This window comes from Protopterus annectens, chromosome 4.part1, assembly GCF_019279795.1.
Source record: "Protopterus annectens isolate FY-2018-M chromosome 4.part1, PAN1.0, whole genome shotgun sequence".
Taxonomy (NCBI): domain Eukaryota; kingdom Metazoa; phylum Chordata; order Ceratodontiformes; family Protopteridae; genus Protopterus; species Protopterus annectens.
In genome coordinates, this window is record NC_056734.1 from 55,238,530 (window position 1) to 55,310,618 (window position 72,089).

Genomic DNA, 72,089 nt, shown 5'->3' on the forward strand with positions numbered 1-72,089 from the left:
GTCTGCCTGCCAGTTTCAGTACTGCTTTATTTTGAAAATAACATATAAAACTTTAAAGTTACATTCCCTCCCTCCATTCCAAGATAAGCCGTCATACCTTTACTAGTTACATGCTATCCCTTTATCGGTCAGTGTTTGTTTATTTATTTATTTATTTATTTATTTATTTATTTATTTATTTTATTTTCCATTTGTTAACCGGGATGGTCCGACTGGACACAGGTCCCTTTTCAGTGGAGGCCTGGGGAGAAAAGTTCCACAGTAAGTAAAATTTTACACAATATGTTAAAATACAGTATGCAGCAAAATTTCAAACAATATGTTAAAATACAGTATACAGCAGAAGACATGACAAGACCTATATATACAGGAAAAAATGATTACACGGTTAATAACAAAGTATACAAATTCAATCAGCATGAGGAGAAGCCTTAGACTGTAATATATATTACAGTAGGTATATTAGGAAGTAAGGTATATAAGTGGAATAATTTGAGGACTTATGTAATACATGGGCATAGCCACTTATTCTTTAAGTGTGTTCTAAGTGAGTTTTAAAGTGAGAAGAGGTAGGGGCAGAAATCAGAGCAGGAGAGAAATTATTCCAGGTTCTATCGATGGAGTGGGAGAACAGTGCTTTTCCTGCAGTATTGTTAGCCCTAGAGATACAGAGGAGGGGTTTGTCAGAAGATCAGAGAGGACAATTTGTATTATAGTGGGTGAGAAGTTGGCCTAGTGCAGGTTTTTTTCTGGATGTGTTACCACATTGTAGGCAATGACTAATTGGTGATAGGTTAGTAGCTGGGGAAGTTCCAGCCATTGCAGTTCCCTTAGAGCCTGACAATGGTGTGTTCTAAAGGTGGAGTTGTTTGCAAACTTGGCAATTTTATTAGAACATGATTCAAGTCTGGCAAGGTCAAGTTTTCTAAGCTGGGTAAGAATTGGAGCAGCATACATTAGGGTAGACAAGAGGTGAGTTTGGGCTAGGGTAATCCGTGCTTGTATTGAGAGGGATTTCCTGTGCCTATATAGTGTTCTCATTTTTATGGACTTTTTTGATAGTTTCTAAAATGTAGACATTGAAGTGTAGATTTTTATCAATTTCAATGCCTTGGAGTTTGGCATGGTCAGAGGGAGAGATAATAGTGCCATTTTTGGAGGAGACAGTGAAGGATAGAGGGGTGGAAATGGTTTTGTTGGGGGTGAAAAGTAGTAATTTGGTTTTATTAGGGTTTAGGATAAGCTGGATCTGAGTGATCCAACTTTCCACAGAGCTAAAGGATTCCTGGGTGAGTTGTTGTAGGGTGGGAAATGATGGAGCTGAACATATAAGAGTTGAATCATTAGTGCGTTGTATAAGTGAAGCATGCTGTGTGGTGGTATGGAGATTATTGATAAATATGGAGAAAATATGTGGACTTAATATGGAGCCTTGTTGTACACCTATGGTAGTTGGGAGTAAGGGAGATAGGGACATTGGACAGATTGTTGCCTATTTGACAGATAGCTTTTAAACCAGGCTATAGCGGAAGGGGCAAAGGATAGGGATGTCAGGGTGTCTAGTAGTAAGGAATATGAAACCATGTCAAATGCTTTGGAGAGGTCTAGAAATATTGCAGATACAAAGTTATTATTATTTCTATGTTGGTTGGTCAGATTGGTGAAAGATACCAGAGTGGTGGTTGTGCTATAGTGTTGTCGAAAGCCATGCTGTGTGGGGGAGAGGAGATGGTGTGAGTTTAGGAATTGTGTTACCTGAGAAAGTATACATTTCTGTAGTATTTTAGATAAGGGGGATAGAATGGCAATGGGGTGATAATTTGAGTATTTCTTAGAGTTTCCACCTTTATGTAGTGGAATAATGTATGATACCTTCCATAGCTGTGGGACATATGCTTCTTGTATTGAACGACTGATAAGAATAGAAATAGGGTAGGATAAGGATTCAGCAGCTATTTTTAGGAAGTTGGTTGGTAGATTTTAGGAGGTGTTTTTTAATTGTTGAGGTGGGAACGGGTGAGTGCGTAAAGGATGGGATGTTGTCAGGGCATTTGGTTGGGTTATATGTAGGGCTGTTTTTGGATAATTGGGAGGATAGTGTTAAGATGGATTCTGTGAAGTGGTGATTGAATTGGGAGGCAATGCCCTTGTTGTCATTCATGGAGTTAGGAGTGAGAGTGGTAGTTTTGCCTGGTTTTAGGAGAGAGTTAATGGCATGCTAGAACTTTTGTGGATCTTTCGAATGTTTGTTTTGGATATTGTGGAAGTAATTTTGTCTATTGAGTTTAGTTTGTTTCTTGGCCTAATTTCTAAGTTATAGGTAACTTTGTTTGGCTAGGCTAGTATTGTATTTCTTCCAAATTTTCCAAGCCTTATCCCTTGACTTTAGAAGGGCTCTAGTTTCCCTAGTTAGCCATGGTGCATAGTTTGCCTTGGCTCTTATTTTTGTAATTGGTTCGAGTCTATCAAGGATATTGATGAGAATATTGTTAAAGTAGTCAACGGCTTGGTCTAGATTTAGGGTTAGTAGTGGTTTCTGATTACTATGTTTTAGAATACTGTTTAGTTCTTGTATATTTAGTTTATGGTCATCTCTGACTTGTCTAAAAGGGTTTTAGGGTTAGTAGTGGTTTCCGATTACTATGTTTCAGAATACTGCTTAGTTCTTGTATATTTAGTTTATGGTCATCTCTGACTTGTCTAAAAACAATGAGTTTGGCTATGTTGGTATGTTTCCTTAGGAGGAAGGTGGGGAGATGGTCATTAAGACCATCAAGAAGGTATCCTGTCTGATAGTTTTGTTTAGGCCAGTTAACAAGTGCCCAATCTAGAATAGACTGTTTGTGGGGGGGGGGGGGTTGTCAATTCTAGTGGGTTCTTGGATAAGCTGGATAAAACTGTAAAGATTAATATGGTTAGTAGGGTTGTTAGAGGTACAGGCTGATCAATCAGTGTTCAGGTCACCTAGTAAGATGGTTTCTTGGGGGAGAATATATGTGACCCATTGTTACATTTCTTTAATGATGGGAGTGTTATTACCTTGGGGAATATAACAGCAGAGAATGATAATAGTTTTTGTGTCATTTCTGCTTAGGTTTGAACCTAAGGTTTTGACATTTTGAAATTTAGGTATGGGGGTTGTGGAGGTTTGATGTTGATTGTATTTTTGTAAAGAATGGCAAGTGGTCCAGGGTTTGGGTGTATGTCTCCAGATATAAGTAGATTTTTAGTGATAAACAGTATGTTTTTAATTGTGTACACTATGTCTATGTTTGGATCTAAGTGATGTTTTTCTAGTGTAATATTGTGTTATGTGAGACTTATGAATGTGTAGGATTAAGCTATCTTTAAATAATCTAAGAGATAGGAAAGAAATTTTATGAGTTTATATTTTTTGAGAAAGTGTTATGTGGAATGATGTGTTTTCTAGGGTTCCACTTCATATCATTGAATTATCATTTCATCAAATTGCAAACCATCAAGACCAAATCGTCGAAAGCCCATTTCATCGAAAACTCATTTCATCAAATCTCAAATCATTGAAAACTATGAAGCAACTACAAATAACATCCCAGACACTTTGTACTATGTGTATGCAGGGGGGAAAGCCACCCTGCACCCCCCATGTGGGGGGCTCCGCCCCCCACACCCCCCGGAATTAAATATACCAACTCCAAGGTTGCACTACAGTGGGGTAAAAAGGTAATTTCCTAACCCCACTGTAGTGCGACCTTGGAGTTGGTATATTTAATTACGGGGGGTGTGGGAGGTGCAGGGGGGCTTGCCCCCCCTGCATAAACGTAGTAAAACATTGTGGAATGTTATTTGTAGTTGCTTCATAGTTTTCAATGATTTGAGATTCGATGAAATGAGTTTTCGATGAAATGGGTTTTCGACGATTTGGTCTCGATTGTTTGCAATTCGATGAAATGATAATTCGATGATATGAAGTGGAACCGTTTTCTACTGATGTGTTTATATATAATGATGTGGTGTTTGTTAGGTATGTGAGGTTTAGGAACAGAAATTCTAGGATTAATGGTATTTTATGAGGGAGTAGTAGTTGGGTCTTAGTGGCTTTGGGGTTCAAGTATGGGTGTGAGTGTGAATGCATGGCAAGTATATACTATGTACCTTTTTAAGGTAGAAATTTGATAGGGGGTGTATATGATAGATTTTTGATTGGCGGAGGGTGTGATCAGGTGATCTGGGGTTAGAATAAATGTAGAGATAGTAGGGTGGGTGGGAAATGGGGGCAGGGTAGGGGAGTGGAGTGAGCCGAGCATAGCGAGGCAAATGGAGCAGGGCTACACCAGTCCTCGAGACTGCAGAACCTAGCTATAGGGCTGGTCAGGACAGAACAGTAAAAGGAAATACATCTGTATTTAAGCAGGAGTGGGAGAAAGTTGTGCAGGTTCAATGTGGGCGAGGGGGGTAGACACAAAGTAATACAAGGTTGTGAGTCAGAAAAACTGGAATAGGCCAGCTGCTAAAAAGAAAAGAGGAAAACCAAACTAAGTCAATTCCAGGTCAGTGTAATGCAGTATCTTCCTAATAACTACAAATCTTACGCTACTAATCTAGTACAGTGTGGTGAAAAGAACCACCACTACTACAGGCAAAAATAATTGAACTATGGGCTGCAGGTACATAGGTAAACTTTATGCAGTTGTGTCCCATCATAATATTGTCCTTAGAAATTAGATGCTAGAAATGATTATATATTTTGACTGTTTTAGTTATACCATAACAAAGTGTGCATCCATAAATTCTTAAGTGACATATACTTAAAGTCTGGGAGTTGGCTCAGTGGATTAACACACAGTTTCTTGTGGGCTGGATGTGCAAGGTATGATTCCCAACTTCCATTGCCTAACTGTGTGACTTGGAGTAAGTCATTTAGCAGAATTATATATATGGTGAACTGGTGAAACAGCTACATAGTTGCTATATTGTCTGGTAATAGGATATTCCAACTAGTTATACTGACTGCTGCTGAATAAGACTGGTTGCAGAGTCTGAATGTATTTCTTTCGATGACTTCTAATAGGCTATGTTCACTTGCTCTGCTTTCTGTACAATATTTATGATGGTAGTGCTTATTTTGATGTCCTTATTTTATTGCTTTTAGTCTTAACATTCTTTCCTTTTATCTTCTTTGCAACTTTTAGAGCCACTGAGGACCTGATCACCTTGCCCCCTCCCATACACTTGTGTGAGGAAGGAATCCTCTCACTCCAGCTAATAGCAAAGAAAATTCTAACCAACAATAATCCTCAAATAGACTGCAGCCCCTGGTTTAACTTCAGGAGCCTTGTTGTTGTCGATTGTGTAGTGTAGGTGCCAGCTTTTGTAACTACTGTTATGGCTTGTTAAAATCTGTTACAGTCAGCTAGAGTGCATACACCTGGAGTAACAGCTGCAAACCTTCTTCCTTTTAGCTCACCCCCACCCCTTTCATCCATTTAACTGTTGATAATTTGTTGCATGTTAAGGTATGTAGCCCCTCTCAATAGTCATAGCCTTCAGTCCCTCCTCCTCAATACTTGTTCTTCACTAAACACCAAACAGAGGTGCAAAGTCTCCAGCTGCTTTTATCTTTAGCAACATTGTATGCAGCAAACAATGAGCAAAGGGGAATTCAAATACAAAAGAGAATAAAATCTGCCATTGCAGACTAGTAAGCAACATACAACTTCCACCTGTGGTGTATTCCTACACATAGTTTTTCTTGAAGAAACCTTCCAGTCCTTGAACAAGGGTGCCTGTATGTTTACCTTATTTCCTTGGCTGTCCTTGATAATTAGCTAGGCTTAGCAGAGTCCCTTGGATTCTCCCCTGCTACTTCGAAATCCAATTGAAGGTTTCCTTCCCTTCCCCCACCCTCCCAAGTGATTGCTCAGGTACAACACACCAAATGTTTAAAAAACCCTGGATGCCATATGTGCTCTAGTTGCAGCTGAAAACCCTCCAGGTGTAGCATCTCTAATAAGTGATAGTATTATTTTTCTTTTTTTCAGTGTTGTATTCCACGCTGTAAACTCACTGTCCCTGCATAGAGTATTACAGTAATTTCTCTCTAAGGTAGCTTTCCAATTATTTTTTTTATTTTTCCTGGTATAGTTTATATTTGGATATTAGAAGCTTATGTTTTTGATTTTGCTTGCTCCCAATTTCAGTAAACCTGATTCAGAGTTCCTCTAAATGATAGTGCTAAGGTAGAAATACTCTTTCTTTTTTAAGTGCTGAATGATATTTTTGGTAAACCTGTGAAACTGCTACATTGTTGCCTTATTGTCTGGCAATAGTATATTCCAACTAGTTACACTGCTGCTAGTGTATATTTTGTTTCTGCAAGTTAAACATACATTGTAAAGTGCATAATGATATTTATGGTAAACTGGAGGAACTGCTACATAGCTGCAATATTGTCTGGTAACAGGATATTCTAACTAGTTATACTGACTGCTGCTGAATATGACTGGTTGCAGAGTCTGAATGTATTTATTTTGATGACTTATAATAGGCTATGTTCACTTGCTCTGCTTTCTGTACAATATTTATGATGGTTGTGCTTATTTTGATGTCCTTATTTTATTGCTTTTAGTCTTACATTCTTTCCTTTTCTCTTCTTTGCAACTTTTAGAGCCACTGAGAACCTGATTGCTTTGCCCCCCCCCCACTTGTGTGAGCAAGGAATCCTCTCACTCCAGCTAAAAGCAAAGAAAACTCTAACCAGCAATCATTGAAAAATAGACTGCAGCTCCTGGTTTAACTCCAGGAACCTTTTTGTTGCTGCTTGTGTAGTGTAGGTGCCAGCTTTTGTAACTACTGTTATGCCTTGTTAAAATCTGTTACAGTCAGCTAGAGTGCATACCCCAGGGGCAACAGCTGCAAATCTTCTCCCTCTTATCGCACCCCCACCCCTTTCATTCATTTCTCTGTTGATAATTTGTTGCATGTTAAGATATTTAGCCACTCTCAATAGTCATAGCCTTTAGTCCCTCCTCCTCAATACTTGTTCTTCACTAAACACCAAACAGAGGTTCAAAGTCTCCAGCTGCTTTTATCTTTAGCTACATTGTGTGCAGCAAACAATGAGCAAAGGGGAATTCAAATATAAAAGAGAATAAAATCTGACATTGCAGACTAGTAAGCATCATACAACTTCCACCTGTGGTGTATTCCTATACATAGTTTTTCTTGGAGAAACCTTCCAGTCCTCAAACAGGATGCCTGTATGTTTACCTTATTTCCTAGGCTGTCCTTGATAATTAGCTAGGTTTAGCAGAGTCCCTTGGAGTCTCCCCTGCTACTTTAAACTCCAATTGAAGGTTTCCCTCCCTTCCCCCACCCCCCTAGCAATTGCTCAGGTACAACACACGAAAGGTTCTAAAAACCCTTGATGCCATATTTGCTCTAATTGCAGCTGAAAGCCCTCCAGGTGTAGCATCTCTAGTAAGTGTCCCTGGACTAGCTGATAGTCTTTTTAGCTAAGATCTCTCTCTGGAAGGTGTAGCCCTGCTCCATTCACTCAATTCACTTCGCTCACCTCCCACACCTATTCCCATCCACCCCCCATATCATTACCTTTATACCTATCCATACAACCACACCCCCTCACTTCCTCCTAAATCCCCCACCCCTCTACTTCATGTTCTCATACTACCTCCCTTCCTTGCTCCTCCCCACACTTACCTACTATCCACTATCAAAGACTACTATACCTTACTCCCACCCCTTCCTCTCATCATCTGTTCTACAGCCCATAAAGTGACATGTCTCTTACAACTCAAACTATACTCTTACCTTCCCTACTCCTTATACTCTATCACCTCACCTCCTATCACTCACAGTTACCTACTCCCTATTTCCATCCCTCAAACACCACTCTTAACTGAAGTACTACACCACAACCCTATCTACTAATTTGTTCCTCCATCCTTCCCCCCACCACTCCCATTCCTAAAATAAAAATATCTCCCCCCTCCCCTTTAAAACAAAAAAACTAAGTCTACTTACTCAAATTAAAACCCCATTACAAACCTCTACTTCTATCTGGTGGCATTCATCCTAACCCAAGCCCTACAGACACTACCCTGAACAATAACCCCCTGTATCTAAACCTGCCAACCCCTCCAACCCACAAAAACAAGTACAATTCTGCTCTATCAATGTCAGGAGCCTTGTAAATAAAGTTCAAGAACTCCGTGCTTGGATAGTTAACTATACTCCTGACATAGTTACCCTGACTGAAACATGGTTAAAACCACACCATCTGGACAGTGAAATCATCCCTCCTGGCTATAATATCCTTAGATTAGATTGAACTAAAAGAAAAGGAGGAGGAGTCTCCATAATCTACTCCAATTGTCCCTCCAATATCAGTGCCACACTAGACATACCCTCCTTCTCACCAGCTGAACTCCTACTGACCAACTTCAAACTTAACAGTTTCAACACCATAACTGTCACAGCAATCTATATTCCCCCTGGTGATAATATTAACATACTAGAGAACATCCTATCTCACCTCTCACATACCATCCACAATGAAATAATTATACTGGGAGATGTAAATATTGATTGGCTTACAATACAAACTCCCAACACTAATTCCTGTATAAACCTACATGGGTTTGAGCAGTAAATCACAACCCCAACCTGCATTAATAAATCTCACCTACCTAGCTCTCTTCTTGACTGGCTAATGGTCTCCCACCGTCAAAACTATAATAACTCCTAAACCCTTCCAAATGCCCTCAGCGACCACTGCCCTATAACAGTTACCAGACATACTCCCCACCTTGCCAAACCTAACAAATTTATTACCACCCACTCACTTTCTCATTTCTTTCTTAACTCCTTTATTCACCAACTCTCCAAAATGAACTGGTCTTACCTCACCACTCTTCCTTTAGATGAAGCTATCCAGTCCTTCAACACTACATTCCTAAATATTCTTAACTCCCTTGCTCCTCTTCGCACAATTAGAATCAAATCTAAAACTGCTCCCTGGCTCACTAAATCTACCAGAACCCTCATGAAAGACTGGGATAGGATTTGGAAAATGTGGACTAAAACTAGGACCCCTTCTCTTCTTCAGAAATATAAAGAACTCAGAAATAAAATAACAAAAAATCATACATTATGACAAAATAAACTTCTATGCCAATCCTTCCTCTAATCTTAAATCAGACCCAAAGAAATTCTGGAGCTCTATTAAACAGACTCTTCATCTAGGAAACCCTTCCTCTCCTAACGCATGTCCCAATGCAACACCTGAAGACATAGCCAACAAATTTAACAATAATTTTATAAACTCAATAACCTCCATAATAAATTCCCCCCCCAGAAACAACACTAGCACCCCCACAAACTCTACACCTCTTCCAAACCATCATAACTCCTTCTCTCTAAAAGCAGTATCAACTTACTATGTAAAGTCATCGCTCTCTAAACTTAAACCTTGTTCCCCATCTGTTGACAAGCTACCTTCTTACTTCCTGCAGATTGCCTCTGAACCTCTTGCCTATCCTGTAGCCATCTTAATCAACCGATCCATTTCTGAATCCTATGTCCCCACTGTATGGAAGAATTTCTTTACTCTACCCATTCACAAAGGGGGCAACTCCTCAGACATATCCAACTTTAGACCCATTTCCGTACTCTCTCCACTCTCAAAAATCATTGAGAAATGCATTCACAAGCAGGTGATGCATTACCTTCACCAGGTAAACCTTCTCACACCCACACAGCATGGCTTCTGTCCCAAGCATAGTACAACTACTGCACTCATGTCATTCATCAACATTATTTGCATTGGACAACCTCCAGTTCATCATTTTTACCCATTTTCTTCCTAATGTCTCACATCTAACAATGTCCATATCTAACTGTGGATGGTGCTCAATAAGAGCTAGTGTTGCACTGTGGACGTCTACTACCATGATGCATTATTGAACACATAAAAACACTGACATGTGTGACATCTCCATGCTGTGTCAGTAATCAAGGAGCCTGAATCTTCACCACTAACACTGGAGAGGGACATGCACTTGGAATACAAATGGATACACTCAGTATTTCCAGATGCAGACCTCTCTGCATCAAACACAATTTCTCTTTAGAGCACACAGGGAACACACTCAGTCCAGGGTCTGGATCTCTCTATCTGTCACCCTCCAGGTCCCCAATATGAATCCCTACTTTTACAACTGTAGGGTTAGGTCCTCAGCCTAGTGTCCAAGCCAAGACCTCCAGGACCCTCTCTGTAAGCACAGAGCTTGGTGTCCCTGTTCCAAGTAGCTCACACACACACACACACACACACACACACACACACACACACACACACACACACACACACACACACACACACACAGGAAAGGTTGTCACAGATTTACCTGCTGTGTCACCTTCTGCCCAGAGTATAAGGCAGTTATCACTGCCACCAGACACTCCATAATCAGCTGCTCTAAGACCCCTAACAAAGGGAGTCCAATACTACTGTGTAATACTAATACAAATGGTAGTAGCTGACCAAGAAAACTAGGCCTTCTGAAGTAGTCCACACAGTGTCACCAAATAAATATAAGCACTCTCAAAGGTTAAATACTTTCTACTATGACCATATTTTTTCTTTCTTTCATAATTTACCTTACATATGTAAGGTGCAGGGTTTGATTTTCTCCTTTGAGGGAAAATTGCTAGTCTTAAAATGGCCCACAAGAGCATCTTGCATAATACTTACCTATGAGCCAATGAACCTATAAAATTCAGTCCCATGCCCTTAACTCTAAAGCAACGTATTGATGCAGAAGAGAGCAATTGGTATGGTGATTGTGCTACTAGCAATCTATATATGAAGAATTCACAACTGCATTATTGCAGGCACAATGTACAGTTACTTGTCATGCATTAAAGTCTAGCACTGTCTTAATGCAAACAGTCATTACGCAATCAGTGACTGAACTAATGTAGAACAGAATTCTGTAGCTGACACACCCAGAGAATACACAACAGAGATTCTCATATTCTCAATTAATATGACTGACATAAAGCAGCATAGAAATAGATGTAGCAGAGGAGGATGTGAGGAAGAATTTGGGGAAAAAATTGGAAGACAGTGAACGGAAAGGTGGTAACTCAGGTTCAGTGCAAATAAATGCAATGTACTGCTTTTAGGCAGCTGTAATCCAAGTCTGAGGTATTAAGTGCCACTTGGTGGAGTGGAAGTGATTATAGTAGAACACAAAAAAAGACTTGAGGGTGTTGATCACATATGCAATAGAGCCATGGAACAAAATAAAGGGATTGTGGCAGAAAACTGAATGCTTTGGTGCATTCTCAGAAGTATAGACTCCAGAAGCAAAGAGGCTGTGTTTCTACTCTACAGAGGAATAAGCAGACCACATCTTCAGTGTACTATGCAGTTCTGGAGAACATGCAAAGAAATAGAAATCAGGTTTCTGGGCAAATTAAAAAAAATATATATATATAAAAGGTCTGTAGGATGGTGGGAAGGGATATGACTTGTAGCACTGAGGACACTATCAACCTTTATACTTGCCTGGATGAGTGACCCCCACACCCTAACCAGCTCCTGACCTTGCACTGGGGACTCCCAAAACCATGTCAGTAAGAAGTGAAGGGGTCATCCTCAACAGGGAGGGCAGAAGGGGGAAGAAGAGAGCACAGGCAGCATATTGAAGAGGCCAGTGGTTCACTCTTATCACTGAAAGTACTCTACTGCTCATGTAATCTCTGAAAATGAATGGAAGACTAGCTATTGCATCACTTCCTGCTGTGAAGCAAATTTAGTATAATATAACTCAGATTCATGAGAAATTAAGATGAATCATTGGCCAAGTTACCACTTATATGATCCATTGATGGTGCTGCAGGGAGAGAGAGAACTAGTTTTCAGACCTGATAGAATTGCTACACTTGTCTGTCTCTATGTGTATGAGGTCTACAAGTAGAAAGCAACAACAGGATGCATCAAAGACATTTCCAGATAAAAGTAGAGATGCTTGCGCAGGGCCTTTTTTTAGATGTTGTTATTACTTTAGATTATGTACTGACACTAATATTCAGTTTGTTTCAACAGTGGCACTGTGCTGGTAATGTGTGATTCTATGTGGATAGTGCATTCTTTTGGCTTTTCCTGGTTAGGGGTCGCCACAGTGAAACTCTGGTCCGCTATTGATTAGCAGTTGATTTTTATGGTGCCGAGGTGCCAGCCTGACACCCTACCTTCAACGAAGGCACGCCCATTCACACATGTGTTTTGAATGGCACTCGACCGCAGGGAGGACATGCAGACTCCACACAGAAGGTGCTCCAGCTGAGAATTGAATGGGAGAACCTCTTGCTGTGAGGGGACAATGCTACCGCTGCACCACCATGGCTTATCACATGACAAACCTGAATGTAAGTATCTAAAAATGATATTTAATGACTACAACTTTATTGTTTGATACATTTAGTGGACTATTAAGCATTCATTTCAGACAGTGTCAGAGTGTGTGTGTGTTCTTTCACATTTTTAAAGTGTGATGAGCCATTATACACATTATCGTATTCCTATCACAGTTACACTGCAGAAAAATAATATAGTTATCTAAAGAGTGTGTTACACTCAAGAGAAATCAGTGCAAAATGTACTGTTGCCTTACACTGTCATGCTTGTTTTGTGATGGGGGATATATATATACAGCAGACCTTGGCTAAGCAGTCTGCAGTTAGCAGCATTCTTTGTTCCAGTGAAGCTTGCAGATTGACTGATATCAATGTGTACTACCAGCATTATTAGGGGACTGGCACATCTAGGCAGAAGATATACACATGGGGAGCACATTGGCTCAGTTGTAATATCTCTGTCTCATTGCTCAGGAATCTGTGATTCATGCCTTAATTCCTGAAACTCTGTCTGGAGTTTTTGAGTTTGTGTATGTGTGGGTTTTCTTAAGGTACTCTGGTTTCTTTCCTAATTGCAAAACATACTGACTGGTTACGCTAAATCGTTAGTATGTATATTGTACTAACCTTTCCCTGTGATCAAAGTCATGGCTGTAAAAGGTCTAAGTAGGATCTGTTTAACAAATGAATAAATAGAACATGGGTATGCCATACTACTGGAGTGAAGCTGCACCAATATTCATCAACATTAGCTACATACTTGCTTTTGTGATGTAGTATGGCTCAATTCTTTTATTTGTTTTTTGAGGAATGGGATGCTTATGAAGTGGCTTATGGTTACTGTGAGAGGCAGCCCAATAAACTGTACAACTTCCACAATTAAAGTGTTAGGGACAATAAATTTAATTTTTCAATCTACTCCACTGTCTCAAAAAAATAATGATAATATGCAGAAGGTAATTGGCTTAAAAGTGTTGTATAAGCAAGCATTGCTGTCTTGAGTTATTACAAACAAGGAAGAAAAGCCACGGCAACCATCCTTTAAAGCCAACTCCTAAACTGTACTTCAACCGTATTCATCAACCTTCAGCAATCACAGCTTGTCACACTGCAATGATCATAAAACACAATAGCTAAAAATATGCCATTGATCTGCCCTTCAGAACTCATAAATGTGTATGCAACAAAAAGCTGCTATAGCTTAAATTTCCTCTGCTACTTGCCTTATCCCAGTTAAAATTGGCATTCAAACATTCTACTGTGTTACAATAGTGCCATCTATATCCCTCATGCTAACCTGATATATACCACCCAGAAATTTCTGATCAAAAGACCAGAGCCTAACAGAACCACAAAACTCAAATTCTATTCATGGGAATGTCTTACCTCTTCAGAACCTCTTGAGGTTTTAAATCTAAGCTTGAAAATCATCTCCAGTAAAAAAAAAAAAACATATCCAGTCTACAGTACATTGCAAATGTACTCTTTCACAAAGATGATAATCATAAAATACATATTTGGATAATATGCATGCTCAACCATCAAATAAAATGGAGTAACCATTCTGTGTAAAGAAAAGCTCTCTTTCTCACTGTGTGTGTATGTGTATGTGTGCGTGCATGCGTGTGTGTGTGTGTGTGTAGGGCTCCCCTGTGTTTTGTCAAATGCTGTTTCTTTTCCAAGGCAGGGGGTGTTGTTTAATGTCAATGGGATGGATAGCTGAGTGGGAGACATTTGTAATGTCAAGACAGGTAAGTGGGGTTAAAGAAGTGAGAGGGTTTGTGCATGTGTATGTGAGTTAGAGTTAGGATTGGGGATGAGTGAAGGATATGTGTTGTATGTTTGAGTGTGAGTTTGTGTATTTTAAGGATAGGGCCAAGATTAGGTTAGGGTATGGATATAGTGCTGTTTGTGTGCTTGTGAATGTTTCTGTATCTGAGTGTGTTTTGTGTAGTGTCAGTGTTATGGGAAGGTTTCTATGAAGGTAAGGCATAGGGTTAGGGTTGAAGGAGGGGCCATCATTAGAGTTAGGGTTAACACCCATTACTAAAGTGGTACAGTGTGTGTGTGTGTGTGTGTGTGTGTGTGTGTGTGTGTGTGTGTGTGTGTGTGTGTGTGTGTGAGTTTGGGGGGGGGTACGTGTCTCTCTCTGTATGAGTGTGAGTGTATGCAAGCAAATGTGTATATTATAAAATAGTTTTATTTTTATTGCTTTGCAGTCTTTTCTTAGGGAAAACAATTATGAGTTATGAACAGGTTTTATACATTATATCTGCGATACATTTTTACCTTAAGGCAGTTACATTTGTATATTTTATATTACACCTGTGCTAGATCTTTACTGAAAAAAAGTCGTTTGCACTTGCACATAAATAAGGTAAACATCATACAGCACAATTAGCATCACTGCCTATTAAATGCCTTTTAAGATATCAGACATTAATACCTGCATATTCTTCTAGCCCTCTCCCCCAGTCCAAGTAAACTTTAGGTAGCGGTACCTGAAATTTACTATAACTGAAATGGACTATGCAGATAAGTATTGTTCTAGTAAGCAACTGCAGGCTTAGTAATAATTATGTCTGAATCAGTATCCCTCATAGCAATGGTTTATTTTCCCTCTACCAGAAAAGGATAGTGGCCATAGTGATACTTTAGAATACGTATTGTCTCAAGAATGTTCAGAATGACAATAGTGCTACCTCTTACTAGCTGTCTTGTGTGTTTTTTATTCACCATCATGTTCCTGTGGAGATTTTGGCCATATATATCCCCATTTGCTACAGTGAACATTTAATATCAAGACCTTAGAATTTACTGTATGCAGTGTCTCCCTGTATGCCAATGCAACATGCCATAGTGGTTTAGAATGTCCTATGTCTGCTGTTATACAGAAGCATAGTGTTAGGTAAATCCTCATTAAATTTTTTTCCCTTTCTACCCTTTTCTTCTATCATTCTTCATTCCTTGTCAATTAACCATATTCTGACATTATCAGGCAAAACACTGAGGATTCATTCCATTATTAAAAGGTCTCCTACCATTTCTAAAGCTGCAATTTGACATCTGCTCACCCACCTATTAAAATAAGTACTCAGTTTTGCAATTAAATAACAGATACTTGTTTCTAATTTGCTTTTCTATTCCGTAAACATTTTCCTGTATGCATCAGGATTTAGCGTCAGACATTCAACCCATTCTTTACTTTTAAAAAGTCATGACAACTAGTGTCACTCACCTTACTAACTGTATGAGTTGTCCTACTTATGAGTTAACAAATGTAAAATAAAATAAATAAAAATAAAACATTGCTTAGCTTTTACAGCATGTTAAGTTCTGCCTATGAGTACAGAAGTTAAAAGCTCATACATTACCCTTAACTATTTGGTGCTGATTGAACACAAGTTCAAATGCATGAATAAAAATGCCAAAACCATTATCCATTTTAAACCGAGGAAACAATTCTGTACTGAACTTAATATTCAGGGCTGTGTTTTTACCCCTTACTATCACAGGCATTTGATGAAGATTAATCTTTTTCTTGTGCTGAAATTAATGCTATCCTAATGCAAATTTAACCCGTCAATGTTTGTGTTTTCATATGTATTTTAATCTCTTTCATTCTGTCAGCTGCTTCAAGGTGCTAGCTTTACTCCCCACAGATCAATCTGCATTTTTCTGCATTTTGTAGTCATCTGGGGATGTACTGTATTGCTTTTTTGCATGGTGGACACTTACTGGTTCAGAAGATTGAACTTTGCTTGAACACAGCATAGCTATTGGGTTCATAGGTACCTACTAAGATATTGATCTGTGTGGATCTTATTTACATGGTAGTTTTTAACCCTTATATTTTGAATATGAATAACCCAGATACAGGCTGAACAAGTATGTTTTGGGGGGTTTATGATCCTCCTATCCATGAGAAACAGGAGCACAGAAGTGGGAGCGAATTTGTGGCTACCTATCCAATCATCCAAATTATGTTTGAATAGAGTAAGGAAATAATTTTATTTTATGTGGAGAGGAAGATAGCCCCACAGAAGTGACATTCCCTGTGATGCATAACTATTCATCCAACTGTTATTTTGAAAAAGAACTTTAGATCCCTTGACGAAGTATTTATTGTAGCATTGGACCTGCAAATGTGTAATAGGTCAGAATGAATAGAGTCTGTTGAAGCTCAATATGCCATTAACTCATGCTTTTTCAGAACAGCATGAGGGAATCCCTTTGGTTTGCATTCTTTAGTCAGCTGTACAGCAGCTCATTTTTTCACCAGTTCAAATCTCTAGCTAGGGAATTTCAAGCCTTGAGCAGTGAATGCATTTGGGATGTCACCTTCTGCTTATAAGCAATCCCAGTGGCAAAAGCTTCAAGGGCGTCTGCATATCATAAAACTTCTTAAAGAATATTTTGACAGTTTGCACACTTTCATTAAGTGATTGCTGCTGTCTGTTAGCAATGAAGATTTTAGTCACTTAGCTTGTAAGCAGTCTGTCAGACATTTTTTTTAAATGTTCAAATCATCATAAAAGTTTGCACCTGACACAGGTGTTTTATTCTCCCACCATTGTTGCGATACTTCTGTTTCCTAACAGTTTTTCTACCAGTAGAAATATCTATCTTTCTACAAAGTTCCATTTGCATGAGGCAATACATTAATTGGAAGGAAATTACTGATATAGCCCTACTTACATGTGTGCATGTGTATGTGTGTATTTCTGTCTGTCTGTCTGTCGGTTATGTAACAGCTTCCTTTTTAGAACATAAATGCCTTTTACATAAAAAACTTCAACATCTCTTTACATTTTTTGTTTTACATTTTAACTTAATCTTTCAGTGAATACAGTTTCTTTACAGCTGCCCTAATTTCACATCTTTGTTCCATCTTTACTGAAAGAAGAGAAAAAACAGTTAGGGCCGAATTTACGAAGACTTGCACAGAGTCTAAGATTAGTGTAAGACGGCAGACAGCCAATATGTCTGCCGAGCGATCCGGCAACAGCCGGCAGGGGCGTGCATGAGAGCTTCTAAGCTACTCTTGCACGGACAGTGTTATGGCATGCAACTTACCTCATTTGCTGCTGAAAGCTATGCAAATGAGGTAAATTTATGATCCAGGAAACACTAACCTGTCCGTGTAAGAGTAGTGTTATTTGCAGAAATGTACTTCATTGGTAACAGAGTACCGTTCTGCAAATAGCTAAACGGAGCTATGACAGCTCCAAATAAAGGATGCATCTAGTTGAGGAAGCATGCCAATGGCCAAATATAAGGCCATTGGCATTTGCAAATGTTGTTGTTGTGTCTTTTGGCTTTTCCCGGTTAGGAGTCACCACAGTGGAACTCTGGTCCGCTAATGATTGGCAGTAGATTTTTACGTGCTGGCTTGCCGGGCCTAACGCACAACCTTCAACAAATGAACACCCATTCACGCATGTCGCCACACAGAAGACACTCTAACTGAGAATTAAACGGGCAACGTCTAACTGTGAGGTGACAAAGCTACCACAGCACCACCACCACAGTCATTGCATTTGCAAATGTTGTAAATCCTTAAAATCCATTTTTCCCCCGATCTCCGATGTTTAAGCGGCGCTTTAAATAAAATGAAAAAAATTGAAAAATAGCCAAAACTGGGCATTTTCACTAAAAAGCTTGTTCTGCCATGCAGGTGAATGGCAGGCTGAAAACAACATGGCCACTGAGTAGTGGTTGCTAAGGGGGGGAAGCTCAGTGTGTGAGATGTAACCAAGCATTAGCAGGCAATCCTATGCAAATGAGGATAAGGATAGTGAATCACAGTTTTCCCCAGCATGTGAGCCATGTCCGTAGTGTGTAAGTGTAGGAGTAGGGGAGTAGTAGAGCAGAAGATAGGTGACATCATGAGGGGGTATGTCTGAAAGACTGTAAGCTTATTGGAGCACAGTGGCTTGTGTTTGCCCTGAGTTGCTCAGGATTGCAAGAGGCGTGTCTACAGTTGTCCTAGCTGAAAACCAGAAACCAAAGGTGTACGCCATGGATATATCTAAAATTTCTTGCAAACGTGCTTACACCATGTGCGTGCGTGTGCACGCATGTGCTCTTGTTTGCGTGGCACTGCCCCTTGTGGAAACAGAAAGGGAAAAGGAAGGAAAAGAAGTAGTAGGAAGTTAACCAAGGAGAACTAGCAGAGTTTCCAGGTGAAATATATCAGAATCAGCCAATTACACAGGCAGTAGACTAGCCCAGCCCAGCACTTTAAACTCTGCAAACAGCAGTCTACCCTGTTTTTTCCCCAAGAACTCTGCAACACTGCAGTATACAAAGAGTTGTTGTGTCTTTCGGCTTTTCCCTGTTAGGGGTCGCCACAGCGGAACTCCGGTCTGCTAATGATTGGCAGTAGATTTTTATGTGCTGGCTTGCCGGGCCTAATGCACAACCTTCAACAAAGGAATGCCCATTCATGCATGTCGTCACACAGAAGACGCTCTAACTAAGAATCGAACGGGCAACGTTTAACTGTGAGGAGTGAAAACTTAAAAAGCTTAAGTCAGACAAAATGTTAGGGGCTGCTATTGCTGTCATAAACCAACATCTGCAAGATGCTGAGGGTGGTGATGTTGTGAATGCTGCTGAGCAACCCACAGTTAGGAGACGGAGAAGAGTGTACAGACCCAGGGTAACTTACTAGGGGCTACATGAGCTGGAGATAGTGGAGCGCTATAGAGTGGACAGAGACCTCCTGCAGCAAATTGTTGAGCTGTGCCGGCCACACCTCACACACAGAACCAATAGAGGGGGAACCCATCCAGTGGATACCAAGGTATGTGTTGGCCTATGAATACTAGCTACAGGTACCTTCCAGAGACCAACTGGTGATATGACGAGGGTTTCACAGGCATCAGCATCCAGGGTACTGCACCAGTTCCTGGATGCCATGTCAGCACATGTCGGTGACCACGTATATTTCCCCAATTCCCATAAGGCATTGGCCAGCAATATGCGTCTTTTCCACCAAATAGCAGAATACCCTGAGGTAGTGGGTGCAATAGACTGCACACACATACACATCAAAGCACCACCCGGTGAGTGGGGTAGGGTCTACATCAACCACAAGGGCTTCCCCTCCATCAACTGCCAGGTCGTGTGCGATGCCCAGGGCATAATAATGAATGTGTGTGCTGGCTGCCCTGGAAGCTATCACGATTCCCACATCTAGCAACTGACGCAGCTGTACCAGAGATTTGCCAATGGAGACATCCCTGATGGTCACCTAGTGGGGGATGCTGGATACGCACTGGAGCCATGGCTGATGACACCCATCAGAAATGCACACACGCCTGAACAAGAACTCCGTAATGAGACACATGCCCAAACATGAAACATTATTGAGTATGTGTTTGGGATGCTCAAGTCATGGTTCCGGTGCCTGGACACATCTGGTGAAGGCTTGCAGTACTTACCAACTACATGTACCCAACTTGTCATGGTATGTGCCATGCTACACAATATGATCCTGTGAAAACAACTGCAGCAGGAACAGCATGGGACAGGGCCAAATAGCCTCCCACCATTGCCAAGGCCTGCACTGGCACAGTGTGACTCGGAGGAGGAATAACCTGAGCCTGCCCCAGTAGGCAGAAGGAGGCATGCCCAGTATGCCTTGGCCTCGGCAAAGAGGCAACATATAGCACATACAATGACTCAGTAGGAACCCTGGAAATGACACCTCTCTCTGACTTGCACATACAATAAAAGGGATGCCTAACTTGACACTACCTGTTTTCAAACATGTATAGGGAGTGTACTATGTGCATCCGACATAGGCAACCCTGCAGCACCACCTGAGGCATGATTGCCCTATTTTAAGCAATATAAAGCAGTGCTAAGCACATTTTATCACTATTTAGCATATTTAAACACAAATGCATGGAGCTGTGCACTGCGCTAACTAGCACAATGTCGGGCAACTTTGAGCAATGTTGGGCAATGTTGGGCAAAGTCAGGCAAAGTCAGGCAAGGTCGGGTAAAGTTGAGCAAATTCAGGTAAACATGCTTACATGTGCTTTACTGTTCCTTAAGCAGTCTGGTCTGGCCAGCAGGAAAATAAAAAGCAGAGACAGGGCTCAAACTCAGGATACTGTGCATTATAGTGACAGTACAGAACCACTAAGCCATGACAGCATTTCACTGGCACAGACACAGCCGAACAATTGTAGACTAACGCAAACACAAACAAATGCTGTATCATGGCCACTGAAGAGGCATATGAGTAACTTCCCCCCAGGCCTATGCAGACAGATAACAGCAGGCCAGGCAGTGTGATGTGGGTTGGGTAGGCTATGAAGTCACAAACTAATATCCATGAAATTAGAAGCTAAGATCTGTAGTACAGTAGTATGCCTAAAGCCAGTACGATAGGCAACCGTGTAGACTGAAATGGAGTACCTGACATAGCAGTGCAGACCTAGCAAATGTGTATAAGTGTCAGGTGAACCCCTCATCCTATGTACACCCATAGTAACAATCAGGTGTGCCCCCCGGGTAGAAATGTACAAATAATAGCTGTCCCCCTGTATGTAGAAATGTTGATAAGTCTATGTAAAGTGACTCATGGAAGCCCAGCAGGCACAGCATGCTTCCTGTCGATGTACAACACAAAGGTGAGCCCTGAAGTAAAAACCAACTTGATTTTTCACACACATATAGTATATATGTCCATACTGGGCATGCTCAAACACTTAAATAAATGAAGCAAATGTCAGTCAACAACATACTGAAAGGTCATACTGGGCATGCTCACACACTTAGGCCATGTCTGAGTACAGCAGTGGGCCACACATATCTGGCAGTTGCAGTTCTTACCCCAGAAACTTGTCACTATTCACCAATCCTGCCTTGCACACACAGTTATATGAGAACAGACCCATATAATATACTGGACTCCTGTCATAATCAAACTATGTACTACAAGTACTTAAGTTGTTTAAAGAAAGTAAAACTTCAAAGAAGATCAATAAATCTCTGATCAGTATCATCAATAAACAATGAGCATTCCTAACATTATCCAATCCATGTTCTGGCAAAAATATTGTCAAAGAGTCCATAGAGAACCATGAAGCTTTCTTTCCCTATGTCATAAATATTAATGTAAACTCAATTATGTTCTGAGTCAGTGCAAACTGTAAATGAATACATGTACATGACTGACATTGCCAGCATCTTGTCAGACAGGTTCATACATATTTACCCCCTTCTCACTGACAAAAGGGCCAATTATCATACCTGGAGATTGTGAAAACCCAGAAATCACATATACAATGGTTAAACAGCTCTTTCCAAACCTAAACACACGGTGTCTATGGGATGACATGGTTTCCCTAGCTGTGTCATATGTGAACTCCAAAACAAACAGACCCTGCACCTGAACAGTCCGTTGAGACTCACGCTCTGTACAGGATATGAAACTGTTGAATGGGTTACAGCAACATTTGGCACACTCCACAAGTGTTGGTGCACAACAGACCATGGGAACTATTGTCTAAGCCTATTAAGCCTGATCTGCAAGGCTGTGAAGTCCATCATGATGGAACTCATAAACAGAGCTATTGGGAGCCTACAAACCCCAACCCTACCAATTTTGGTTTGGTCAGGGGCAGATCATGGTTCCCAAACCTGCTAGACTTTTTTCAAGGCAGTCACCCAGGACATACATCAATGAAATGAGCTACACACGTCCCACATAGACCTTGAAAAGCCCTTTTCCAACATCCCAGACACATGTCGTATCCACAAAATCAACAACCTGTGCATAAATATGTATGTCATCTGATGGATTACCAACTGGGGCACAGATAGATCCCACAAGGTAAGAATTGTGGTCTCCTGTTCAAGCTGGTAACAACTGCTGTCCCCCATGGCTCAGTCCTGGGACCCCTCCTGTCTGGTGTATACTTTTCAGAAATACAGTCAAACACACAAGGGCTATGTTTAGCAAAGTTTGTGGATGACTGCAAATAAGTTGTCATAATCAATGTTTGGGACAACAGAGACATCCTTAAAAAGGGTCTCAGTCAGACAGATGTGGTGTCAAAATTATGGCCTCGAGCTACAGTCGTAGAAATACCACATAGGTGCTAACACCCTAAATATGGAAGTGACAATAAGGGATCTATGGACACATGTGGATAGTCATCTCTACTTCCAGAAACACATTCACAAAGTGGTTAGAAAATCATGCTATTTGTTCCCACAAACTGCCAAGGTCTTTGCCTGTAGTTCAAAGGAGGTTCCCTCTACTCATCAGTCATCAGACCCATCAGAGTGTACCACAACACACTTGCGATGAATCTGACTAGGCACCTTCAGCAGCTGGAAAGACCACTGAAGTACCTCAACAAGAGGATTACTGGCCTCAAACAGTTGCCCCATGCAACAAGACTGAATTTAACTCAATCTGTACTCTATTGCATACTATCTACTCAGGAGATCTCTGCCCAACAGACAGGTCCATGTCCAATGCAGAGCTGATGTACATGCGCTATCTGAAGTAAACCCAAGTTCACTGTACCACATGCTCTAGGGATATCATCATCACAACATTAAATAGAACATGTTGGAGGGATGCATTACTAACTCAAAGACTTCCCTTGCTTTGGAACAGGCTCCCAACTGACATTAAGCCGAGTCCCTCACTGATACTCTTAAAGAATAGCCTTGATGAGTGTATGTGAAACTGAACTGTCACACCATGGATCACTTCATCAGCTCTACTACACAGAGGCCTAAGGAACTAACTCCATGGGTGGTGATAGCTGCACACTCTGGCCATTCTAATATATGTCTTCAGGAAGATAGCCTATTACCTACCGATATATATATATATATATATATATATATATATATATATATATATATATATATATATATATATATTTATATATAGGGGGAACACAGTATAATAAGCCAAAGATGGATGGGCAGAGATGTGTGTAAGAGGGTGACCATGACAGGGAGCCATCCAGGACTGTCCCATCCAGCACACATCCCAATGGCACAAAAGACATGAGGTGCACATCTCTCCCACTGTACATAACAGCCACCAGTATCTGTAAGCATTACAGTGTATGTGGACCATGTGCCTGCTGTACAACATGACTGTACAATGAAGTACACATCTAGTATCTGTAGACATGTACCTGTCAGATAGGTTCATAGGTATGGAGTAGACTATCTCCACAAAGGCATATGTCAGCCTACGCAAGTTGTGCAGCTTTCACCACACCATTGGGTAGTCTCCCAAAGCCTAGTTCTAATAGTTAGTACCCTAAGCCCCTTTCTAGTGGGGCTGCTGATGTGATGCCTGGCATGAATTGTCTGTTTCCCATCCACTCATGAAGGTTCCAATTGAAGAGTGTCAGCGAGGGGTTCTGTCTGATGTATGAAGAACAGATTTAGTTTTACCAGTTGTGTTGCATAACACAACTGTTTGAGGCCAGTAATACGCTTGGTGAGGTACCTATGTGGTCTGCTGGATATGCTAAGTCGAGTACATCCAAAGTGGTGCACTGTACTCAATGATGGGTCTGATGACATAAGAGTAGAGTGCCAACACTACCTCTTTGGATCCTGATGCAAACCCTTTGTTGATTAGGTGGGCCACATAGGATCTCCCAATCAGTTTGGCAACATGATTGTCAAAGGAAAGATGACTGTCTACTTGTGTCCCCAGATCCCTTATCACCTTGTCATTTTTAAGGGGGTAACACCTATGTGGTAGTTTGTGGGTATTTTGTTTTCAGCAAAGAGGATCACTATGCATTCCTCCACAGTGAGCTTGAGGCCATGATTCTGACACCACACATCTGTCTCATAGAGTACCTTCTGGAGAATATGTCTGTCTTCCGAGGAATCTATTATGGCAAACACTTTACAGTTCCCAGCAAACTTAGTCAACCACAACCCTCCTGTGTCGGCATGTACATTTGAGAAGCCTATACCAAACAGGAGGGACCCCAGGACTGAACCAGTAGTTACCGGTGTATAGTCTGACATGTAGCCAGCAACTCTTAATGTGTGGGATCTATCCGTGAGCCAGTTTTAAATCCATCTTGTGATGTATGGATTCATGGCCAGGTTGGTGAGTTCATCTATGATACCTGACTGGGGAATGGTTTCAAAGGCCTTAGTTAGGTATAGGTAGGCTGTGTTGAGCTCATTTCAATCATCTGTAGCCTGGGTGGTCTGCATTTGATGAAGCCAAACTGGGTGTGCTCAACTGTGTGAAGGTTCCCAATCTCTGTATTGTTGACTTCCTTTATGATTGGCTCCATTTCCTTGCAGAACACACTCGTCAGGCTCATAGAGCATGAATGCCAAGGGTTTTTTGTGGCCCCACCCCTGTGGAGTGTGAAGAACATTGCTGTGCAACATTCTATGGGTACATATCCTGTAGAGAGCATGTAGAGAGAGGTGTAGGTATCCTTGATGAAAATGGATACATCCTCACCCTATGTGCTATGATTCAGGTTCTGATGCAGGAACGTATGGAATGAGTAGTATCCTGGTAGTGCTGGTGTGCTGTCTGTAGCCTAGAACTAGGTTTCTGTTACTGCACAGATATCAATATTCTCCATAATGAGAAGTGCCTCGAGTGTGTGCTTCTGGATGCTGAGACTTCTGGCAATGAGTAGCATTTAGCTCACTTTGTGGTTATTTGTGTTGGTTACGGGGTTTGGTTTGTCCTGCGTGACCCGTGTTCCACACCTGAAGTCAGCGCCTCATTGGTCCCATCTGACCATAAGCTAATTACCCTACATATCCACATTGTGGACCCACACCCCCATTAAGGAAACCATGTTAAAAAATGTAAACAAATGTCTCCAAAGCCAACTTCATGCTTGTTAAGACAGAAGTGCTGAACTGCAGGACACCCATGCAGATGGACAATACAGTTACGACTACTGAATCCTTCACAATTGTACTTTATAAGCACTTACATGGCTGCATGCATTGTGCTATCCCAAACAGAACCAAGACGCTATCCTCCAAGAAAAGGAAGCCGATCTGGTGTTCCCCTGCCATAGACAAACTGCACAACAGAAGGAAGAAACTGTTGCAAAAGAGGGTAAAATCCCATGAGTGGAGGAGCTCCATGGTCAACATCAGTAAGAAGCTGTGATCCCTAATAAAATCCTCCAAAGCTAGTTATGAAAACAAAATCGACACTGATTCTAAAGACAACCACAAAGCATTCTATAGCTATGTCAAGAATCTCAATGGCAACACTCAGATCTGCTCTGAGTTACAGCACAATGGCACTAAATATACAGATCCAACTGATATTGCCAACACCCTGGCAGATAGGATCAGTGCTAACTTTACCCCCCTTTCACCCATAAAAGATCTCTATAATGGAAGACTGCAAAGTTGCTGTCATCTTGGCTGCACAGGTAAAAAACACTCTCCAAAGCCAAGAACACAGCATCCATGGGACCAGATAACATCCCAGGCTGTGTTCTACACAAGCTACAGAACGAACAGGAACCACACATATGTACCATGTTCAGTCATAGCCTCACCTCAGGCTTTGTGCCTGTTGAATAGCGCACAGCGATGGTTTCCCCACTACACAAGGGGGGGGGGCCACCATGGACCCCAGGAACTAGCGCCCCATTAGCCTGATGAGCCTGCTCTGCAAGGCCATGGAATGTATCATCATATAACTTGACATTGGTAATCTCCAAACTCTGGACCACAACCATGTTGGGTTTGTAAAAGGCAGATTATGTCTCCTAAACCTGATAGACGTCATTGAAGCTGTCACCAGAACCATAGGCAAAGGTAAGGTTGTTCACACAGCCTATGTAGATCTTGCCACAGCTTTCAACACCATCCCCCACTCTGGAATTATAGATAAACCCACTAAACTAAGTATAAATCGCTATGTCACAAGATGGGTTGCCAACTGGCTCACTGACAGAACACACACTGTGAAAGTAGCAGACTCCAAGTACGACTTTGGACCAGTGACAAGTGCAGTACCACAGGGTTCAGTCCTGCATCCTGTCCTGTTTGGTATCTACTTCCCTGAAGTAAACATTAACATGGAAGGTCTCTGGCTAATGAAGTTTCCAGATGACTGCAAACTAGGAGCCATAACTGAAACTACTAAAGATGTGGACATCCTACAAAAGGGCCTCACTGAGACAAATGCCTGGTGTCAAAGCCATGGCCTCAAGCTCAATGCCAAAAAGTGCATTGTCATCCCCTTTGGTAAAAACTCTGTAGCCATGAACTGCAACATAGGTGGTAGTATACTTAACACTGAAAGTGTGATAAGAGACCTTGGGTCACAGGTGGACAGTGGACACACCTGTGATAATCACTTCCCCACAGTAGTCAGGAAATCCTTCTACATGGCACACCTCATCACAAAAGGTGTCTCATGCAGAAGAGAAGAGGACATTGTTCCCCTCTACTCACACTCACTAGATCCATAATAGAGTACAACGCCCCTTTTGCTATGTACCTCACAAGCCATCTACAACAACTGGAATGCCTGCAGAAATATCTCACAAAGAGGATTAGTGGCCTGAAATACATGCCATACACAGACCATCTCAAAATGCTCCAGCTGTACTCTCTCACATATTGCCTACTCAGAGGTGATCTCTGCCTAACATACAAAGCTATGCCAAACACAGAGCTATTGGACATGCTCCACATAAAACACTCACAATCTCTCTGATCTTCTGCCCCAAAACCCAGAATGAAATACAAAAGGAAGGGGTGTATCCATTTACCTTATGGATACCCACACCTTCAGGTTAGTGGCACAGCATGAGGCCTTGGAGACCATGCAAGTGCCACTAACATTGGGCAAAGCTGATTATCAGATTGTAGTCTGCTACAGATCACCTACCTTGTCTCAGGAACCTCAGTCAGTATTCCTGAGAACACTGGAAAATATAAAGGTCCTACCAAACACCATTATATGAGGAGATTACAACTACCCAAACATTGACTGGGAGAATTACTCATGTACAATGTCCTTTGCCCAATGATTCCTAGAGTTTAAAAACTCAAATGCCCTGGAACAGATGGTCACCATGCCCACTAGAGGTGACAACATACTGGACCTGATCATCACCAACATGGGGTACCAGTGTTCCACACCAGAGATAACCCCCTTGCTGGTAATATCAGACAATAAAGTAATCACACTGGACATCCACATCCCACCCCCCCAGTCAAGGAAACCACTGTGAAGAAAGTTTCAAAAGCAGACTGCACACTTTCCAAGACCAAAGTGGAAAGTTCCAAAGCCCCCTTGCTATAGGATAATGCTATACAATCTGCAGAATCATTTACAAGTGCATTCTATGAGCATCTGCAGGGATGCATGGATCGAGACATCCCAAATAAAACCAAGACGCACTCCTCCAAAAAGAAGAAACCAATCTGGTGGTCATTGCCCACAAATAAGCTATACAACAGAAGGAGAAAACTAACACATGATAGAACAAACTTCACAAAAGGAAAGGCATCACTGATCATTATTAGGAAGAAACAATGAGCACTCATAAAATAATCCAAGGCCAGTTTCTAAAGACAAATTGCCAAGGAATCTAAGAACAACAACCATAAAGCCTTCTTTAGCTATACCAAACATTTAGGTGGCAACTCTCAAATATGCTGTCAGCTACTGCAAAATGGCAAAAAATACACTAAACCAACTGACATTGCCCACATCCTGGCAGACAAGTTCAGTGCAAACTTTATCCCCCCACCCCCAAAAGGGCCTGTGTCCATCCCAGAAGAATGCAGAGCCCCAGACTTCATGGACATGCAGGTAAAAACAGCCCTCTCCAAAGCTAAGAGCACAGCATCAATGGGACTGGATGGTGAACAGGCTACGTCTTACACCAGCCCCAAAAGGAACTACACCCTTACCTACATTTCCTGTCCAGACTCAACCTTACCACAGGCTATGTACCCATTGAATGGCATAGAGCAACAGTCATCCAGCTCTACAACAGTGGTGCCACAACAGAACCTGGAAACTATTGTCCTATAGGCCTACTCAGTCTGGTCTGCAAAGCTGTGGAGCAAATTATCATGGAACCCATAAACAGAGACATTGGGAACCTCCAGACACTGGACTCCACCCAATTTGGCTTTGTTAAAGGCAGATCCTGCCTCCTAAACCTAGTTGACTTCTTTGAAACAGTTACCAAGGACATAAATGGAGGTGAAAGTAGTCCAAACAGCCCACCTGGACCTCACTAAGGCCTTTGACACCATTCCCCACTCTGGAATCATGGACAAGCTTACCAGCTTGAACATTAACCCCTATGTCACAGTATAGGTGGCCAACTGGCTCACAGATCAAACACACATGGTCAGAGTTGCGGGTGTCATGTCCGACTCTAAACCAGTCACAAGTGGCATCCCACAGGTCTTGGTCCTGGCCCCACCTGTTCAGTAGATACTGTTCAGAGGTACAGGCAAGCTCAGGAGGAGTATGGCTGACCAAGTTTGCAGATGACTGCTAACTGTGGTCCATAATCGACTCTACAGCTGACACAGACATCCTCCAGAAGGGTCTTACAGAGACAGATACCTGGTGTCAAAACAATGCGTTCAAGCAGAATGCCAAAAAATGCATAGTCATCCCCTTTGGATAAAACAAAGTGCCCACAAATTACCACATATGTGGTAATCCAGTATGTACAGAGAATATAATCAGGGACCTGGGGACCCAGGTAGATAGTAAACTCTCCTCTGATGATCACATTGCCAAAGTGTTTAGAAATTCCTTCTATGTAGCCAACCTAATGTCACCTAATGTAACCCACTTTGTCAAGTATGATGATGTCACCATCCTACAAATATACCTGTGGAAAAGAGAGCTTCCAGTAATGTGTATAGTGCATCATGTAAATGCGTACTGCTCTAATATGATAAAGTAGTTAGGTAGGGGTTTGAATTCTGCACTTGCCAAACGTATGAAAGTGTGTGTCTCCTTGGAGAATAGCACCCTTTTTGAAGACTACTGAAACACCTTAAAAGTGGTATACTCATCTTTGTCAAGTCTGATGATGTCACCATCCTACAAATATACCTGTGGAAAGGAGAGCTTCAAATAATGTGTATAGCACATCGTGTAAGTGTGTACTGCTCTAATATCATAAAGTAATTAGGTAGGAGTTTGAATCCTGTACTTGCTAACTGTATGAGAGAAAGAGTGTGTGTGTGTGTGTGTCTCCTTGGAAAAGAGCACCCTTTTTGAAGACTACTGAAACACCTTAAAAGTGGTATACTCATCTTTGTCAAGTCTGATGATGTCACCATCCTGCAAATATACCTGTGGAAAGGAGAACTCCCAGTAATGGTGCATAGCGCGTCATGTAAATATGTACTGCTATAATATCATAAAGTATTTTGGTAGGGGTTTGAATCCTGCACTTGGTGACTGTGGGTGCACTCCACGTTTGTGACATTGTTTATCAATGTGTCGTGGGTTTTGCTTTTACTACTGTATGACATATCACAGTGACAACAGTATGTGCATTACACGTCAGGTAGCTGTGTGGAAAATACATATACATATATGTGACCTCAATTATTTCATAGGTGGGAACCCTGCTTTCTCCATGAACACATCTGTTATCTTTGCAAGAGTGTGCTGCCACTTTCCAGACCTTAGGTTACATCTGTATGCTTGTGACAAGCCTTGCCACTGCAGTGATCCCTGGCCTACGTCATCCGTTTCACATACACTCATTACAGTTTCTATTGAATAGTGTGAGTGAGAGTTTATGCCTGAGGTATATTTGAAACCTGTTCAAAAGCAGCAAAGTCTGTCAAAGATGGCTATTTATTATAGGTGTGCAACAACCTTTGTGGATATGCATGCAGACCTCTTATTGCTTATGTGATCCACAGAGGGATTTCCAAAACCCTTTGGAAATGTGATTATCAAAGGAGAGATGACAACACATGGCTCTATGTATACATCGGTACCTGTTCCACATTTTGGGGGCTACTACCTATGTGGTACTCTGGGGATACTATGTTTTGTAAAAGTGGATGACTATGCTTTATTTGGCTTATAGCTTTACAACATGGGTTTGACACCAGGTATCTGTCTGTATGATACCCTTTTGGAAGATGTGTGTGTCATCTGGAGAATGCATTATAGCCCACAGTATGCATTGCCAAACATGGCCAGACATATCCCTACTGTGTTTGCTTGTACCTAAGAAAGCTATATGCCAAACAGGAGTGGTCCCAGGACTGAGTGCAGGTGAATACCACTTGTTACTGGCATAGAATAGTACTTGAAGGCTGCAAATGTTACTGTGTGTCCTACATCTGTGTGTCAGTTGTCAAGCCATCATTTAACAATTGTTTATGGACAGGCTGCTGAGGTTATGTATACTACCAGAATGCAAACCAATGACAGGTACTAACAACAGTATCACCCACAGCACAGTGTCAAACCATGTCATACACACACGTGTACTCAAGTTCCAAAATGTGTGTAGAACAATGCATACTGGCCACCAATAGAAACTATGGTGTGTTAACACTGTCTAATACAGGGCATGTCAACCTGCCCATGTGTCCAATGTGCCCGTACATGCAGACAGTGCAGCTCAACCATGTTCACAAATGTACACCTGCAAATCTGTTCCACACACATCCCGCATTTACTGTCCACTCTATAACTCATGCTGACAAAACTACACACATCAGCCAAGTGGCACATGGGCAGACAATACACAATTGGATTAAGCACTGGTGTAAACAATATTACATTGATAATTATAGCTTTAATGCATCATGCCTGCTCAGCTACACCTTCAAGGATATCATTACACTTTACTGCTGACAACATGCTACACATTAAAACATTGCTATACTGTAATAAAGTCACCGTGTGCATCAGCACCATGATAGCCTGTTCCTGCATCAATGTTACGGATGAGAGGAGGTGGCACAGGTTTCATCATATGCACAGGGTGTGTTGTTGGTTTGCCAGAGACCTACATTGAGCCATACAATTGACATGTGTGTGTGAGTGTGTGTGTGTGTGTGTGTGTGAGGGTCAAGAGTACTATTATCGGCCAATGTGGATGTAATGTGTGCGGGTATGTGTTTTCCCTAGGTGTCTGGTTTATGTGTGTGTGTGTCTGCATGCACACAGTTCCACCAGGTGGCTGCCATATAAAGGGATTTGTGGGCAGCTACAGACTGTACCTGACAGGCTTTACAGATCACCATCTCTGGCCATGGATACGGGACCTGTGCCTGACAGGGGTGTTACAGACAGTATCAGGTACTAATCCAGACTGGGTACTATCCTCAGAGGTTGACATATGTCCACTGTATCCTGGTCCCTGCTGGGACTGGCCAGAGCCACTTGCATGTGGTCTTCTAGGACGGTCTATGGACAGCCCCCCCAACATTGTTGGGGCTGGTACTGGCACTACAGGAGCGGCTATGACTTGATGGACATCCATGGCGACTGCCAGCTGATGATGTTGCTAGCATACTTCCACATCGACGTCTCAACTGTCCCGCACTGTCCTGACACATGGACATGACACTGTGGAGGACATCTAATGTCTCACCCCAACGTCTATCAATGACCTCAGTGTAATTACATATAGCACCTGCTAGGTCACGGATACTGTCATTTACAGAGGTGTTATGAGCCCTCTGTGCCCTTAGTCCCTGTCTGGTGTACCACTCCATACGTGCCTGTGCCTCCATGACAGCCTGGAACATGCGTATGGTTGTAAGAGTTGTAGCATGTCTGCCAGGGGCATGATGACCAGCAGTGCTCTGATGAGAAGCCCTGGGCATCTGCCTATGTGGTACCATTCCAGACATCTGGCTATGGCTGCTGTGTCCTGATGCATGTGCCATAGCTACCTCACTGTCCTGGCCAGTGTCGACTGTACACTGTCCCTTTGCTAAGGGTATTGGTGATGATGGCTGTACAGGCAGTATGACTGTGTGCATGGATGGGGTGGAACCTGTGTACTGTCAATTGGTGGCCCAACAACAGACCCTGACAAACCTGACTATGCATCAACACATCTATCCTCATTATCACTATCTGTGTCAGTGACATCAGGTCCCCTGCTGCATTGAACCAACCCCACCTCAGCACCTGTGAGAGGAAAACAGGAAACACACTTTAAGACCTGTACATGATGTCAGACCACATGCACACATGCACATGCGCACATGCACACATGCACACATTGACACATGCACACTTGCACACACACAAATACACTCCTCAGTAAAGCAGACAGACAGACACACACACACACACACACACACACACACACACACACACACACACACACGCGCGCACACACACACACACACACACACACACACACACACACACACACACACACACACACACACCACCAGCAATCTCAGAACATACTCAATAGCAGTTGATGGTGGGGTACAGTATCACAAGCAAAACAGTCATATTACACATGTCAGCATGTAGGACATGTGTTGCTCAACAGCATGCAGTGCAAGTGTAGACAGTCCTTGTTACTAACAGTATGCATGGCTTTGATGCATGTGTTTTCTTGTTTGGTGATTGACCACCCCTTGGAACGCAATGCATACATGGACACAACATTGTTGTGCAAGTATTCAAAACTCTGTAATGTACTGTGCACCATCACTCACAGGTCTACATACCATGGCTGGATGTGTATCTGTGTCACATAGATATCCAATTCTGATTAGAGCATCTGTGTCTTTAGCAAATAATTGTGGACACAGTTTTAGCTCATGCGTGATGTGTATACACACAAGATCAGTGGTGCATTTATAACTGATGGAATACCATTGGTCCACATACCCAATGTACAGTAGTTATGGTGAGTGTAGATCATATTGTGGACATGCCAGTGTCATCCATGACATGGCATGCTAAAACACAACTGCAAATTTAAACATCACACATACCCAATGTGCGTCATATGACCTAGCCACTCAATAGCATCACAAGACATATATGTGTCAGTTGTGCAAATGGCGATTGGTATGCATATTGTTTAGAGGTGCATATGTTTGCACACACACAACATTGAGGTGTATAGCAATGAAAGCTATGTGTAGTACTGTGGTTACAATAACTGGATGGGGTGTAGTACCATAAGCCATCATCATGAAGCATCATGTGGTCACTCAGGGCTACAAATGTGTCCCAAACCAGCAGCTATCATGCTGTACCAGAACTGCACTACCATGGCCACATTCACCATTTCACAACCAGTTGTTACATGGGTTTGTAAGGAGGCCAATAAGGAGCATTCCCTAACATGAATGTGTTGTGAGTTGCAGAGTGTTTCATTGCCCCATGATAGGCCTCTACCCCTCAGTTATATTATGTGTGCTGTGTGGATGACATTTGGGATACTGGAGTGTGACTTTACAGAGAGTTTGTGAATCCTTCATGTGTAGCATGTTAACATGTTCTGTGTATGACATAGGTGTGTATGTTATGTGCATGTTGTGTATCGACTCTGCCTATCCAATGGTCACTACAATGTAGCCACATTTGTTTGAGATGGTCTGTGTATTGCATGTGTTTGAGGCAGCTAATCACATTAGTGAGATGTACGTGGTCTCACAGAAAACATGCACAGCATGCATTATGGGTAGGTGTGTTACTTGTGTACATGGCCTACACCTTAACTATGACATGCACTTTTTATTTGCAATAATAAATGTAGAACACACTCGCCAGCATCTGTCCGCTCCCTTGCTGTCACACCAGAGGGACCTACATAGATATGAGGCAGTTAGTCAGTGGCGACAACTGTGGCATTGCTACTGTGGGTTTGCAATCTTACAGTAGAACAACAGTTTACATTCACAGGCTTACAGATTATGTTCCATATGATCAGTATTGCACATCAACAGGCTCCACATCTTCTAACTACACAGTACACATCTCACATATGCATGATCTACCAATAGAGGTAACAGTAGTCTACAGATATGTCATGTTACCTGCATGCTCCATGTGTTCTTGATGGGTGGCTCCAACCTCCATCATGGTAAATGTCTGCTGCTGTTGTTGTTGGGCAGGTGCCACCAGGCTCAGGAGCAGCTTCTCCACTCTGGTGAGGGGGGATGGATGTTAACCCCACCACCTGTTGCAAGCTGTTGTCTCCATACATCAGAACCATGCTGATGGACATGTCTAAGTAGATCACTGCAGTGGTGGCATACCTGATCATATGTCTGGTTATGCAGGCCTACCTCATTTACCCTCCGAACAACATCTTGCCACATTGCAGCATGCTCCTGCTGATCTTGGCTGGTTCTGGAGAATAGTAGCCTGTAGTGCTGAATCATACAGCTGGTAAGAATCTCATCTTCAGCACTACTGTAGCTAGGATTTCTATGGTGTGCCATGATCCCTGGAAGACATAAAGAAAAAATATGTCTGAGCAAGTCATATGGCACATTTAACATTATACAGTACAGATATCACTGAACTGCCATATATAGCAACCTATTAGCTGACTGAGATTACACACTTTCACTACCACTTATCAATGCTCACACCACAACTGCTTGAAAGTTCCTGGCACGCTCTATATAATAAACCATGTTCTGCACAGCAACAAAATAAAATCACTATATAAGACTATACAAGAGTATCTGGCACACTGTATGCAACACAATGCACCACCTAGCCACAGCAGATATAGATCAAGCAAATGCATAAAGAAATATGTCATCCATTGCAATGTTTATAAGGTCCAGTTACAGTATTACCATTATACCACCAACAAACCCATGGCCAAAATATGTGCACAATTGTGGATATAGGTGGCATACTGCTGTAGTAAACTATAAATGTTGCTAGATATGCAGTTATATGTTGTAACACACATATGACAGAGGACATGTTACAGGTATACCCACACACACATCAGACATAATTATAAGACATAAAGGTATGGCAACCCAAATAAGCTTTATGTGTGTACCATACAGTACTGTGTGTCAGTACTTACAAACCTTTAAGCTTGAGGAATGTAATCTGTGATGACTACAGGGACCACACAAAACAGTGGTTCCAAGCAATGTGGACATACACCATACTTTTCTGTTTAGCCACAGAGCTTCAAGTAGTACTACAGTACATGCAGGATTTGGATTCAACATCAGTACCAATCAATAAGCATACATGTAGTGCTTTAGCCTCCAATGACACACCTCAGTTAACACCAAGGGACTACATCAGACTGTATGCCATAGTGCTTTATCTGCCTAGCAACAGCATACACAGCTTTTGCTGGGATCAAAGCAAGGACCCATAATATCATGACAGAAACAGTTTCCCACTAAGCTATCCCACAAATACACATCTTTGACATATTCACCAACACATTGACCATCACACTCATTTAACTTTACATAGAATCTATTGCAACAAGTAGATGTGGGTGTGTATTAGTATATATGACTGTGTGTGTGTGTGTGTGTGTGTGTGTGTGTGTGTGTATATATATATATATATATATATATATATATATATATATATATATATATATATATATATATATATATATATATATATATATATATATACATATATATATATATATATATATATATATATATATACACACATCCATTGGTGTACATATACATATAGGCACATATACAGTCCACCTTTCATGGTGGGAATATCAATTATACAAAGGATGTGAGGTGTACAGTAATGTAATAATATTGCACAGTCTTGTGAGAAATGCATTGAAAGTGTTTACAGCCCAGGTAGCTTTAGCAGGCCTCACTGGCTGCAACATTGCAAATTGAACAAAACACCCACAGTGTTTAACCACCACATGTCATATACCAGCACTGTATGCTGTCTTGTTTGTCACACACTAAAACCTACATACAAATATGAACATAGCAACCTTCACCAACATATATATGTCCACCCTTCACAAACAGTTGCAATATGTCCTTTGCTTTATGCACATATACAGATGTTAATATATATGACACATATATATTTCTCCGTATGTGTGTGCCATATACACACAAGGTCCACACTGTTGTAAGTCCCTGGATGTCATAGCTGAACTGTTGGGCCTTGCTGCAACATGAACAGGTAGCACATGTGAGCACATAGTAACATTAGAGGGGGTATATATAGCTCCAAATGCTAGATTAGCATACTAGCCTGGTACAGCAGTCGCCAATGCTAAGCTACACTTTAATATGTCTATCATGCATGTGTTACTCTGTCACATCCATGTTTATATAAATGTTTGCGCTAATCCCCCAAACAGCCATTGGCCACACTACTGTAGAGAACACAGATAACATGGATCAGATGTTTGACATTTAATGCTGAGCTACACATTTCACAGTTATGTCTCACTGCCCACAGGTACACATTGAATTGTCCATGGCAGTAGTTAAGCAGGACATCTGTGCATAGATATGTACTGCTGCCACATATGAATGGTTCACATTATGTAGAGTACTCTTCAAAAACATCTACTACATGCCAGTAAATACATATCTGTTACATACCTTTCCTTTGTATGAGTTGCTATTATTTCTTTGTCTTTTTTCTTTTGCTTTTCACTGTCTCTCTCTCTCTCTCTCTGTCAGTCTCTGTGATAGAATGATTGAGTTTGTTGGCAGCAATTACAACCTGCTTTTATAGGTATTTGCACATGTGCATGTGATGGCCTCTGCACCAATTGGTGGCCACCATTTGCTAATTGCATGCAGCCTGCTGTGTGGTAATTGCAGCAATCACTGTCATAGCAACCCAATGCTATAAATTGCTAACTCAGGTAGGCATGGCCCTTTCAGCTTTCCAAGATGGGCACCATGCTTGTTTGCTGTGGACATCGTTGTTTAAGGCAGAAGGTTGCTATAGTTCTTATATCTGAAGCCAGGGGTGTAGCCAGTGATTTAAATGTTGTACTCAGACCTGAATGTTGCTGCTTCCAGTACACACTTGTCAGTGTAGAATTGTACTCACCCCTCAAAATTCTAACCCAAAATACATGGGGGTATGTACTTTCTTTTCTAATTGCACAATTAACTGCCATACAAAACTAGTTATTGAGATGTGTTCCTTTGGCACATGAATTGTTTGTGAACTGCTATACTGTGAATATTAATTTACTCACTTCTGAACAGTTTGTGCTTTTTTAGTGTTGACATTAGCACAGGCTGCCCAAGAAAACTGGATAAATGTCAGTACTGAGTATGCCTACCTACATCCTTGGTAGACCCTGAACACACAGGTATATTCTACATTTGGGTATGGGTGCAGAAGTACAGAGAGCATTATGTATTATTGTGTGAATTTTATCTTGCTGGACTTAAAGGGTTGCTGTGTACCTGTTAGTTTATCAAGGCAAGTAGTCTGTCTGCGTAGCTCCCAACTGTGGACCTATCCACATGGTAGCCAGAGGTTATCTTGTTATTCTTTGTCTGTGCACCACACCGGTCTTTTCAGCACTGGAACAATGGCATTGTTACAGTTGGTTGCTACCAGTACATGGCTACATCCTTTTGTATTTCAGTGTTGTACTCCTACATAAGGGTATGCTTCTGGACCTCCTTCCAAAGCTATTTGCACAGTGTGTAACAGCAGAAAAGCTGATATGCCTGTGTGTTTCTGCCTCTGCCAGGCCTCTCAAACACTCAGGTACATATTTGAACAGACTAAGGGAAAAGTAGGTAAAAGTGAGGTACACCTTTAAAATATTAGTGCCATTAAGTTGAGACTTTGAGAGAACCAGAGCATATGGATTAATACACCTTTTCTGAAGTACAAGCAGTGTCTAACTCTTACTTATTGTCATTATTCATTAAGTGTAATTCACCACCTTTCTGGCCAATGTCAGTACCTTTTAGAGGGATTCAGAGGAACACAGCTAAAATTTGTTTCAAAATCAGGAACATCCCTGAAAATTAGGCACAGTGGGGAGGTATGGCCTCTGCCCTAATCAGATATGCCAGTGTTTGTCCTGCTATGATACTGTGTGGGGGTTGTAAAGTGCTGCTGTAACATTATTTCCTGCTAGAATGGCTGCTTCTCTTATCACAGTCAAGTAATGTAATTCCACAACAACTGCTGGTAAAGATCCACAGAACAAGTTGTGTGTTATGGCATTCCTATTTTTCCTTTACATTCACTCACTGTGATGCATGATATATTTATTTCAGCACTAACTTGTATATATACCATGGCTTAGTGGGACTTCATGCAGTGTATTGTGTACAAGGTCCTGGGTTTGAGACTGACAGTGGTGTTTTATTTTGCTGCTGAGCAGAACAAGGGTTCTCACATACAGAGTGACTAAGGCACTTTTAAGCAGTTGTAAGCGGGTTTGTGTGGGTTTGCACGATGCTTAGCAATGCTTAGCTAAGTGCACACAAGTGCACAGTCGCGCAATCCCGCTAACTACTGCTTAAAAGTGCTTACTCCCGCTAACCCCCACGCTCATTTCTTTGAAAGAAAAGAAAATAGGGAGATAGGAAGGTGGTGAAAAGAGGGCACAAAGAGGGAAAGACAGTAGGGAAAACAGCTCGGGATGTGCAGGACGGGTGTAGGGAATGTCCATAGTTGCCCATTTCTTTAACAGCAACAGCTGTGCATATGCAATAAATTTGGAGGGAAATATGAAACATTACACCCCTGAGATAGGGGTGAGGACAACAAAGTATATTGTACTGCCAATTAAATTACATTTTATGTGTCCAGTGGACATGTGTGCAAAATGGGCAGCTATGTATGGGGTGTAATTTGTTTTTTGGAGCAGATTGCCCTTTTTTTTCATGTGAGAGTGGAATGTGGGGTAGGGAAAGTATGTATATTAGGGGAGGTAGGTTGGGGAGGTAAACAGACAAGACAAACAAGATGCATACAGGGGTGGAATATGACACGTGGTGAGTGAACACCACTGATGGGGAAGGATGTTTGGAAATCGCAAGCCCATGAGCCCACATATGGCAACAGTGGAACTGAGATCCCCACCCATGGGCAGTCACCACTGCACCTTCACAGCCCAGAGGGTGGCTGTGCTGGGGGCTATGTAGAAGGGGCAGGCTCACCTGTGAGTCGTGCCACTTGTGCCTCAAGCTGGTGTAGATGATCAGCGACAGAACGTTCAATCTCTCTAAGCACCACAGCCCGGACCGTTCAGAGGGTGTTAGGTGGCCCTCTTCTGCCCACGCTTGCAGGGGGGGACAAGCCCCATCCCCTGCAGTGCTACCACCCAAAGGTGGCACAGGGCCAATGGAGGAGGAGGGCACAGGCTGGGCACCGGACCTGCTGGTGCTAGGTGCCATCGCCAGCTGAGGTGGGACAGGTGGGTCCGCTGGGACCGGCCTTTCCATACATTCTATGTTTTGGAGGATTTAATGAAAATATGAGTTAGTAACAGTCAACAGCATTCCCAATTAGTTATAACAGCAAACAGAAGTATTCCCATTAACCCAACACACCAGAGTTCCAACAGTTGAACAGCAAGCATAACTCATGCATATATAGAACAACAGTGGACATTACAACAGCATGCAGGTTTAATTGATGGTAACAGGCCACCAATATTGTGGTATTTGAACAGGGCACATGCATTGAAATAAATGCAGATATTTATAAACCAATAGGACATATGTCCCAATAAATGTTTTGAGATCAGACATACCCATTGAGGTGTGGAATTGCATTTTTTAAGCACATACAGTAGGGTGGAAAAAGATAGATCCTTTAACAACTTATATATCCTTCTAGTTTACACTACATTCCTATTAACTGCAGTTATATGTCCCCTACGTGTATTATTACACTACCCAATTGTCCTTAAATTGTGAAATGGGTTTTGCTAGATCTTTATATACATGAGCTGTATCTGACATACAAACTGTCCGGGATGCAGATGTTACTGCTACATATATTGTGAGTTGCTCAGACACACTACTGCTGAGATGGTACACTGACAGCTCTACTTTCCTGTAATTATCTAGATATGTTCAGGTGAAATTATCAGTTATATGTTAACAGCTCCCTGCATTTCTGGCAGCACACTGACATTTCTGGGGAACACAGTACCAAGCTACTCATGTGCCAGATTAACCTGTACATATTGGGCATGAACCAACAGTTGAGGAATGTAAATATGCTTAAAAGCTACTGGCACTTCCTTCATCCACTTTATATGGGCTACCCAAGTGTGGGTTAACAGCGCATAATACAACAGTACTATTTCTATAATGCAAGAGTACAACAACATATCAAAGAAAATGACACAGACACACTCCAGGAATTATACCTTTATTAAAGACTTAAAACACTTTTCTAGAGGCTCTCTCATTTATTTTGTATAACGGCACATGCAGAATAATTATAAAGAATTATTATACCTTTATTTATTGGGTTAAAACACTTTTTTTCAGGCTCTCTCATTTATTTTATATAACAGTACATGCAGAATAATTACTAACCTGCCTGGTGGCGCAGCCTTAGCAGCCTATCTGCATAGGCTTGTTGGTTCGCAGTGCGGACACCTGCAGCTGTGAAGTAAATGAAGTGATATTGAGACATACCTATCCATAGTATAGGCTAGAATAGCAATTCTTACATACTTAATTCCATGGCTACTTACTCTGTAGTGGGGCATTTTCATCTCACGGGCCTCCTGGATCCACTGGTCCAGTTGATCCTCCTTGCATCTCTTCAGGTCTGAGTAGTGGTGTCTGACCTGCTCACCAGTCCGAGGGACGCCTGTGGCACTGGTGAGTTCATGAGCTAGACGGTTCCAGGCTTCCGCTTTGTATTGGGTGCTGTGGTACTGGCCCCACAGGAGTCTATCCTCATGATTATGGACAAGAAGCCAAACCATTACTTTTGACTTCTCAATGCCCCAATGTTGTGCTCAAAATCAAGAGCCCTCTCCAGCAAAGGCCATGCTGCCTGCAGATGGGAGCTACAACCAGTTATGGCAAGTATTCCTGCCTATGGAGCTTAAATATGCCTCATTTACCGCACTTATTTGTGATTGGCCAGTTTTGAAAAAATTCAGCTGAAGGCACACCTGCTTAGCAATGGGTAAACCTCCATTGATATGTATATGTGTGTTGAAAGTGCATGGTTATGAAATGCTGTCATGGTGTAGTGGTTCAGTACTGTGGTTATGGTGCACAGTATCCCGGGTTCGAGCCCTGTCATTGCTTTTTATTTTACTACTGGCCAGACCGGCTAGGAGGTGTGGCTGTGTTTAGCCGACTTTGCTCAATTTTGCCTGATGCTCTATGTTGCTCGACGTTGCCCGACATTGCGCTGGTTAGCGTGGAGCACAACTCCATGCAGACATGTTCTGTTTGTGCTAGTTGGCACTATGCGCAGCTACGCACAAAGCCATTGCGCTAGTTAACGCAGTGCTCAGCTACAAGCAATTACATTTAAATATGCTTAATACTGGTAAACTTTGCTTAGCAGTGCTTCACATTGCTTAAGATATGTTACTTATGCATCCATCAGTATGCATGACCATTTCAACTTCTTTTATATATATATATATATATATATATATATATATATATATATATATATAAAACATTTGTTCACTACTACATAGGCCATTTCAATGCTTTTTACAAAAATTTAAATGATACATGTCAGGAATTATTTTTATGTACAGATTTCCAACAGAAAATAGAAGGGGGAGTGGTGGGACTCGAACCAGGAATGCCTCTTCTTTGTGCGAAGGCTCTACCACTATGCTATCGCTATTTCGCTTAATTTGCACATATGTTTCTTATTATCCTCTTTGGTGTCTAAACTGCTAACTGTAGCTAAGCAATGGGCAAACCCGCGCAAACACGCACAAATATGGGCAGCTATATCAGAAATAATAAAAAAAAATGTTTACATTTTATAATTGTACAGGGGTTTAGATTGTGGGGGAGTGTAGTGTTGGGTATGTGCACATTGGAGCAGACTCGCTCATGTAAGTAGACATTTTCCGAGTGTCGGACTTGCAGAGGCATGGATTTTTGGACTGCTCGGCAGTCCGACACACCCCCTACACTCGTGCATGCTCTGTGTTAGCCTTAGAGTTGAGGCAGCATGCCCTCATTAATATGCATGGCGAGCTGCCATCTTACTCTTAGACTGGCTCTTCCATGTAAGACTAATCTAGTCTTACACGGAGGATTAGTGAATCCTGGGGTTATAGTTTTCTATGGTTCTTTTACAATTATTTTTGAACATAATATATAGTCAACCACTGATGTAGTTGTGTGCTACTGCATTTTATTATTCTGACTGCCCCTAATTTCTGTCATTCATTAACCCCTTCCCTGTCATTGACCCATTTTTCCCCATCCCGAAGCTATGTTTCACTGGGTAAGGCCATCATTTAATAGCCATCATAGGGGGATTTGAGATTATTGCTGCTAAACTATACTCCCCTCACATACATGGCAACTCTCTAGGCAGGGATATGCAGTAGGTTGACCATGAAGGGCATACCCTCACTTTCACAAGGAGTATTCCCTCTCCACCAGGGAAATCACACTAGCTAGTGTGACACAGAGTACATGCGACCTTCCACACCCCTTGTGGAGGTGCGCTGGCCACACCCATTTTCTCCTGCCCCCTCCCTGCCTGGCTCCAATGGGTCAACGGCTGCTAATTAAACTCCAGTTATTTGGGTCCCAGTCCAGGCTCCATCCCTGTGGATCATGGATCCATGCTTGTGTAATGCTGATTTTGTTTTCCTCATACACATGCATGTGCATGCTTGTTTTACACTATTAAATTACATCTCTTTAGCAGCTGCTACAAGTGAATAAGGTGTGTACGTATAGTGGATTATGATTGTAGTTTTCATTATAACTAGACTGTTGTATGTTTGAGAAACGAACGTGAAAAAATTCATTGAGAGTAAAATGTGATGGGTATATTTCTTAAAATTTATTTTGAGAACATAACAAATGGTTGTGATCAAAGTGCAGAACATAAAATGCCAGTTTAAAATGTGTAGCAACATAAATTGTCTAACACATTTAAAAGATAGTAAAAGTAGTAAATCTAACCTGCTACACAAACTCTGCCTGTAGTTCAGTGTGCAGATTGCACAATCCCCATAAGTAGAAATCTTCATTTGGTTGTAGTATATGCAATGCTAATTTATGTGTTCTCGCTTTTGTCACTGTTCTTTGCTTTGGCACGAGCTTATAACTAAACTGGAGTTCAGCGGGTTTAACTCACCCATCTAGTTAAACAATAAATAAAAGTGCCAGAATTTGCAGCAATACAAATGTTTGGCACAGAACTTCAAAGAAGTTCTGAATAATCTTTTCAGTTTGTCTTTGGGCAAACAAGGCAGAAATGTGGCTGCATTTTGATTATAAGCTGTTTTATTGTCTTTTAAGCCTCAGCTGTTAAGGACTTAGCCCCTCATTTCATGAGTTTCTACCCCTATTCCTTTCTTCAGATGACCTTTAACAGTTATGGAGTTGTGTTAAAGTATATCACTTCCTTACTAGCCTTTCCTTAATGCACTCCTGTGCAATACCCCTACTGTACCATAAACCAAACAAACAGTCACTGACTTTCCCTTTTCTTTCAGAATGTTTCTATCTCCTCTCAGGAAATGTATTTGGCTTACTGGTCATTTCTTTTTTTAGGTCTTACTGTCCAGATCTTAGAATTTCTTTGTCATTGTTTCCTGTATACTCAAGGCAGCTTGTTTTTCTTGGATATGGTGAAGTATTCTAAGCAGAGAATGAAACATGCAAATTACTTTTGTTGTATTTTTAAAAAATAGAAGTATTACTATTCTTACAAAACAGGACTGTAAACTTTAAAGGATAGGCCAGATTCCTAATGGTTACCACAAAGTGTACACTATCTGTACACTTAGTGTAACCTTTCTGAGTGAATACACAGCACAGGCATTGTGGTAGGCAGCCTTTATGAATCTAAAGTGTACTCTCAGTCACTGAATCAGCTTATACTAAACACATTCTCATGCTTAATAGTATATATATTTTCCCTGAATGGTCTCAACTCCTACCTGGTGAGTGAAGTACATACTTGCAAGGTCCTGCTATGTTTCATCTGTCAGTGTGTGCATTCTTAGATGCAAGCTACCACATGAATATTGAAGTGTGAAGCAACTGTCTTGAGCCCATATTATGCATGCAGTGTTCCTCTTCTCCAGTATCTGGCAGTGTTACAGAAGAGTAGATGGCCTCCATCCCTCCACAGAATAGGAAAGCTGACATTTGCTCCTGACTTCCACCATCATCTGTTTTGAGCACTGAGGCAGTAATCAATCTAAGGTAATCTGGGCTGTAGTCATGGTTTCATTCATCTATGTCATAGAGCCGGTCCTGGAGCACTATTGTTAAATTCATTATGTAGCACTGGTGTTAATGGTCCTTCAACTTGAAAGAAGTTAAATAAATAAAATAAATCAAATAAATAAATAAAATTCAAATTACACTATCTCCTTTTTGTTATGAATATACTTTTCACCAGCTAAGATCCATAAGCTACTTTTGATGTGTCTAGCTCCTCAGAAAATTTTAAGAAAGTTGGTTGCCTATTTCATAATATTTCTAAATTTAATAAAATATAACTGTCACTCCTGTTTTATTAACCTTGACAACTAATTTTGTATTCTTTTTAATCTTGACAACAAATTTAATATTCTGAAGAAGATATGTCTTACTACTTCTAGAAAAGGCTCTTCATAACACATTCAAAAATTTCACTTAAAAGCTAAGCATATTTTTTTATTTTTATTGTCACATAAAATTATACATATACTCATAAAATCACATATATACACACAAAGTGTTGTCCTCTGCCATATTACAGTGAATACAATAATGTCTAATTTTTACATCAGCTATTCTACAAGTACAAAGTACAATACTCGCATTTATGAAATGATTGTTTTATGTACAGGACTCTTCCTTCTTTGATAATACATTATCTTGGACTTCATTTTACTGGCCTGGCCAAATGTACCCAGTGTCCACGATGGGTTTACCAGCTACTTTTGAACCCCCACCCCCAGACTTCAGCTAAGTTGTGCTTTCATCTGGGCAAGGATTTTTTTTTATGACTTGCACAATCCCTTTCCCTGCCCTCCACACTTGTTGATTACATCCGGGGCAACTCCCCTCTTTGAACCACTGTTCCCCTTAGGAAGCATATCAATGAGAGCTTGCCACTCTAGATGGGCATGCCCATCCCTTCCCTGCTACTTTGTCACCTGAACCACTCGTCAACCTGGGTCGGCTAGGCCGTAGTCAAGGCTTTATTTGTTTATACTTCCAGAATGGCCCGTATTATAATTCTTGGCAATCTTTACTGCCCTTTCCTATTCCATCCACCTCTATTGCCTTTAACCTTGCTCCATTTTTCTGAGCCATGTCTTCTTTCAGTCTCCAGTGACTATTCATTCACTTCTTTCTATTTTCTCTCTCTTAAATCAAAGTTTTCATATTCTTGTTATTTCCCTCTTAAACCAAAATGACATGAGAAGCAATTCCTTCTTCTTATCCTTACTCCATAGTCTCCTCCAAAGAATGTTAATGACCAGCTTTTTCTTAGTTCTTTCCTATTTATTTTGCTCTACAGTTGTATCCCATTTAGCCATGTTTGTTGTATATAAGGGTAGTACCTCTACGTCTGCTTCTGGCTCATTGTACCTCCAAACCCCTAGTTTCTGACCATTTTCCTTCTTGACACAATTTGCTTGATATTCTATACCACCTGTGTAATATTCACCAGTACATATTGTAGATGGGACCTACCCCTTCTAATGTATCACACATTTTCTAGATTTCTTCCCATATTTTCTATTTATCTCATTTATCATTTTCTTTCATCTATTTCTTCATAAGTTTGTCCATTTCCTTTGATCCCTGAGATTATTCAACTTTTTATATATAATTTATATATGTTTCTTTTTCTCATGTAGATCACTGGATTTTCATTTCTACCCTATATATCACTCACCCTTTTTCTATCTTTTACAGATTCCCAGCAATCACTCCATGAAATAGTCACTCCCCATTTGTTAGTGCATATTGGTGTTTCAACTTTTCGGGCTGTTATGTTTCTCTAGTTCCAGCTTCAATGTAAACATCTTTCATTCATTAAATGTCTTCCCGTTTCTCTTTTTGCAACTGCACCTATATTACCTTTTTTATTCATATGTAAAACATCTGCTGTCATGATGTCCTCTACTGAGCACATTCTAGTTTCATATTCCATAAACTTTTCCAAGTTATTGGTTGTTCTATTTTCCTACATGTGCACCTTCTTCTATTTGCTTTTTATATTGCCATTGTTTCTATAATTGCATCTCACTTTCTCTAACCCTTTGATCAAAGCTATGGCCTTATCTTCTGTAAGCTAGCATTTCCTATCCTCCCTCCTCTCATGTAGTCTCAGCCTACTGCTAGCAAATCCATTCCTTTTTCTTTGTCAAACAAATGTTTCAAATATTGTCTGCCTCTCTACAATCAATTTCTCAGTCTGATGCTTTGTAATATACCTCAGTAGATACAGCATCCTGCGGTGGTGGTGCTGCGGTAGCATTGTCGCCTCACAGTAAGATGTTGTCCTGTTCAATTCTCAGCTAGAGCGTCTTCTGTGTGGAGACATATGTGAATGGGCGTACCTTCGTTGAAGGTTGTGCGTCAGGGCCGGCAACTCGGCATGTAAAAATCTACTGCCAATCATTAGCAGACAGGAGTTCCGCTGTGGCGACCCCTAACTGGGAAAAGCCAAAAGACACAACAAGATACAGCATCTCTATTCTTCCCCATAGTGCCCCCATTTTCTTTGGGTTTCTATTAAATGATCAAAGATGCATTCTTTTGAATCTGTCTTGATCAAAATTGGAAGCACGAAAAGACAAAATAGTGAAACAGCATATAACTAATTCTTTCCCTGGGAAAGAAATCACTTGGCCGCATCTGTGCACTTTCATCACTGTAGTGCGATCTCAGAGTTGGTATATTTAAGTAGGGGGTGTGGGGGGCAAAGCCCCCACTTTATGTAATGTTTTAAACATTTTTTGTTTGTATTGTTTTGTGGGAAAAATCACTCTTCTAAGCATTCAAGATTGTAAGCTTTCGCTTACATGGGTTCGATAAATCATTGTTTACTTTTTTAAGCGTTCAGTGATTTAACATAGATCCTTTTCTTTGACCACATGTCAAGTGTAATCCTTATTTTTGTTACCAGCTCCTTCCAGTTATGTTCTCTTACTTACTTTATAGTTGGGTACATTTAAACTTCCAAATGGGTATTATCCCCTGCTTTTGAATAAGTAAGCCAAACAGGGCCACTGTTTACTAGCAGCATTTTATCGTCTCCAAGGATAATGCCGCAATATGACCAAAAAATGACTGACTTCAATAACTGACTTAGTTTCTGGTGTCATTCTAAGGGGATGTAATATTTGTCAGGATGGAAGAAGATGGTCAACAGACCATACTGCTTTGCCAGGAATGGTCTGCACCTCTCTCCTCTAGGCTTTCAAATATTAGCTAAAACATTATCTTCCCTCATAGAGCCTTTTTTAGGCAATGCCAGACTGAAAGAACTTCTGACATAGCAAATCAAAATCAAGAACATCTAAAGGCATTATTGCTCAATTCTAGGAATCTAAACAAAATGCTCCATTTCCTAGAAGATCTCTTCAGCCTCGATAATGCTGATGTCTGTACAGTCACTGAGACATGGTTCAAAGTCGTGTTGAGCACACTGACAGTGAATGGTTATAATGCATCCACTCATTTAGACCAGCTACTACACAACAGGGACTAAAGATGGAGGTGTCTTGATTTACATCAAAAATAATGAACAGGAAAAAACTTCACACTGTGTATACTGAGCAAAAGATGGCAGTAAAAATACTTTTGTAGTCCAACAAGGGTTCTCTTCACAAAATATATACCAAAGTCCAAAGTAAAACAATAATAATAAAACACACAGAACGTGAAGAGACAGCAAAATCCAAAAAGAAATCCAACTACAAATAGTTAACTGCTTTCATCCCTGAAATATTTGTGGGACTTCTTCAGAACCATAAAACCTTATAACACTAATAAACTTTAAATATACCTACAACCCTTCAAATTAAGAGGTCACATGACTCCCATCAATTGAAACAGCTGCTAGTGTATTATGCAGTACTGTTGCTTGAAACCCTTTCATGTAACCTTTAAAGGGCTAAGTTCTGTTAAAAAGGAAACTAACATTATTAACATTTCCTGTGCTATGTTATTATCTTAACTCTGATTAGAAAAAAATGGTCATACACTTTCAGAAATTGCAGTAACATTCAACATCTTCTAACAACAGCATTTTTATATTACTTTTCTACCCAATATCCTCCAAGCTTGCTTTTGGTTCACTTAATCTCTGCACTAACTTATTTGTTACCAGTAAAGGTAAACTCACATCCTGCTCCCAAAATTCCAAAAATTAAACTGCTTTAGTCTTATTAATATTAATTGCAATTGTTACTCACAGGTACTTTGTACAAATAAATCATTCCCCAACAGCTAAGGTTTTAAATAAAAAATCCAAAGCCAGCTGAATCAAAAACATTCTATGCATCCATCATAATTATCCCAATTAACTCACTACACAAAATTCACAAGTACTCTGCAGTGGTCCATGAATAGCCTTTTCTTAAAAAGTCTGTTTTCTCAGCCTCCACAACTACTGGTTGCAAGTTTTTTAGTCTGGCTCCTACTAAACAACTTAGCCTCTGCATTCTACAGGGAAATCAGTCTAGAATTACCTGGGTCATCTATTCTTTCCTTGCACTCTGTTGTGCAACAGTTTCTACAATTCACATTGATTCTAGGGTATTACTCCCAACTTACTATTTTCTCTAAGTTACCTGCTAATGCTTTCACAAAACTGAAGTCCACCAATGTTATAAAACTCAACAGGGAAAATCATTCACTCCCCCCTTTCTTCCTTCCTTTCTTGTACTTGATGGCCTTTATCACCTGCCCTGCACTGTTTTTTATTCAGTGTAGGCCTACCCTGATCTCCAGTTATTAGCTCCTTCATTTCTTTGAATTACTTTCCTTCATTCCTTAACTCAGAATACAATTCTCAGAAAATTCCACTGATTTCATCATTAATACCCATCAATTTTACTTTGTTAGTCTTCATTCAGTGACTCCATGGTTCATTTATCTTCCGTTTTAGCAATATTGATTCTAATTCTATTCTATTCCATCAAATTGCTCTATGATTTCTACTTTTGCTTTCATTTGTTCATTTTCTGTACCAGTTAGCTCATCCTTTAGTCTTTGAACTGATCTATTTTCTTCATGTCCTTGCTATTCCTTTCAATGCTGCTTTGAATCTTTCCTAAATATATTCCATATTCTTTAACCACCCTTTCCTATCTCTGTATATCTTGCCTCTATACCTCATTTGCCCTGCTCTCAAAGCTGTTTTTATTCATCCCCATTCCCTACTTCCAGTGATAGCATTTTCATTCTTATTTCTGTTTACCACCTCTTTTACCATCACTTGTGTTCACCTTACCTGTTCAGTCTTCCTCCACTTACCTGGATTCCACATCCATCGTTTAGCCTTTTGAAATGTCCACTCCTATTCCATGGCTACCATGACATGCACTGATACACTGCATTTAAATGCATAACCCCCCTTCTGTCTTTCAACTTTGTTATCCATTAACCACCTATGAAACTTACTTACATGCTTGATTTCTACTCTGCTGAAGGCAAATTACATTTCTTGCCCCACTTTTGTGTCCAGATATTAATCAATTCCAACCTGACCATAAGCTTTTCAAGCAATATTTTATTTAGCCTTAGAAGGTGCATAGCAAAGACACTAGCAAATTTTAAAAAGAATGTTTCTCAGAAGTGTGTGTGATTTTTTTTAACTCATCTTGGAGAACTAATCTCTTATTATTTTATTTTGCATTGAATTCAGTTTTCCCACATTTTCTATCAAGCTCCTGGTGTAGCACAACACTGAAGTCCACTCCTGTTAATTAATCATTTCCTTCATGCTTAGGTCTCACAGCTGCATCAACAGATGCTTTCAATTTCTCAGCACTAGTTGAATTAGATAGATAATAGAATATAACTACAAACAACTTCTTTTTGTTCACAGATCTCTCTTCTTACTATCCACCTTCAACTCACTGTTCTTCTATTATCAGCTGAGCTCATCCTTTACTAACATTCTCAGTCCTTTCTTGCTTCCTTCTTTTGCCATATCCAGTCTATGTAGCTGTAATTCTCCTTTTGCAATATGTTGATTTCATTTTTAATGAGCTGCAACTGCTGTACACAAATTAAATCAACATTTTCACTAACTATTTAGGTAATAATCATTGTCTTTTTAATGTGAATATTTAATCTTCCCATATCTCATGCTTCACTAGTCTAATTCTGTTTAGACCTGCACACCACCCATTCGAGCTTGGCCTTAGTGTCATAGAGGCATGATAAACTCACCCCCATGACTGAGAATGAGATGACTTAATATTTCCATAGATGCAAATCTGTCATTGCATATCCTTCAGCATGCATACTGCTACAGATGCATTTCTTCATTCCTTGCTGCTTACCTCCACTTATTCTTTCATATACCCTCTTGGGAGTACCTTCAATTATCAAAAGCATTGTAAACAATCTATGTATGTATCTAAACAACAACAATGTATCTAAAACAACAAATCAACATATCTAAATCAATGTATCTAAAACAACAAATCAAAGCAGAACAGAATATAGTTCTAATTCAAATACTTGCACCGCACACCACAAATAGCATAAACCTACTGTTGCATTTCTCAGCATTCGAACATAGAATAATACTTTTTGCAAGCTTGCAATATCATAATCTTGAATTATCTCTTTATCCCCTCTTCAGGATAGTCAACCTCTCAAAATTGAAGTGTCCACAGCTGGCAGTCTTATTACTTGGTATAACTTGCAACAGGCAGTCTTTCCTACAGGCCAGTCTTTTGAAACATAATGCATTTCTCAAAGCCCAGTCATAGAAACATGACAGAGTATTAATCTATACAATTCCAGCAGAAATAACTCATGTGCCTAAACCTATTTCCCCTTACTATGTACTTTATCCTAAAAACCTGACATAAATCTTTCCAAACGATGTGGTCACTTATAAAGTATTGAACACTAGACTATTCTTATGCCCATGTTACTATCTGACAAACCAGACAACTACTACCCTCTAATGTTATCATCTATTGCTGTTTATCCCACTAAAAATATATGAAAATGCATTTTGGGATACTTTTTCCTATATTAATTGTTGCAGAGTATAGCTGCAATGCATCAAAATCCCACATTTATAGATATGACATTATATATCAATAAAAACATTTATCTGAAAACAATGTATTCCACTGGTGCACAGTGACGCTCTGGTTTCAAATCTGTAAACTACACATCAAAAGTTAAACATCAAATGCTAACTTTCAGATATTCCCCTTTATTCACCACTGATGATAAGGCCAGTGCCCCATCTTCCTCCACAATAGCATAAAATCATAGCTCTACTCAGATATTACAGCTGTCTTCATATTCCTTCCTCAGTCTTAATTACAGACCATACCTCACACTGGCCTAACACCCCTTACTTGCATGCCTTTTACGAACTGTGCCTTTTGGTCTACCACATGAAGAGCATTATCTTCTAGTTATCCATCCCTTCATGCAAAGGTACAAATGAAAAGGCAAAGAAAAAAACTTATTCCCACATTGCAGCAGTCATAATAAAATTTCCCTTTTTATCCCTTTAATAGTTGAAATGATACCTGCCCTTATTGTCATATTTCTAGTTTTATCAGTACATGTACCCTTTTTACCTGTCTTCATAATGGCCCATTTTCAGCCTGCTTTCATCAGTCTCTCATTGAATTTGTTCTGCCACCAGTAATCATTTCTCTGTCCTCATTCTCTTCTCTTCTCTGCAACTCCAGCCAGTTCTCATGTAGCTCATCCAGTTCCCATATCTCTCCTCTAGCTCCCCATCCTTCAGTTTCAATCTTTCTCCAACTGACTTATTTCTTTCACTTCTTCTTTGCCTGTTTGTCTAAGAGTAGTCACATTGCATGTATCCACCAAAGCACAAGATACCTGCCTTGCCTGCTTTCTGCCTTGTGTACTTGCACAACCCTTTTTCCTACTTCTCCTGGCATCCATTCATATTCAGGAGCTGCAGCCCTACAATTCCCTGCTCCACTCACCTATCTGCCATTGACATAGATGAAACTCTTATCTAGTCTCCAACTTGCTAGCACATTATAAAATTCAGTAATTTCTTCTGCCATTGTAAGGGAACTGGACATGTTTTTGTCAATTCACTGTAGACATGCAAAATAGATCAAGTGAGCTTCCACACTCATTTTTCTAACCAAACTCAGTATGGATGCAAAAGCCATTCTTTTTTGAAGAATGTTACAGGAGTAATTCTCAACCACTCATATCTTTCCTGCAATGACTAGTCCTTTGAGTCATGTAGGTTTTTAAGCTTTCCAATTCTTTATTGCATAACGATAAGAATTAATAATTCATTTTCTGGGATACCACTGCCTTTTCTAATTGCAAGTCACTTTGTCAATCTACTAGTCCATTTCAACACTGAATTTAATAACTGATGAACTGAATCTTTAACATACTTCACAGGGCTTCTTCCGTTCCTTTGTACCAACAATTCTTAGATTTTCTCCCTTAACCTGTACTCTTGATTGTCTTGTTTGATTGCTAATATCCTGTCCACCTATTTTAGTTATTGAATCACATTTTATTTTCTCCTTACTAGCAACTCAAGATCCATGGTTTTGTTTTCTTCTTATGACTCCACATCATTCAGCTTGCCCATATCAGCCCCTACTACAACTATTTCATTTTATAATAAACGGTCATAAGAGAACATTCAATCATCATTTTTGATTTTGAATCTTTATTTTCCTTTGCTGAATAAATGTATTTAGTGTCTGTAATGGTTAACCATTCAGAAGTTCATTTGCTGGTGGGCGTGGCCAGTATGGGCACAGAGTAGCAGCAGAAATCACCAGCTCCACTAAAGAAAACATATTTATACTGGAATTTTGTCTTCTAACAAGAAAACTCAGATATTTTTCTACATATATTGTTAATACTTAACCTCTTCTACAGGAATATCTACAAAAAAACTAAAAGTGGACATATTTTCCAGTCAAAAATCTATCAGGAAAATTTCTTCTCATCTAAAAAGAATTCCAACATGAGTGTCACTAAGACAGGCAGTCATGACTCCAGCCTTTAAAGAGAACTACAAACTCTAATATCTAACATTCAAGACCTAAATACTAAGATTGATAAAATTGACTTTAAAATAGACAACTTTAAGGAAAAAAGCACTAAACAGATGGACCTGCTACATAAAGATTTGAAACAACAAAAAATTCAAATAACCAGTATTGAAGAATCACTGAATGACATGGATGGCAGATTAATGGAGAATGAAAATAACACAGAATTTTTACTCAAACAGAACACTATGCTACAAAACAAGTTGGATGATCTTGAAAACAGACCCCATCAAAATAATATGAGAATGTTTGGTCTCCCTGAAAATATAGAAGGAAACAATATGACAAACTTTCTCAACACCTGGTTACTCATATGTTGCAGTGTCTTTTATTATGTATTTTTTGATATATCTATTTTAACCTATATAGTCACACTGTTATTTATAGAGATAACACACTGTCAAAGGTGTTTTTTTATGATAAAAAGGGCAAAAAATATTGGTCTTTCACTTGGTAGAGTGTATAACATTATAGATGGGTGTTCTTAACATGCTGTGGTGCTATGATTCCCTGGTTCATTTGTAGGTTTTGAATACTGAACTGAAAAAGACTCATGTTACATCCCTTTACTGTAACAGATGAAATAAAGCCTTTGAAACCTGTTTGACTGTGAGTTTTGCTTTCTATACTTAAAAGTAACTGTTTGCCTTTGTCTGTGCAGACCTCCCATGGATTTAATCATCTAGAGCAATTTTTCCTTGTTACTCACCTCGTGCAGGCTATCCACAAGCTTCCACTGCTTCTTAAACATCCATTCAGCCTGGGAACACTCTTAACATCTTTGCCTCATAATTTTGACAATGCGACGCTTATTGATGACATCAGCGCTAAGAGACATGCATCTCCAGGAAGTATGGAGCTGGGTAGTGGCAGAGAAATAACTTTAATAGTTTAAATCAATGTTATATGTAATCTATCTCAATTTTTATCATGGTTTAGAGGTTACATGAAAGATTTTTAAATATTTAATTGTGGAATATACAAATCGCGATCTCCTGAGGCAAGAAAGCTTTTAGAAAAAAAAAAGAGAAAAAAGAAAGAACGTAAGTAGAAGATATACCTGTAAGTACGTTTATATTCATCAACAGCACGCACAGTAATGTAACTTTACCTATATTATCTATGTTTCCATTGTCATTTCATGTTTTAATGGTATAAGTTAATCTATGTCAGTTTCAAGCTCTGTAATCAGCACATCTAGTAGTGTGATAAATTATACTAGTCATCTATTGATTTGTTAAATACCAGCTTTAAGCATCTGTTTTTACACACTAGATCTATAGATCCATATTGTGAGAATAATCTCTCCTTAGTATAGTACAGTTACTGTATTTTATTGAGTTAAAATGCAAAAATAATACTGTTCTCTTGTGTTGTAAGGGCTTAACATAAACTCACCATCAAGCTTATTCATGAGTGGATAGTAAAATGTAAATATAGAGTTAATATCAATTGGTTTCAATATCATCTTAAACTTTTTTAAGTTAAAACCATTGACAACTCAAACTGGCATTTTTTTCAGGCAAGCCATTTCTTGCAAAGATTGTTATCAATTGCATTTTTATAAATACACTCATTTATCAATACCTATTATACCTTTTTTTGTTCACATTTACACTTAAACTTCTAAGGGAAGGATTGTATTATAATATATGACTACACAATGGTTGATTACGTTATCTATATGAATATGATAGTTTATGAGATAATATCATCTTGATCATGTATAACCTTGTCTGATGTTCAGCAACCAATATAACTTGTTATATAGATAAATAATAGCTATTATTTAACAATAGTTATAAGGTTATAGATCAATTTACTCTTAGTTATTACTTTAAACGTTACAAGTTAATTAAGGCAGTTCTAATACTTTATTCTATCTTTAGACATATACAAACTACATATAGTATGTTTTTTCTTCTTGGATATCTTTTTGTACCTGATACGTTACTCAAAATATAACTTTATATGTTTAAATAATAATACTTTCTAGCTCTATTTCACATTTTAATTACATAATATATACTTTTAGTGGAGGCTGTGTTTTGTTGCTACTGCTTAAGGATTTGTTCTCAGTGGCTAATGTCATTGAGACGAGGAGTTTATAACTCCAGGCGGGGAGCTGTACTGTGTTTTTTTAATATGAAACATGCCACCATCTTTACAAAAAAAGTTATTTTTGACATCCAGTGTAGCTTATATATAGGGAAATATTAAATATAAACTTTATGGAATACATATTTCCCACAAAGATTTAAGGTTTATTATTCACAGGTTGAACAAATCTTTTTTTTGGAATGAGGTCCACTAACTACATACATGATACTGATATGCTACTGATTAACCCTATACACATTATTATATAACATGACTACATTAAGAGACTTATCAATTAACATAAATGGTTTGAATAACTCCTATAAAAGTAGTATGTTCAAATATCTAGCATTACATAAACCAAACATAATCTTCTTACAAGAAACTCACTTAATGAAAGACAATATTAAGTTTCTAGATACAAACAAATACATAAATATTACAAGCTCAGAACATATAAAAAAGAAAAGAGGTGTAGCCATTCTATGAAATAAATCTTCCCCTATACCTAAAATATTTAAAATATATAAAGACAACAGGGGATTGTTATGTTTAGCCATAGTTGAAATAAACAAAACACTATATACTCTAATAAACAATTATTGGTTCCCAGGTATTGGTACCAACACTATCACAAAAATGTTAAACCAAATAATATAATATATCATTCCAAAGGAAACCTTATAATGGCAGGGGATTTTAATTGCATTTTAGATTTAAAAGATACCACTACTCTAGGGAAAAGAAAAATTACACCACAAGCAAAGCAATTAATAAAATTCATGGATACATACCTGCTCAAAGACATACATGACTTTGTAGATCATAACTCATTACAATATACATTTTATTCTAACAGACACAAAACATTCTCCAGAATAGATAGAATATTATTCTCTACACAGATAATAAATGATCTAGCCAATAATAAAATGATATCCTGCACAATTTAAGATAATAATTCTATTATATTCAACCTCAATATTAAAAATATTCCCAATGTTCAAATAAAAAGAATTTACACAACTTAAAGAATTTCAATCATTCTTAAAAGAAGAAATACTAAACTTTATAACTGTAAATTCAACATCCAATACACATGACATATATGTCTGGGATGAGCTTAAAGCTTACTTATATGGGAAAATTAACAAATTGTATTACAATAAAAAGAAAGTTTGGGAAAAAGATATCAGAACAATACAGGACAAACTAGATACATTGCATCTCAAAAATAAAGATTATCTTTCTTCTAAAAACATCAGAGATAAGATAAACAAACTAAATGAAGAATATAGGACTATTCTTTATCGTAAAAGAATGATCACTCTTGAAAATAGAAATTCCTCGTCTAATCCTTAAATTCTAAACACTTAACTAACCTCAAAAATAAAACCAAAAGACTAAACAGACATAATTACATCAAATATATATACTCTAAAAGGATGAAAAGGGAAGTACATAGTATACAAGATATAATTGAAGAATTCAGAATTTATTTTCATGAAATCAATCAAACTATACAACAAATATAATCAAAGGATAAAATAAAGGATTTTGTTAATAAAAACCTATAAAATAAACTTAATAAACAACAAATAGACATTACTGATAAACAAATCACTTTAACAGAGGTACAAAATCAAATTAACAAGCTTAAACCTAACAAAGCGCCAAGAAATTATGGCATTATTTCTGAAATATATAAGATTATGCACAAAATAGCTATCTCCCTTCTACATAATGTATATAATGCAGCCCAAAATGACACCATACTACCTCTTTCATGGAAATATACCTTCATATCACCTATTCTAAAATCTAACAAAAACCCTAAATATTGTTCCTCATACAGACCCATATCCCTATTGAATGTCGATTATAAGATGTTTATGAATATATTCACTGAAAGACTAAATATGTTCCTACCTCAAATAATAGATGATGATCAAACAGGCTTTGTGACCAATAGAAGCACATTTCATAATATAAAGCAAACACTAGCCCCTTACTGATTTCTCTCAAAGGAAAAAAAGGAACTTGACATTATTTAGTCTTGACATAAATGCAGCTTTTGATTCAATTAATTGAAATTACCTGCTCATACTTCTGGAGTGTTTAAACTTTTCATACAACTTTATTAATCTCCTAAAGCATCTATATGAAGGAATTTTTGCATATATTAAAATTGGTTCATACATCTCCAATAAAATTCCTGTCATAAAAGGTACCAAACAAGGTTGCTCTCTTTCCCCATTATTGTTCACGCTGATAATGAAACCATGGGCAAATGGTATAAGACGTAACAACAATATAGAAGGTTTGGAAATAGATAAAGATATAACAGCTAAAATCCAATTATTTGCTTATGATGTACTTATCACCACAAAAGGAAATGACTCTTCTGTATTATCTTTATTTGATTCAATCAAAACTTTTCAAAAGATTTCTGGCTTATCTTTCAATGATAGTAAAATGAAATTTTTAACCATATACTCAAGTAGAAGCAACAAATCTAAATACTGTGTTCAACAAACTCCAAATATCGACCAAATTACATATCTTGGAATTATTATTGCTAAAGATATAAAATCAATAATACAACTAAACTATAACAAGTGTTTTGAAAATATCCAAAATTTACTTTCTAAATGGAATATGATATTATTCACTATGGAGGAAAGACTGACCCTTATAAAAATGATAATTCTACCTAAAATTTTGTACATTATACAAACTATTCAACTTCTTCCTTCAAAAAAGTTTATTAATAAGTTAAATACTCTAATATTAAATTTTTTGGTTCCCCCCCAAAAAAAAAACAAGAACTGCATTTAATCAACATCTTAATAGCTGGAATAATGGCAGGATAGCATTTCGAGATTTAAATCTTTACTCAATTTCCTCCATAATCAGAACAATTACACAACTTTTAGACACTTCATATTCAGCCAAATGGAAGTTAATTTGGGAATTATCAGCTATGCAATTAATAACGAGGCTCTCAACAGACAAGTTACAAATAATAAGCAATCTTACATTATGGATTTTAAAAGATTATTTACCATGTATACAACTCCCAGTCATACTGCCAGTTACATTCATCATATTATAATTAACTTTAGGAATTTTATATATAGACATCTTAAATATAAAGAATGTTTTTTTTTATTATTCCCCATAGCATTCACACAAGAATTTATTTTAACCTCAGATTCAAGCAAAATCACCATATTTAAACATAATTAACTCAAGTTCTGGTTCCAATTGACTTCCGAACATAAGGCTAAATCTGTTGATCACATAATACAGGAACATCAACTGGACAAATCCATGTGCCTAAACAAACAAACACTCATATTATCTTGAGGTAATAAACTACAACTTATCTCATCATCCATGATTCCAGGATTTTATTACAATTTCTTCAATCACTCCTATTACATAACCATACTTACTCAAGAAAACCTTCTTTCATTTATAGAATCTTAAGAGAAAAAACATTTAGTTGCCCACAAAACTATTGGAACTATTATAGTTTAATTAATAATAATTCTTCAACTGATCAAGACAAAGCAAATATATTAAAATCAGCAAGAAAAACAACCTTTTCTTTGAGATGGAAATTATACACCTGGAAATTCATGAACAGATCATTTTGCACTCCTCAATTAATGGACAAAATTAACAAAAAACAAAATATACTTAAATCAGATGTAGACATAAACTGGGCTTATATGTTCTATGGCTGTCCAGCGTTAAACATCTTTTGGGGAAATGTAAATGATTTACTACAGGCACTTTTCACAGACAGCTTTATATTAAGCAAGTCCTTGGTTATATTTATTACACCTGTTCCACAATATGTTAGAAAAATAAAGTACTCCTTACTTTGGGCAATACTAGCCGTGACTAGAAAAACCATAACAAAGAATTGGATATCTGGATCTCCTCCTACATTTTCTGAGTTAAAAATTCTATTAAATGATGTATCTAATTTACAAATAAAAAACATAATTTCTAGAACAACTAGAAAGACATATGATCATCATTTGTGGGTCAATCTGCAAAACTTGTTGAAGAAGTATTAACATTTATAATGAATGCATTTAATCTATCCCTCTCTTATCTGTGATATATGATATAAACAGAAGATAATAGTACATTTCAAATGAATTCACTAGATGTCTATGTATATACTTCAGTTTTTATAATTTTATTAATTTGTGTGTGTGCGTGTGTGTGTGTGTGTGTGTGTGTGTGTGTGTATATATATATATATATATATATATATATATATATATATATATATATACATATGAAACATATATATGTTAAAATTCTTAGATTCACTTTTTATTTATCTTTCATGATTTTATGTGATTGATTATAATATGTTACAATCAAAATCAATAAAAATTGTTTTGAAAAAAAAAAGAAGTTAATTTGCTCAGTTATGAGTTAACTCCCTATGATTTACATTGGCAATACTCCTAAAACATTCTGATTTAAAGCTCTAATTCTCCCGTATATCATATCATGCAATAGTGTTGTCTCAATCTGTACTGTTCATATACTGAGTAGTTTCATCAAAGACTACCATGTAATAGTCATAGGTCACACTAGACTTTATTTTGTATAGCAGACCCAAGAAAAAGCTTAAACATAATGCACTCAGCAATTTAATGTGTCAAAATGGTATCATGTTCCTAAGAGCAGCAAATGTTTAATGTTCTGGATCATGCATTTGAAGCTCAGAACATCAAGTGCATTATTACAATATGTGGGGAAATTATTTACTTGGTCTAGGGTTTCAGAACTAATACATCTTGGTATTCTGATGAGTACCTAGAGCTACCTAATATTATAAATCATCTAATATTGTGGTAGTTAAAATCATTCAGTAGAATAATGGAAATTGTTTTATTTCCCTGATAAGGCTGGCAAAAATAGAGCATGTTCCTCTGGGATGATACTAGATGTTCTACAGCGTACAATAAATTAAACAATTATGTAATCCTTTATGTTTTATTATTTCAGCACCTGTGTTCTTCAGTTTTAGATACTGACCTCCTCAAATATGAGATGTACACAAATCTATATACTGTGACACCTTCACGACTGACCTCCTCAAATGTGAGATATACACAAATCTATATACTGTGACACCTTCACCACTGACCTACTCAAATGTGAGATATACACAAATCTATATACTGTGACACCTTCACCACTGACCTCTTCAAATGTGGGATATACACAAATCTGTATATTGTGACACCTTCACCACTGACCTCCTCAAATGTGAGATATACACAAATCTATATACTGTGATACCTTCACCACTGACCTCATCAAATGTGAGATATACACAAATCTATATACTGTGACACCTTCACCATTGACCTCCTCAAATGTGGGATATACACAAATCTATATACTATGATACCTTCACCACTGACCTTCTCAAATGTGGGATATACACAAATCTATATACTCTGACACCTTCACCATTGACCTCCTCAAATATGAGATATACACAAATCAATATACTCTGACACCTTCACCAAACATTTCCTTTTATTGTGCTTTTAAAACTTTCGTAATCTGACAGATATAAGCTTCAGTGATAATTATTAGACTGTAACAGTATATTCATAAGTGTTTTATATTCCTGTGATTTCTTTCCCATACTACTGGGATTTGTATAAGATAGTTTAGTGATAGATTAGGTTATTTTCTCTCTGATAATGTGGAACCCCTAGGACTGATGCCCTCTTAATGGCCCAGTTTTACTTGTGTGCTCTTGACCTTTATAACTTAGGTGAAATCTAACTGCAGGAATATGTGGCACCCATTTTGAAAATGTCCTACATTTTAATAAGTTTTAAGCCTGTGTACTTCCAGAAATCACATAACCAGGAGTTAGTTATAGCATTGTTGATTGCCAAAAGCATAATTATTTCCATGAGTGAATGTCAAATATCTCAGTTTATATCAGTTGAATGTCCCTTTTTATTGATTTGTCATTTTGGTATGATTTTCTGCAATGTTTATTGGTATTATATCAAGATCACTTGACAGTTGGTGCAGAGGTTAAGGCAGTGACCTGTAGTTCTTGTGGTACAGTTTTTTTTCCCCTCAGCAATTGTTTCCCTACTTTGTGACCTTGAGCAAGTTTGCTCCCAATTTGCACCTGAAAAGGGACTTCATCCAGTGGGCCTACCTGGTTAACAAAAAGGATTATTTCTGTTTATCATTTAACTCACATAAACTACCACAGACTCACATGTGGACGGGTCTGTTGTTAGTTTTTTTAACAGTTTATGAGAGTCATGTATGTATCTGTGATATGGCTGTCACTTTTTGTTGTTGACACTAGATGGAGGGTGTTTGTATTAAATTGGTTATAGAGTGATTTAGAACCACTGAGTCTCTACATATGACTTATACACAACAGGGTTTTAGGTCAAGCTGATTGGCAACTGGAACCACACTAACACCAATTAACTTTCTTTTTTGTGTTGTTTATCCTTATTTGACAGTAGGCTGCCAGAAATATATATATTTTAAAATACTTGTATCTAAAATAAAATTACCAAAATTCAATTGTGAATGAGATTCTTCTTGCAGGAACTGTTTCTGGAATTCTGCTGCTCCAGTTCTTTACTGCCAGTGATGTATATTAAACTGAGTTCAATCTGTTTTTCCTGTTTTTATAAAGTGAATATGGGAAAATTGTTTCCTTTATTGGCTGCACCTCTCAATGAGTCACTTCAAGAATTATTTTAGTAGGAACCAGAGCAGCTTGATCCTCAGTATTTTCTTCACCTTTATGTACAGATGTCATCTACCAGTACTGTATACCTGTTAGTCTGCAATGATGGTTTGTCTACTAGTGCTGCATACTTCTTAGTCTGTAGTAATGGTTCATCTACTAGTACTGCTTACTTGTTACTTTATGGTAATGGTTCATCTACTAGTACTGCATACCTGTTAGCATATGGTAATGGTTCATCTACTAGTGCTGCATACCTGCTAGTCTGTAGTAATGGTTCATCTACTAGTGCTGCATACCTGTTAGTCTGTGACAATGGTGTTCATCTGCTAGTGCTACATACTTGTTAATCTGTGACAATGGTTCATCTACTACTACTGAATAACTTATAGTATGTGGTAATGGTATTCATCTATTAGCACTGCATACCTGTTAGACTGTGGTAATGGTTTATCTAATAGTAGTGCATACCTGTTAGCCTGCAGTAATGGTGTTTATCTACTAGTACTGTATATCTGTTAGTTTGTGGTAATGGTTTGTCTACTAGTACTGCATACATGTTATTCTGTGGTAATGGTTCATCTACCACTACTGCATACCTATTAGTCTGTGGTAGTGGTTCATCTACTGATACTGCATACCTGTTAGTCTGTGGTAATGGTGTTCATTTACTAGTACTGCATACCTTTTAGTCTATGGTAATGGTGTTCATCTACTACTGGTCCATACCTGTTAGTCTGTGCTAATGGTTTGTTAACTAGTAGTGCATACCCGTTAGTCTGTGGTAATAGTTCATCTACTTGTATTGCATACCTGTTAGTCTATGGTAATGGCTCATCTACTAGTATTACATACCTGTTAGTCTGTGTTAATTGCTCATCTTCTACTACTATATTAATCTGTAGTCATGGATCCTCTGCTAGTGCTGCATACCTGTTAGTCTGTGGTTATGGTGTTCATCTACTAGTACTGCATAACTGTTAGTCTGTGGTAATGGTGTTCATCTACTACTGGTCCATACCTGTTAGTCTGTGCTAATGGTTTGTTAACTAGTAGTGCATACCTGTTAGTCTGTGGTAATGGTTCATCTACTTGTATTGCATACCTGTTAGTCTATGGTAATGGCTCATCTACTAGTATTACATACCTGTTAGTCTGTGTTAATTGCTCATCTTCTACTACTATATTAGTCTGTAGTCATGGATCCTCTGCTAGTGCTGCATACCTGTTAGTCTGTGGTAATGGTGTTCATTTACTTGTACTGCATACCTTTTAGTCTGTGGTAATGGTGTTCATCTACTACTGGTCCATACCTGTTAGTCTGTGCTAATGGTTTGTTAACTAGTAGTGCATACCTGTTAGTCTGTGGTAATGGTTCATCTACTTATATTGCATACCTGTTAGTCTATGGTAATGGCTCAGCTACTAGTATTACATACCTGTTAGTCTGTGGTAATTGCTCATCTTCTACTACTATATTAGTCTGTGGTAATGGTTCCTCTGCTAGTGCTGCATACCTGTTAGTCTGTGGTTATGGTGTTCATCTACTAGTACTGCATAACTGTTAGTCTGTGGTAGTGGAGTTCATCTACTACTACTGCATACTTTTTAGTAAGTGGTAATGGTGTTCATTTACTAGTACTGTATGTTTGTTACTCTGTGGTAATTGTTTATCTACTAGGACTCCATACCTGTTAGTCTGTGATAAGGGTGTTCATCTACTAGTACTGCAAACCTGTTAACTTCTGATAATGGTTCATCTACTAGTACTGCATACCTTGCAGTCTGTGGTAATGGTTAATCTACTAGTACTGTATACATGTTACTGTGTGATAGTGGTTCATCTACCAGTACTACATACCTGTTAGTTTGTAGTAATGGTTCTGGCAAATGTGATTTATCCATCTTTTTTTCTTAGACTTTCAAAATGGATTTGTAGGCTCTCAGTCTGTAAACTCTTTATATATTTAATGCAGCCATTGGAACCTTATTGATGCTTCTTTTTCATTAAATTGTATTTTTTTTCATTAGACTTAATAGAGACAGAGGATCCATTATACTTCTTTGACAAAGCAAATGTTACTGTGACTCAGGATGAGATGATCTGACCAAGTGCTGTTGTACTACAGAGACACAGTAATAGCCACAGTCATACAGAGAGTACTACAGAGACACAGTAATTGCCAGAGTCATACAGAGAGGGAAGCATTAAACGGCTGCATGTTTGGCAAGCTTAACTTCTCCATCCCAATTCATTCCTTGACAATACATGTGCTGTTGAGTTGACCCAGCACTTTAACCATGATTAATATGTCAATGATGGCAACATTATTGTGTCACCTGAAAACACAAGCCACTTCATCTTTCTCCTTTACTTTTCCCATATCCAAGAACATATATCTTCCTGAAAGTTTCTCCATCTTTAATTCCAGTATTTTGGGGCTTGCTGATAATGTTATGTTTTCTGCATCATTTGTTTATCATGCTTCAGTGTAATAAATATCCTTGAAGGCACAGTATGCATGGATTCCCCAGTGACATCGACTTTGCAAAGAGAATGAAAATGGAGAATACTGAAAGGGGTTTTGCACCATTCTCCAGTGTGAAGGGGTCTTCACCCTCACATCCCTTTTACTTATTATAAACTGCCTCCAAAGTCACACTTCTACTGATGAAAGGGGTTCAGTCTCACTCAGATGAATCTCGGTAAGTGGAATCAGTGATAAATGAAACAGTTGCCAGCTTGCATTTACCATTATAGCATGAAAAATTGTAGCAATGGTATCAAGCTAGTGAATTAGGCACATAGCATCTATATTATTACATCTAAACACCTTTACCTGAACACCTCTCATTAACATGAAACCATTGAAATTCACTTCCGTGAATCACAGAATTTTTCCCAGGGCAATGTAACAATTTCCCCATACCACAACGGAACACACACCGCACTAAATCAAACCCACTCAAGTGGGGGGGCTTCACCCTCCACACCCACCCACTATATATACCAAGTCCAAGATTGCACTACAGTGGGGAAAACAGCGGGGAAAACAGCTAAGAAGTGGAGTTGGCCAACTACTTCTCCACTCTGTGAATTTTGATGATTTCATTTTGATGGAGAGGTGTTCAATGTAAAGGTCTTTCAACATAGTGATACAGACCCTCATAACATCCCTGCTACTGCCTCTTAAGAAAATATGCTGATAAACTTTTTATTGCCTCCCTTTCCTCAAACAGAAATGTTTCAGATTCAGATTCTAGTTATCAGAGTAACACATTTGTTATTACTGTACATGTCAGTCAGTTTGATTACCAGCTGTTTGATATTACTAATGATGTAAGACTGTTGTCATAGTTACCTGGAAACAATTTATTCAGTGATTAAAAAACAGCAACAACAGAATGTGCCTTGTTTTGCATGAGCTGACTGAATATGAGAAGTTAACTGTATTAACTGTTTTTTTTTCTAATAAGGAAAGAATAACATAAAACTTTATAATAAACACATAATAAATTCATTGCTTCAGACCTAACAATGGTATATACAAGCAGAATCGTTATGCTCAAACAACCAGACAGAGGTGTTTTTAAATGCTGTGCTAGCTACAGTGTCCATGATTTACTGTGTGTGAAACATATTTTTGTCCCCAGCTCTGGTTTATTAGGCTCTAAAAATCTGGCATTTCAAAGAAAAAGCTCTGATAAAAGTTAGGTGACATTAACAAGCAAATTGTGACGCGTCCTGTCCAGACAGAAAACAATCTATGATTTAAGCAGAATGATTAAACGGCATCTGTTGTGCCAGACAAAAAATATAAAGCAAACTTTAATCACTTTTCAGAATATAAAAAATCATTAAATTGTATCTGCTTAAAGTAACGATGCAGTAACATGGAGTAATTTACTTGTTTTTCTTTTTTCTTTTTTTTTTTTTAACAAAGGACAGGTGACATATCTCTCTCTCTCTGCGGTGTTAAAGTAAATAAAGCCATACCTGGGGATTCAATAAACTCCATGTAGGCTTAGCACAAAGGCTACATGGAGTTTATGTGCTTGCATGGTGAGCAGCAATGCTAATTGCATATGCAAGCTGTGAACTGTGTTTAAATGTAAATAAGCACAGTTTTGTGGCCAACTACTGTGTTGCCAACCAGGAAACCATTTATAGCAACACAGACACATGCAGTCATGTAAACCTGTTTAACAAAGGGAAAAGCAGGTCTGCAGGATTGCACGGAATGCCATAATGATTACTACGGATATTAATAAAGCAATAAATATATTTCCAACACATGACATGAAACTGTACATAATGCAGAGTATTGTGGAAAACTGTCAGGCATACTAAATAAAAGTTGTGTTAATGATCAGTAAGGGTACGTAGACTGCATTATAAATAAATAGTCAGGGGAAGTGTGAATATTGAAAAAGGGTCACACAGATGAATTGTAGGAATGAACGGCAGGGGAAAAGAACAGGTAAAACATTAATGTACAGGATATGTCAATGAAGACGGTGGTCACATGAACACTATTCACATAACGACATGATACAGTATGGACTGGTCATTTATTGTATATTATACAAAGACTGGCAATTAACATTCAAAAATGTGCATGCTGACTGGTCAGCACAACTAGCATGCTTGTTGTAAAATCAAGCATATACTAATAGAAAAAAGTCTGGTCGCGTAGGTTTCCAATTTTCTTGAGTTTAAATAGATAAATCTAAACAGTTTACAGGTACGACAGAGATGAGACAAAGAAACTATAAGGAATATCAGTCACATTATGCAGAAATAAAGAAAAGTACCTGATTGCCCCTGTATTTTATCTGCCCTGTCTCTGTCATGCATCTAAACTGTCCAGATTTCAATTTTTTTTACTTAAAAAAAATGCAAGGGGAGATCTTTGTTTCTCCATTGCTTCCATTCCAAAGCACTGATGTACTGCATAAGTATGGGAATGTAAGTTCCATATGCATGTGCAGTACATCAAGAAAGCCCTTGATTCTGGGAAAAAAATTGGAAGAATACCACAGCACCATTATACAAAGACATTCCCCTGGATTTACTAATCTCCCATGCAGGACTAATCTAGTCCTGCACGGAAGTGACAGTTTAAGAGGAGGATGGCAGAGCACCATGCATATTAATGAAGGTGCACTGCCTGAGCTCCAAATCCTACATGGAGCATGGACGAGTGCAGGGGGCGTGCCTGAGAGCAGAACCCTCAGAATGAACATGCCCCTGCAAAGCAGAACAGCAAAAACTGTAAATAAATGAGTGAGACCGCTCATAGGTGTCCGCATATCGCCAACAACAGTCCCCCATGTGTACAACAGCAGCAGGACATAAAAATAAAAAGAGGAAACCCCTTTATTTTTTTTTTAAACCCCGTGTACAGCTAACCGTAGGAGCGTGGGAGTGCCTATTGCATAGCTACGGTTAAAGCAGCTGAAAAGGCTGAAGGGGATAACAAGGAATATATATGCAAATGAAACAGCACAGCAATATTGTAGTGGTTAGAGCATCTGCCTAGCAAACAGGCATTCCCCCTTCAAGTCCCACTACAGCACATATCATTTTCCATGTGAAATCTGTATATGAACATATTCTTACATCCTTTCGCTGTATAACCTACATAATAACATTTAAATGTGAACTGGAGTACTGCATTAAATGGACATGTGAAGTGTCAGTGTCATAATGAATAAGGCACTAGTAAGAAGGTTTAAGTACAAATAAGCAGTAGTAAGTATATATAAGCATTAATAAGCATGTTTAAGTGTGTTTGCACAGGGGTAAGCATTGCTTACACAGATTAAGCAAAGTAGAAGCTAACTGAGTGTAATAAACTGTAACCATAGGTTAACAGTGCTTACCATCATGCAGACCAGTGCAAACCTGCTTACAACTACTTTAAAGTGCCTTAATCACTCTGTACCCAACTGCCCATGTTCTGCCTAGCAATAAAATAAACTGCCTCTGCAAGGCTTGAACTCAAGACCCTGTACACTATAGTCACAGTTGTTAACCACTAAGACATCATAGCAGTAGACATAAATGAGGTATCAGCAAACTAATCCTCACCACAGGAAAATCAAACCAAACATGTGAACTGTATCTATGTACAATGTGAAGTGGTATAACCTGCTACATAATATAAATATGTGAACTGGAGCACTGCAGTAAGCATAGATGTGAGGTGTTATTGTAATAAAGTGCAGAAGTAGTAGAAGTGTAGAATCATGAATACCAGACACATAGAGAACCTGTAATGAATAATAAATCATTGTGAAAAGGCAATTATAGTGTTAATTAACTATTAAGCAATGCTAACCGCAGCACAGCTCAACTTAGTAAGAGTAAGCAATGTGTAGGGGAGCCAATCCAATCTGCCTAGCGGTATACTCCTTTAAGCACTGCCAACCTTAGGTAAGCAGGTGTGCCCATAGCTTAGCCTTTTCAAACTCGGCCAGTCCTGGAAAAGTGTGGGTAATTGGCCATATTTAAACCACACAGGTGGGAATATGTTCCATAACTGGTTGTAGCTTCCTTTTGCAGGCAGACTGGCTGGTGTTGGTGAAGGCACTTGTTTTAGAGCACAGTACTGGGGTATCCAGGAATCAAAAATCATGGTATGGCTCCTGGTAAAACAACATGAGGAGAGACTACTGCAGGGCCAGTACCAGCTCTTGCAGTATTAAACTGAGGCCTGGGACAGTCTCACCCGTGACCTCACCAGTACCACAGGTATCCTCCAGACTGATGAGCAGGTCAGGCACCACCATTCTGACCTGAAGCGGTGGAGGGGGAAGTACTGGAACAGTGGATCCAGGAGTCTCAGCAGATGGCTAATACCCCAGTACTAAGTACTCATTCTACTAAGTAGTTAAGAATTGCTTATCTTGTGTATGCTATGGATAGGTATGGCTAAATATCACTGTATTTTTCTGACAGCTGCAGATGAGCATGCTGTGAACCAGCAAGCCCATGATGCTAGGTTGCAAAGGTTGTGTCACGAGGCAGGTTGGTAATTAGTCTGCAATGACTGTCATAACATATAAATATAAGAGCCTTAAAAAGTGTTGTACCAGTAGAAATAAATGTGCAATAGTCTGTGAATAAAGGTATAACCCCTGGAGTGCTTCTGTTTCCTCTTCTGTCATATGTTGGTGAACTGTTGCATACTATAAATAGTACTGTTGTATTTTAAGCAGTGTCACCCACACTGTGGTATGCAGATAAAATGTGTATGAAGTCCTGCATAACAATGTTGGAAGTGCCAAGAAGTCAGTCATATTCTGCAAGTGAGGGAGACTTAGACAGAAAACAGTTGAAAGCTTTACATCATTTCCCTGATAGCACAGTGTACTGTGAGGTTAACTATAATTTTTTGTCACACACAGCAGGGATTTGAATCCTGGGAGTGCTACTAAGTTGTATGCATAATCATACCCCACAACTGTAGAGATTTTGTTACAATGTTCAGATAAAAAGCTGTATGCATAATTACAACCAACAACTGTACAGAATTTGCTAGAATGTTCAAACTGAAAGTTGTATGCATATTCGTATACCACAACTGTTCCAGTCTGTCCAGCATGTCAAGATAAATAGCCCATATCATCTGCCTGGTACCCCGTCTCCCTGACAAATCAGTGTGGTGATCCAAGAAATTTAGGCAGCCGTTAATGACATACAACTGATAGTCATAGAATGTATATGAAAACAAACATGTCATTCTAGCACCTCACCCAAAGTGTATGACAGCAATTCTCAACATATGTTGCATTAACACCTGCATCTTGTCACGCCTGTATGTAAGACACAGGTCACGTATATAATAATCTATAAACATACCAGTGTACAATATAAGGCCATTGAGTAGGGTAATAATACATGTAAGGGAAAGATCACTGCAGTGACTAAGAATGTTGTGAAAATTACAAGGATATATTAGTTATAAATTGAAGTCTCTCTCTCAACCCTACCAAATGTGCAAAATAACCCAATGACACTCCTCAACTGGTATGTGTGCACTCCAAACTTTGTTGGGACATATGTCCTAATGGTTAATAAATATTCACATTTGTTTCTATGTATGTACCATTTTAAAATACATCCATATTGGTGGCCTGTTGCCATCAATGAAACCTGCATGCTGTTGTAATGGCCACTGTTGTTCCATATATGCATGTGTTCTGCTTGCTCTGCAACTGTGTTAAATCTGGTGTTTTGGGTTAATGGGAATACCTATGTATGCCCTCCCCATCCAAGGTGTTTACCCCCCATGTGTCATATACTGTCCCTGTATGTGTCTTGTTTGTCTTGTCTGTTAACCTACCCAACCTACCTCCCCAAATATACCCACTAGCCCTCCCCAACATCCCACTCTCACCTGAAAAAAAAAGGGCAATCTGTTCCCACAAAATAATTTTGCCCCATACATAGTTGTCCATTTTGTACACATATCCACTGGACACATGTAATCTGGTCTAATTGGCATCACAATGAATATATGTTGTGCTCACCCCTCTCCCAGGGGTCTGAGGGTCCAAATGTACCTGCAAATTTAGTGTATATGCACAGCTGTTGCTGTAGAAGAAATGGGCAGCTATGGACCTTTCTTATACCCTTCCTGCACATGCCTAGCTATTTCCCCTACTGTCTTTCCCTCTTTGTGCCCCTTTTTTCACCACATTCCTATCAAACTCTTTTTTATTTCTTTTAAAGGAATTAGCGTGGGGGTAAGCGGGATTAAGCACTTTTAAGGAGCAGTAAGCAGCATTAAGCATGTTTGCACAGGTGTAAGCAATTCAGGAGCTAACTGAGTATAAGAAACAGTAACCGTAAGTTAGCAGTGCTTACCATCACACAATCCCACGCAAACCCACATACAACTGCTCAAAACTGCCTTAATCACACTGTATCCAATGGCCCTTGCTCTGCATAGCAACAGCATAAACAACCTCTGTGAGGATCAAACCCAGGATCCTGCACACCATAGCCAAAGTGATTTACCACTAAGCCATCAAAGATATACAGAGCCTTCATGTATTCACAAACATATCATCCAGCCAAGTCATTCAACAGTACAGAGAATATATTCCAACATGTAAATGTATGTGTGTGAGTAAATATATTAATGTTTAAACAGGTACAACATATTGATATATGTATGTGGATATATATATATATATATATATATATATATATATATATATATATACACATATATATATATATATATATATATATATATATATATATATATATATATATATATATATATACATATATATATATATATATTATATATATATAATAT